At 46.2% G+C, this 68,891-nt stretch overlaps 8 protein-coding genes, 1 long non-coding RNA gene and 1 pseudogene across 9 annotated transcripts; 8 read left to right on the forward strand and 2 right to left on the reverse strand.

The window, feature by feature from the left end:
• Positions 1–6,366: 6,366 nt before the first annotated feature.
• Positions 6,367–8,296, forward strand: LOC120694071. The gene is made up of 5 exons (XM_039977240.1): positions 6,367–7,090; positions 7,178–7,324; positions 7,415–7,866; positions 7,933–7,991; positions 8,073–8,296. The coding sequence occupies exons 1-5, from the start codon at positions 6,467–6,469 to the stop codon at positions 8,294–8,296; spliced, it is 1,506 nt and encodes a 501-aa protein (XP_039833174.1). The 5' UTR covers positions 6,367–6,466.
• Positions 8,297–10,804: 2,508 nt separating this feature from the next.
• Positions 10,805–17,796, forward strand: LOC120694072. The gene is made up of 7 exons (XM_039977241.1): positions 10,805–11,528; positions 11,616–11,762; positions 11,853–12,304; positions 12,371–12,429; positions 12,511–12,656; positions 16,287–16,382; positions 17,491–17,796. The coding sequence occupies exons 1-7, from the start codon at positions 10,905–10,907 to the stop codon at positions 17,794–17,796; spliced, it is 1,830 nt and encodes a 609-aa protein (XP_039833175.1). The 5' UTR covers positions 10,805–10,904.
• A 721-nt stretch (positions 17,797–18,517) lies between these two features.
• On the reverse strand, positions 18,518–21,637 carry LOC120694078. The gene is made up of 3 exons (XM_039977246.1): positions 21,252–21,637; positions 19,258–19,435; positions 18,518–19,178 (listed from the first exon to the last, which is right to left on the reverse strand). Exons 2-3 carry the CDS (start codon positions 19,420–19,422, stop codon positions 18,738–18,740), a joined length of 606 nt encoding a protein of 201 aa, XP_039833180.1. The 5' UTR covers positions 19,423–19,435; positions 21,252–21,637; the 3' UTR covers positions 18,518–18,737.
• Positions 19,579–20,423, forward strand: LOC120694073 (annotated as a pseudogene).
• Positions 21,638–32,423: 10,786 nt separating the features above from the next.
• LOC120694074 lies at positions 32,424–33,855 on the forward strand. The gene is made up of 3 exons (XM_039977243.1): positions 32,424–33,147; positions 33,235–33,381; positions 33,472–33,855. The coding sequence occupies exons 1-3, from the start codon at positions 32,524–32,526 to the stop codon at positions 33,853–33,855; spliced, it is 1,155 nt and encodes a 384-aa protein (XP_039833177.1). The 5' UTR covers positions 32,424–32,523.
• A 75-nt stretch (positions 33,856–33,930) lies between these two features.
• LOC120694080 (ubiquitin-like-specific protease 1A) lies at positions 33,931–34,692 on the forward strand. The gene is made up of 2 exons (XM_039977248.1): positions 33,931–34,271; positions 34,362–34,692. Exons 1-2 carry the CDS (start codon positions 33,946–33,948, stop codon positions 34,558–34,560), a joined length of 525 nt encoding a protein of 174 aa, XP_039833182.1. The 5' UTR covers positions 33,931–33,945; the 3' UTR covers positions 34,561–34,692.
• Positions 34,693–43,781: 9,089 nt separating this feature from the next.
• On the reverse strand, positions 43,782–44,687 carry LOC120694082. Its single transcript, XR_005683325.1, has 2 exons — positions 44,377–44,687; positions 43,782–44,278 (listed from the first exon to the last, which is right to left on the reverse strand). It is a non-coding gene; the product is annotated as an uncharacterized LOC120694082 (long non-coding RNA).
• A 1,148-nt stretch (positions 44,688–45,835) lies between these two features.
• LOC120694081 lies at positions 45,836–47,762 on the forward strand. Its single transcript, XM_039977250.1, has 3 exons — positions 45,836–46,578; positions 46,666–46,812; positions 46,903–47,762. Exons 1-3 carry the CDS (start codon positions 45,955–45,957, stop codon positions 47,461–47,463), a joined length of 1,332 nt encoding a protein of 443 aa, XP_039833184.1. The 5' UTR covers positions 45,836–45,954; the 3' UTR covers positions 47,464–47,762.
• A 2,835-nt stretch (positions 47,763–50,597) lies between these two features.
• LOC120694069 lies at positions 50,598–53,293 on the forward strand. The gene is made up of 3 exons (XM_039977239.1): positions 50,598–51,114; positions 51,469–51,749; positions 51,860–53,293. Exons 1-3 carry the CDS (start codon positions 50,886–50,888, stop codon positions 52,301–52,303), a joined length of 954 nt encoding a protein of 317 aa, XP_039833173.1. The 5' UTR covers positions 50,598–50,885; the 3' UTR covers positions 52,304–53,293.
• A 12,982-nt stretch (positions 53,294–66,275) lies between these two features.
• LOC120694075 lies at positions 66,276–68,205 on the forward strand. Its single transcript, XM_039977244.1, has 5 exons — positions 66,276–66,999; positions 67,087–67,233; positions 67,324–67,775; positions 67,842–67,900; positions 67,982–68,205. Exons 1-5 carry the CDS (start codon positions 66,376–66,378, stop codon positions 68,203–68,205), a joined length of 1,506 nt encoding a protein of 501 aa, XP_039833178.1. The 5' UTR covers positions 66,276–66,375.
• Positions 68,206–68,891: the final 686 nt, after the last annotated feature.

Raw genomic sequence — 68,891 nt, forward strand, 5'->3', positions numbered from 1 at the left:
AGCATATCCTTTATCTAGAAGTAGCACATGCTGTATCTTGGAATAGCACATCCTTGACAGTAAAGGACATCCACTACCTTGGAATAGCACATCCTGTATCTTGGAAAAGCACATCCTGTACCTAGGAATAGCACATCCTGTATCTAGGAATAGCACATCCTGTGCCTTGGAATAGGACATCCAGTACCTTGGAATAGCACATCCAGTATCTTGGAAAAGCACATCCTGTATCTTGCAATAGCACGTCCTGTATCTTGGAAAAGCACATCCTGTATCTAGGAATAGCATATCCTTTATCTAGAAATAGCACATCCTGTATCTTGGAATAGCACATCCTTGACACTAAAGGACATCCATTACCTTGGAATAGCACATCCTGTATATTGGAAAAGCACATCCTGTGTCTAGGAATAGCACATCCTGTATCTAGGAATAGCACATCCTGTATCTTGGAAAAGCACATCCTGTATCTAGGAATAGCACATCCTGTATCTTGCAATAGCACGTCCTGTATCTTGGAAAAGCACATCCTGTATCTAGGAATAGCATATCCTTTATCTAGAAATAGCACATCCTGTATCTTGGAAAAGCACATCCTTGACACTAAAGTATTGCAATAGCACATCCTGTATCATGGAAAAGCACATCCTGTATCTAGGAATAGCACATCCTTGACACTAAACTGTCGCAATGACCCGGGCCTCCCCTTCGCGCTCACCATCCGCGCGGGGCTCGACCCGCTAAGCTCCTCGGCGCGCGAACCCTTCGCGCTTGCCGCCGAGTTCTTCAACCTCCTCTCCTTCGACCCGTCTTCTTCCTCCGTCTCAAGCCTCGCCTTGGCAACTTCCCGCTCTCCGGCATGCTCCGCTCCCCCGCGGCGGCGGCGGCGGCCCGGGCTGCACTGCTCGCCGTGCTGTTCCAGTTAAAAAGATGTTCTCATTTCTCCAGTTGTTATTTGGTTGTTCACATTGACAGTTTAGTGGGAATTGCATTCCAATATGCAAAAAAAAAGTGCGCAGAGTATCAATGGTTGTAGTTTTATTGGGTTGTTCACATTCCAATCTACAAAAGAAAGAGCGCAGAGCATCAATGGCTGCAGTTTTCAATGCATAAACTCATCAACTGAAGTTGTAGCAAAGAATTCTGTAACGATATTATGTCAGCGGAGGTAGTTGGCCATGACAGCGATGAGGCTGGACTTGCCGGTGCCGGGCGGGCCGTAGCGGCGTCAAAATTGCCGAGAGCAGGGTCGTCCTTGAGCTCTGCAACCAACACGTGCGCGCGTAAGAAAATCACACATCAGAGGACGACCACTGTCAGTTGCAGCGCGCCCGCCAGAGCCGCTGCGAGGACGTTGGGGAGGGAAGGCGCATGCACGTATCACCTATCAACTCCCTGGCTGCTGCGTAGGCCGACCGGAGCGCGCCCCTCTCCTCGCTGCTCTGGCCCTAGGCGGCGGCGAGCTCCTCCTGCCACGCCTGCGGGCGAGGCCCCCCCCCCACCACCCCCCGGCTCATCGATCATGAGCAAGAAGGGTGTCCGCAACGGCGGGGACAAATGAACGGTGCTCGTGCTCAAGGTGCCCATGCACTGCCGCTGCAAAGGCTGCGATGACAAGATCCGTGCCAGCGTCAAGGACCTCACCCTTCACCATGGTACCTACTTATGAGTACTTGCATTAGCACCACCAAGCTCCTCCTCATGCCCTCATGCTCATCGATGATCAGGCATCGAGCCGCTGGACCAGTCAACGTTGTGGACCAAGGATGAGCTGCGGGTGGTGTCCGCGGCGGACCCCGACAAGCTCCATGGCGGCGGCGGTGGCAGATTTTAACACACATGGGCCGGCTCCGCGCCGCTTTCTCTTTAATTGTTTTTTCTATGTCTATGTCAAGATATGACACTGTACTTCTTTTCTAGCCTTATGCATTGGCGCCAGATCATGATGAAAGGAATGACATAGACAAGAATATAGCTGTCATGTTCGACCTCGTAGGACATCACAAAAGTGTAAAGCTGAAACATCTCATTCTGAACCGGCAGTCCTTTGCACAAACCGTTGAGAACATATTTGCGCTCTCATTTCTGGTGAAGGATGGGAGAGCTGAGATACACGTGGTTGATGGTGGGTATCATTTTGTCGGTAAGCTTTTTTCCTGATAATTAAGCTTTCTGCATTGATATTCCATCAGTCACTATTGATATTTTGCTATATTTTGCCATATTATGTATACTCACAGATATTATGTATTCCCGGCACGTCACTTCTTTCTCTCGCCACTCTCCCCTTCCCCCTCCTCGTCTACTCCGGCGGCTGCCCCCCTTCCCTTCTCCGGAGGCGACCCCCTCACCTTCCACCAAGGTTCAAGAAAACGCTAGGCGCTAGACCTCTAAACAAAGATTAAATGTGATTAATCGCGATTAAATGTGATTAATCGTTTATGAATTTATTATTATTTTCCATAATATATATTAATTTTTGGATTTATAAGTGATGGAGATGCATATATATGAAAGAATAAATGAGAAATGAAGAGGAATGCATCAACAGCCCAGTACAGCCCACTATTCTATCGGCCCACTATCCGGCCAGCCCACCTCTTCTGCCGGCCCAACCCTTCTTCTCCCCTCCCCCGCGCGGCTCCCACGCGTCCCCCCGCCCCCCCCCACCCCCCACCCCCACACCGTTTGGCCCAGTCCAGAGAGGCCCGGCTCCCTCAGTTCCTCTCCCTCTCCCGACCGGCGGGCGAACCCTAGCGGCGGCCGGCGGCGCGGCGCGGCTGTGGTAAAATCTAGGCACTTGGTGGTAAAATCGTAGGTGGTAAAATCTTGTGTTCGAGGCAGATAAATGTCAAGTTAGGGGTGGTAAAATCTCGTCCATTTCCTCCTGGTCCGAACTGATCGGGTCCAGAACCTCCTGGTCCGAACTGGCTGCGGCGCATTTTGTTCCATAAAGGAAAAAGTCTGTTTTACCTCCCTGGACACAAAGGGTGTCCATGTTTCCTCCCTATCACTCGAAACCGGGTGAACTGCCTCCTTTAGCTTTTAAAACCATTCAATTACCTCCCTACAGGTAGTTTTGTCATTTTCAGTTTAAAAATAAATCTTGTAAATATTAATAAGGTTATAAAACTAATTCACATTAGATTACGCCAAATCGGAATACGCAGTTTCACACACAAAGAGAACTAATTCACATCTGATAATTTATCTAAACTTCATTGGTTCTGAATTCTATTTATATTCAATTGGCCGCATGAGTGCTGATGGGAAGTTATGGCAACCGGCCGGCTCTTTGCCTTCAGCGCCGTCCTTTCGATTCATCTCCCGCCCCATGAACAGTTCATATCCCGCCCTTACAAACAGGAGTCTCCATTCGCCGGGAATCCATTCGCACCAGTTCATCTCCCGCCCCATGGACAGTTCATCTCGCTTCCGCTCCCGCCCCATGCACGACGGCGGCGCCACGCCCCATGCACGACGGCGGCGGCGCCACCGTCCCATGCACGGCGGCGGCGCCACGGTCGGCGGCGCCACGCCCCATGCACGACGGCGGGGGTGCCACGGCCCCATGCACGACGGCGGCGCCACGATCGGCGACACCGGCGGCTTCCCTCCGAGCCCGACGCAAGCCCAATACGACACGGAGAGCGACATCGCCAACGCTGAACCGAAGCCGCTGTGGAGTGAGTGGTCTCCCACCGACGAGCCGCTGTGGGGTGAGGGGACGTCGAACCACGACAAGATGAACCTCATCAGTCCGTGGCCGCCGACGTCGAAGCACGACGTTGCCTTCTACAACACGACAATCAAGACAACGATCACAGTTGATACGGTCGTCGTAGAGCAGTTCATCCAAGATATCAAAGGTAACAGACCTCCATGTCCTATGGTAGTTGGACTGGACACCGAGTGGCACAAGATCGGAACCGAGGCCTACAAACTCGCCCTGTTGCAACTGTGCGTTGGCCCGCGCTGCCTTGTGTTCCAGGTACATAACGCCGGGGGCAAACTTCCTGATGTCCTGAAGAGTTTTCTTACAAAGGAGGGCCATATTTTCGTCGGAGCACATATCAAGAATGATGTTGTCCGCCTAGAGGAGGACTGTGGCATCACTATTACAAAAGTGGGATGACCATCAGGTCATCGTACCACAAGTTAATGAAAAATATAGACATCTCAAGCGTTCTGGCAAGCAGTGGAGATCATCACTGGAGCACATTGCATCAGAGGTGCTAGAAATAAAAATCCGGAAGCACAAGATGGACCACAATTGGTGGCATTCACAGTTCTTGACAGACGAGCAAATAAGGTATGCCACCATAGATGCTTTTTTGTCATATGAGATAGCGAATCAACTTCAGATCAAGCACGGTTATAACTTCGGGGGCGAAGCTAGAGAAGATGTGAAAATTTAATCTGCAAATATGGTGGAACTGGACAGCTCCTCTTTATTTTTATTTATCTAGTTTTTTTATGTGATATGTAATTTCGAATCCTATGTATCCGAATTTCGTAATTCGTTCTAATGAACTGGCTATATAGGTCTGCTGTCTTAATTTCGCGATTGTGTATGTGTCTTGTTTCGTTTTGTTAAAACGCATGAGATTTTGATGGAGCCATGAGATTTTGCCCAGACGTCATCTTCCAGTGAAAAAGCTAGACATAATATCCATCGCGTTTCCGTTCCTTTTGTGTATGTATGTAATAACAAAATTACTTGGTGCAGCGACGAGGCCTTCAGTAAAGGAAAATATATGTATATATCACAAAAGGAAAATAGAAAAGGGCCACCACGGGCTCACTGTTTCAAAACGGACCAGCTCCTCACCAGCCAAAACGGACCAGCTCTGTGGGATTCTGGAGAAAAGATTATTTTAGGCATTCCCAAAAGAACAATCTTATTTAATTTGAAAAAAACAACCAATCTATTTTCTTGTAATAGCACATCCAGTACCATGGAATAGTACATCCTGTATCTTGGAAAAGCACATCCTGTATCTAGGAATAGCACATCCTGTATCTTATCTTGGAATAGCACATCCTGTATCTTGGAAAAGCACATCCTGTATCTAGGAATAGCATATCCTTTATCTAGAAATAGCACATCCTGTATCTTGGAATAGCACATCCTTGACAGTAAAGTATGCAGTAGCACGTCCGGGTTTATGAAATAGCACATATGTATCTAAGTAATAGCGCTGGAGGTGCTAGTCATACGACGCGCGAGAGGGATCTTCGTTCTGGTCCGATCTTGCCGAGGAGAAGTTCCGACCGGTCCGATCTGAACTGGTTGGCAAATGGGCCGTGGGCCGTTCGTTGATTGGGGACGCGCGGAGGCGGAGGCGGAGCCGTTGAGGCCCAAACCGTTTTTATCTCAAAACTGAGAGCCCCCTACCCAACCCATTCGAACTCACCCAAAACGAAATCTAGAGCACATTCTGTCTCGCGAATTAGCACGCGGCGGCGCGGTACCTTCAGTACCAGTCCGCGGCGCGGGAGCGAGCTCGTCGGCCGGTGACGCGAGTCCTACGCAGCCGTCGCGCGGCAGCCGCAGCCATCCACGCAGGCATGTATGAGCGCATATCCCTAATTTTTCCTCCTCTTAGGGTTTTCTCCCTGATTCGTCCTTAGCAGAATGTGGTTAGCATGTTTTCTTCCCGTGATACTGATATACATGTTTGGTTTCTATTATTTTGGGAGATGTGGTTCCCCTCCCCCTCCCCCTCCCCGTCCCCTTTGGATTTCTAGATTTATGGGTTCCACACTGTGCTAACATGTAATTGGATTCTGTGCGAATCAAATTCAACTGTAGATGGCTCCTCCTGCTACGATCAGCACTGCAGATCTTGATCATTCTCAAGAGTCACATGAAGAGCAAGGAAAAAAGCGTTCCCAGAAGGTGATAACCACTTTCTATTGTTTCATTTAACATGTTACATTAACCTTGTTTTTTTTCTAAAGCAGAGATGTGATTCTTTCTTTTAACATGTTACATTAACCTTTTGGAATAGCACATCCTGTATCTTGCAATAGCACATCCACTATCTTGGAATAGCACATCCTGTATCTTGGAATAGTAGATCCAGTATATTGGAATAGCACATCCAGTATCTTGGAATAGCACATCCAGTATCTTGAAATAGCACATCCTGTATCTTGGAAAAGCACATCCTGTATCTAGGAATAGCATATCCTTTATCTAGAAGTAGCACATGCTGTATCTTGGAATAGCACATCCTTGACAGTAAAGGACATCCACTACCTTGGAATAGCACATCCTGTATCTTGGAAAAGCACATCCTTTATCTAGGAATAGCACATCCTGTATCTAGGAATAGCACTTTCTATTGTTTCATTTAACATGTTACATTAACCTTGTTTTTTTTGTAAAGCAGAGATGTGATTCTTTCTTTTAACATGTTACATTAACCTTTTTTTTCTAAAGCAGAGATCTGAAATAAATATGATATCATCACCAAAGTGTGTAGTAGATGCAATAGCGGCCCTCTCACAGGACCAAAAGAATAAGATCAAAGAGTTGGGCTTTGGGGAGCTTCTAAAGTTTAGTTTAGATGGCTTTGGAGACCGCTACATGCTAGAATTCCTCATGGACCACACAGACCCAGAAAATATGGAAATTCGAGTGGGGGGAGGAGATAAGAACCTGCCCATCAATGAACACGTAGTACAATGCGTTCTTGGCGTGCCAACTGGAAAGGGAAGAGACACACCAGATTCCCCCTACATGGAATCTGAACTTAACAATCTGAGAACAGAGCTTGGTGTCAAAACTGACAAAATTAAAAGCTCTGACCTCATAGCCAAGATCAATGGTGGTGGCACAGACTATTTGACCATCCGTTGCTTTTTTATTCTGTTGTGCTACAAACTTCTGTTCCCTGGTTCACAAAACCATGTTACCAAGCGGGAGGTTGCCCTGACCCATTCACCCAAGGACATTGCGGAGGTGAACTGGGCAAAGGCTGTTGTCGATAACCTCCGTTCGGCAGCCCGCAAGTGGCACTCTGATAAGTTGGCGGTTTCAAAGAAGAAAAGGACACTCTCTGGTTCTGTGACATTCTTACTGGTATGTGGTTTGTGCTTTTTGTTTAGGCATATCTATTGTTCTTCTACAATTATTTGTTTACCACAGTTGTATTTTGTTTCCCCACAGTTGTACTATCTAGACCATCTACGGAGTCCTCACAGTATACCTTGCATTATCACCCCGAGGACTTCCGTCTACACCACGGATATTATCAAAAAAATCATAAAAGCAGACAAGAGGAGTCGCAGTGGTCACATTTATGGCCTCCTAGATGTAATAAACCCTAAGAGCTTCCGTCTCCAATTTTATTTTATTTTTTACATTATCTGCATTTTGAAGCTTATCAAAACTGTTCCTTTTCAGTTCAGGAGCATGGTGGGTACATGCTATTCAATGGGTAGTAGGCAACTTGTTCCGAACATCAGAATTGAACCGTTGCATTCCAATTTTTTTCAAGATTTAAGCCCACGAAAGAGGGAAATTGCCACATCATATGTCAACACAGTTGAGCATTCCAATTTTTTTCAAGATTTAAGCCCACGAAAGAGGGAAATTGCCACATCATATGTCAACACAGTTGACATTTTGATGGAACAAATTTTGAAGGAGAGGAATCAGTTTATGATCTCCATGGGCGCGCAAGATGCCCAGAACAGCAGCAGAGCAGCTGAGCCTCAGGGCGGTGACTCAGGGATCCAAGATGATCCCCGGAACGAGCATTCTGAAGCTTATCCTTCTCCTGCTGCTGATGATGCTCTTCCTTCTGATGACACTAATCCCAGGTATGCCGAGCTAGCAGAAGCTATGTCTACCAGGTAAGGTTTCTTAAAACTTTAGTTTTTCTTAAAATCATGATAACATGTACGATTCGTGTATTCTAGGGAGCAGAAGAGGAAGGAACCAAGTAGTATGACTCATGCGGCACCACAGTCATCACATGGTAATCATCTATTGCAAATTTCATTCGCTTATTTACAAATCCACTTACCTTTGGAGTAATCCCTGCACATATATGGATCAGGTACACCAACATCTCCCAGGGCCTCGGTCGACACACCTGATGTGTCGAATGATCTGCTCCATCCACCGGAGACGACTCAGGAGGATGCCTCACTCCATCCGACGCAGCAGATTCAGGAGGAGGATCTGGAGACACCCGTCGCTCCGGTCAGACCCCACAGAGTGGTTCGCCCCGTCAACAAGTTGACTTACTCTAAGAAGCAGATTCGTCGTCGTAGGAAGTAGGACAAGACCAGCAGGCGAGGCCGTAAGGTTTAAGAACATATATGATGACTTCTATGTACTGTGAAACTGTGATGCTTCCTTTCGTACAAAAAATTTGTTTGGAACAATTGCAGTGTTTCATATTCAAAATTAGTACAATTTCCCTACCATCAGGGTAGATGGTCTTTCTCACCAGCCGATTCCAGCCGATTTGCTGCATTATGGCTAGGTACATCATATAATCAATTCTCAGGACCCAACAGTGTTTCCTTGTCCAAATGACCACATCCAAAATCAAGATGACTTGGAGGAAGTAAGTGAACACTATGACCTGAGAATTGAAGACCTGAAACACTTCATCTCTGGGGTTTGCAACCAATAGAAACCAATGTCTTCCTTCGGGCTCAATATTAACTCGAACAGGGAAAAATATTGTAGGCAAATCGTGCCCCACTGCGTCCTATTCTTGTATGTAGAATGTGCTATTCCGTGAAACTGAACGTGCTAATATGAACCACGCCGACTATCAAGGGAATAGGTCACTAAATACTAACTAATTCAAGTATCTTTCAATTTCTATTCAAATATGTTTTGAGTGAATTTGGCATCCTGGTACATATAATGAGTAGAAAGTAGCTGTGCGTATATAGTTGCATTGAGTAAATAGAATTTATCGCCCAGACGTGATTCTTCAAAGTTTTCTAATATTAGTACAAGCTTGCAATTTTGAACCCCCCATAGTTTAGGATTTTGGCTCCGAGGTAGACGCCGGACTCTCACTCCGCCGGCCGCCGCCCAGCTCATCCACACCTGCATGTCGACTTCGAGAGGCTCATCGGCGATGCCGCCAAGAACTAGGTTGCCATGAACCCATCAACACCGTCTTCGCTAAGACCACGATATACAGGATGTGCTATTCCAAGATACTGGATGTGCTATTCCACGGTACTGGAATGGCAAAGCCGCGGTCCTTTCTAGTATGTGCTATTTCATAAACTCGGACGTGCAACTGCATGTGGGATTCTGGAGAAAAGATTATTTTAGGCATTCCCAAAAGAACAATCTTATTTAATTTGAAAAAAACAACCAATCTATTTTCTTGTAATAGCACATCCAGTACCATGGAATAGTACATCCTGTATCTTGGAAAAGCACATCCTGTATCTAGGAATAGCACATCCTGTATCTTATCTTGGAATAGCACATCCTGTATCTTGGAAAAGCACATCCTGTATCTAGGAATAGCATATCCTTTATCTAGAAATAGCACATCCTGTATCTTGGAATAGCACATCCTTGACAGTAAAGTATGCAGTAGCACGTCCGGGTTTATGAAATAGCACATATGTATCTAAGTAATAGCGCTGGAGGTGCTAGTCATACGACGCGCGAGAGGGATCTTCGTTCTGGTCCGATCTTGCCGAGGAGAAGTTCCGACCGGTCCGATCTGAACTGGTTGGCAAATGGGCCGTGGGCCGTTCGTTGATTGGGGACGCGCGGAGGCGGAGGCGGAGCCGTTGAGGCCCAAACCGTTTTTATCTCAAAACTGAGAGCCCCCTACCCAACCCATTCGAACTCACCCAAAACGAAATCTAGAGCACATTCTGTCTCGCGAATTAGCACGCGGCGGCGCGGTACCTTCAGTACCAGTCCGCGGCGCGGGAGCGAGCTCGTCGGCCGGTGACGCGAGTCCTACGCAGCCGTCGCGCGGCAGCCGCAGCCATCCACGCAGGCATGTATGAGCGCATATCCCTAATTTTTCCTCCTCTTAGGGTTTTCTCCCTGATTCGTCCTTAGCAGAATGTGGTTAGCATGTTTTCTTCCCGTGATACTGATATACATGTTTGGTTTCTATTATTTTGGGAGATGTGGTTCCCCTCCCCCTCCCCCTCCCCGTCCCCTTTGGATTTCTAGATTTATGGGTTCCACACTGTGCTAACATGTAATTGGATTCTGTGCGAATCAAATTCAACTGTAGATGGCTCCTCCTGCTACGATCAGCACTGCAGATCTTGATCATTCTCAAGAGTCACATGAAGAGCAAGGAAAAAAGCGTTCCCAGAAGGTGATAACCACTTTCTATTGTTTCATTTAACATGTTACATTAACCTTGTTTTTTTTCTAAAGCAGAGATGTGATTCTTTCTTTTAACATGTTACATTAACCTTTTGGAATAGCACATCCTGTATCTTGCAATAGCACATCCACTATCTTGGAATAGCACATCCTGTATCTTGGAATAGTAGATCCAGTATATTGGAATAGCACATCCAGTATCTTGGAATAGCACATCCAGTATCTTGAAATAGCACATCCTGTATCTTGGAAAAGCACATCCTGTATCTAGGAATAGCATATCCTTTATCTAGAAGTAGCACATGCTGTATCTTGGAATAGCACATCCTTGACAGTAAAGGACATCCACTACCTTGGAATAGCACATCCTGTATCTTGGAAAAGCACATCCTTTATCTAGGAATAGCACATCCTGTATCTAGGAATAGCACTTTCTATTGTTTCATTTAACATGTTACATTAACCTTGTTTTTTTTGTAAAGCAGAGATGTGATTCTTTCTTTTAACATGTTACATTAACCTTTTTTTTCTAAAGCAGAGATCTGAAATAAATATGATATCATCACCAAAGTGTGTAGTAGATGCAATAGCGGCCCTCTCACAGGACCAAAAGAATAAGATCAAAGAGTTGGGCTTTGGGGAGCTTCTAAAGTTTAGTTTAGATGGCTTTGGAGACCGCTACATGCTAGAATTCCTCATGGACCACACAGACCCAGAAAATATGGAAATTCGAGTGGGGGGAGGAGATAAGAACCTGCCCATCAATGAACACGTAGTACAATGCGTTCTTGGCGTGCCAACTGGAAAGGGAAGAGACACACCAGATTCCCCCTACATGGAATCTGAACTTAACAATCTGAGAACAGAGCTTGGTGTCAAAACTGACAAAATTAAAAGCTCTGACCTCATAGCCAAGATCAATGGTGGTGGCACAGACTATTTGACCATCCGTTGCTTTTTTATTCTGTTGTGCTACAAACTTCTGTTCCCTGGTTCACAAAACCATGTTACCAAGCGGGAGGTTGCCCTGACCCATTCACCCAAGGACATTGCGGAGGTGAACTGGGCAAAGGCTGTTGTCGATAACCTCCGTTCGGCAGCCCGCAAGTGGCACTCTGATAAGTTGGCGGTTTCAAAGAAGAAAAGGACACTCTCTGGTTCTGTGACATTCTTACTGGTATGTGGTTTGTGCTTTTTGTTTAGGCATATCTATTGTTCTTCTACAATTATTTGTTTACCACAGTTGTATTTTGTTTCCCCACAGTTGTACTATCTAGACCATCTACGGAGTCCTCACAGTATACCTTGCATTATCACCCCGAGGACTTCCGTCTACACCACGGATATTATCAAAAAAATCATAAAAGCAGACAAGAGGAGTCGCAGTGGTCACATTTATGGCCTCCTAGATGTAATAAACCCTAAGAGCTTCCGTCTCCAATTTTATTTTATTTTTTACATTATCTGCATTTTGAAGCTTATCAAAACTGTTCCTTTTCAGTTCAGGAGCATGGTGGGTACATGCTATTCAATGGGTAGTAGGCAACTTGTTCCGAACATCAGAATTGAACCGTTGCATTCCAATTTTTTTCAAGATTTAAGCCCACGAAAGAGGGAAATTGCCACATCATATGTCAACACAGTTGAGCATTCCAATTTTTTTCAAGATTTAAGCCCACGAAAGAGGGAAATTGCCACATCATATGTCAACACAGTTGACATTTTGATGGAACAAATTTTGAAGGAGAGGAATCAGTTTATGATCTCCATGGGCGCGCAAGATGCCCAGAACAGCAGCAGAGCAGCTGAGCCTCAGGGCGGTGACTCAGGGATCCAAGATGATCCCCGGAACGAGCATTCTGAAGCTTATCCTTCTCCTGCTGCTGATGATGCTCTTCCTTCTGATGACACTAATCCCAGGTATGCCGAGCTAGCAGAAGCTATGTCTACCAGGTAAGGTTTCTTAAAACTTTAGTTTTTCTTAAAATCATGATAACATGTACGATTCGTGTATTCTAGGGAGCAGAAGAGGAAGGAACCAAGTAGTATGACTCATGCGGCACCACAGTCATCACATGGTAATCATCTATTGCAAATTTCATTCGCTTATTTACAAATCCACTTACCTTTGGAGTAATCCCTGCACATATATGGATCAGGTACACCAACATCTCCCAGGGCCTCGGTCGACACACCTGATGTGTCGAATGATCTGCTCCATCCACCGGAGACGACTCAGGAGGATGCCTCACTCCATCCGACGCAGCAGATTCAGGAGGAGGATCTGGAGACACCCGTCGCTCCGGTCAGACCCCACAGAGTGGTTCGCCCCGTCAACAAGTTGACTTACTCTAAGAAGCAGATTCGTCGTCGTAGGAAGTAGGACAAGACCAGCAGGCGAGGCCGTAAGGTTTAAGAACATATATGATGACTTCTATGTACTGTGAAACTGTGATGCTTCCTTTCGTACAAAAAATTTGTTTGGAACAATTGCAGTGTTTCATATTCAAAATTAGTACAATTTCCCTACCATCAGGGTAGATGGTCTTTCTCACCAGCCGATTCCAGCCGATTTGCTGCATTATGGCTAGGTACATCATATAATCAATTCTCAGGACCCAACAGTGTTTCCTTGTCCAAATGACCACATCCAAAATCAAGATGACTTGGAGGAAGTAAGTGAACACTATGACCTGAGAATTGAAGACCTGAAACACTTCATCTCTGGGGTTTGCAACCAATAGAAACCAATGTCTTCCTTCGGGCTCAATATTAACTCGAACAGGGAAAAATATTGTAGGCAAATCGTGCCCCACTGCGTCCTATTCTTGTATGTAGAATGTGCTATTCCGTGAAACTGAACGTGCTAATATGAACCACGCCGACTATCAAGGGAATAGGTCACTAAATACTAACTAATTCAAGTATCTTTCAATTTCTATTCAAATATGTTTTGAGTGAATTTGGCATCCTGGTACATATAATGAGTAGAAAGTAGCTGTGCGTATATAGTTGCATTGAGTAAATAGAATTTATCGCCCAGACGTGATTCTTCAAAGTTTTCTAATATTAGTACAAGCTTGCAATTTTGAACCCCCCATAGTTTAGGATTTTGGCTCCGAGGTAGACGCCGGACTCTCACTCCGCCGGCCGCCGCCCAGCTCATCCACACCTGCATGTCGACTTCGAGAGGCTCATCGGCGATGCCGCCAAGAACTAGGTTGCCATGAACCCATCAACACCGTCTTCGCTAAGACCACGATATACAGGATGTGCTATTCCAAGATACTGGATGTGCTATTCCACGGTACTGGAATGGCAAAGCCGCGGTCCTTTCTAGTATGTGCTATTTCATAAACTCGGACGTGCAACTGCATACTTTAGTGTCAAGGATGTGCTATTCCAAGATACAGGATGTGTTATTCCAAGATAAGATACAGGATGTGCTATTCCAAGGTATTGGATGTGCTATTCCAAGATACAGGATGTGCTATTCCAAGATCTCAGTTATTCTGGTCCTAATAACTCAGAATATGATTAGACCTGACGGTGAGCGAGTCTCGTCAGGATAATAATCATCATTTTTTCTGGCACACTATGCGCACTAGCTACTCTATATTGCGAGCAGAATCTGTGTGTGTAAGTCCCCCCATCCCCATGCTACTTGCGGTCCCGGAAGTGCTAGCCTCGTAACCGAAGCTGGCTCCAAAGTCGTGGCACATCGATGTGCTATTCGGACAAGCGTTATGTGCTAATTTGAGAGTCCGTATGTGCTATCCTCCTAACCTAAGATGGCTCTAAAGTCATGGCACCTACCATCTGGTTTATACGGCTAGCACGTCCGGGCTACGTGAATAGCACATCTTGTGTCAATGAATATCACGCCGTGGGTTTATCCACCATCAGTATACACCTAGCAAGTCGAGCACTCCGGAATAGCACACCCAGTCTCAACTAATAGCACGCGATGTCTGTTCAGCTGGTAGCGACCCTAAACTAAATGCGAACCATAAACCGCAAACATAGAAACCCCCCTTCTTGCATAGTACTAGCATCGTTTGCCCTTTTCTGACCTGGCTCTGGACCGGTGGTTTATATGAGCCTCCAATGTGTAAACTTTTGAGGACCATTGCTCACTCCTAAATAAATGTGAAGGACAGAATCAAAACAAAAAATATATAAAGGGGAAACCAGCTGCAAGCTAGGTATTCTACATTACATCTCACATCTCACAATACAAATCATCTCACATCTCACAATACATTACAATCGCCTTGGATGCCTACAGATCAGTTCATCCCATCTCACAATACATTACGATGTCTACGATTACCGGTCCTTTCTAGCTAAATGCAGCAATTATTATTACATCGATATTAATTATTACATGGATATTAAATCAGGCAATGCAGCTTGCTTACTAGCGCTAGCTTGGCTTTCTGATTCCTTTTTGTTTGTGAAGTTGCGAGCTAAATCATCGTCCTGCCCCCCGTAATTGTTGGTTATCGTGCCGAAGCAGCTTACGTTGGTTGAACAGTTGCTGCAGGGGAGGCAACCGCCGAAGCAGCTAAACAGCTTCGACCAGCTCGGAAATTTCATCTTCGACCAGCTTGGGTTTTGTGAGAAAATAGAAATCGATAGAATCCTACCACTAAAGCAAACAAAGAGAAACTTCGTCCGTGGGTTTGCTGATGCAGATACAGGCAGAATGCGATGATTCCAACAAATACATGTAACAATGGGGGGTACCCGATCCTGATGCGCGGGGGGTGTTGGTGGTGATGGGCGCCGTGATGGTCCCCGTGGCGGTCTCGGAGGAGGCGCCGCGGATCTGCCGGTGGTGGTGACCGCCGTGATCTCCGAGGCGGTGCGCTCCGGGAGCGTGGCGGTCTCGGAGGATGCGCCGCGGAGGGTGATGTCGGTGATGGCGAGCGCCGCGGTCTCCAAGGCGCCGCGGCCTCCAACGCTGGGGAGGGGGATTTCAGCAGTGCTCATCGTTCAGCAGTGCATCTCGTGAAGGTACCGCGCCGCCGCGTGCTAATTCGCGAGACAGAATATGCTCTAGATTTCGTTTTGGGTGAGTTCGAATGGGTTGGGTAGGGGGCTCTCAGTTTTGAGATAAAAACGGTTTGGGCCTCAACGGCTCCGCCTCCGCCTCCGCGCGTCCCCAATCAACGAACGGCCCACGGCCCATTTGCCAACCAGTTCAGATCGGACCGGTCGGAACTTCTCCTCGGCAAGATCGGACCAGTACGAGTCACGGAGTGGGTAGAAAATCTATTTTTTTTACGGGGAGGCAATTGGCCGAGATGGGCTGCAGGCTAGGACCGGGCCCAATTTCTTTTGGCGGGCTCAGGCCCGCCCGATTAGGTTTAATGATAACCGCGATTAGGGCATCGGAGGAAGCGGGCCGTGGGCCCAAGGCCTGGCCAGCTTGATGGGCCGCGCTTCCTCCGATCTGTCAAGCCTGCTTCCTCCGATCTGTCAAGCCTGCTTCCTCCGATCTGTCAAGCCTGCTTCCTCCAATCTGTCAAGCCGGCCGCCGTCGCCGCCGTCGCCGTCGAGACCAGCGGCCAGCGCCGCCGTCGTGTGAGCCGCCCAGGCATCTCCTCTCCGGCGGGTTGAAGCTCCACCGCGCCCTAGCCTCTCCTCTCCGGAGGGTTCTCGGTCAATTTCTCCCCTGTGAACCCTTCCTCTCTTTTTTTCTCCATTTCTCAGGCCTGCTGTAGGTTGAATATGATTCTTGAACTGTGGAAATGATCCATGGCTGGAATCAAGCAACTGAAGATTAGCCATTTTTAGGCATCTAGATTGTCTACATGGCAACATTTACATCATCTCACTAGAGAGCACTAGAGCAAATTATCTGTAGAGCAAATTATCTGTAGAAATGGAATCATGTTTTGATTAATTAATCACAGGGAATTGTGAACAGCTTAATCTTGAAATGGCAACTGCACAAGCTTTGTACAAAGAGGTGCTATCATTTTCAGTTGACGATATTTTGAAGCGGAAATATGACCCTTTCAAGGTATGAGCCTCTCCCAATAGGCAACAAACACTTCAGCAGCAGCAAGAGCAGTAAGAGAACCATCAGCAGCAGGAGGAGGAGGAACAGAGCTACCATCTTCAGCAGCAGGAGCAGGAGGAGGAGCAGTAGGAGAACCATCAACAATTCTAATCTGTTGATCAGCAGCAACCTCATGATAAGCTTCAAAATGCTCGTTCCGGGGATCATCTTGGATTCCTGGGTCACCGCCCTGAGGATCAGCTGCTCTGCTGCTGTTCTGGGCATCTTGCACGCCCATGGAGATCATAAACTGATTCCTCTCCTTCAAAATTTGTCCCATCAAATTGTCAACTGTGTTGAAATATGATGTGGCAATTTCCCTCTTTTGTGGGCTTAAATCTTGAAAAAATTTGGAATGCAACGATTCAATTCTGATGTTCGGAACAAGTTGCCTACTACCCATTGAATAGCATGTACCCACCATGCTCCTGAACTCTGTATCTAGGAATAGCATATCCTTTATCTAGAAGTAGCACATGCTGTATCTTGGAATAGCACATCCTTGACAGTAAAGGACATCCACTACCTTGGAATAGCACATCCTGTATCTTGGAAAAGCACATCCTGTACCTAGGAATAGCACATCCTGTATCTAGGAATAGCACATCCTGTGCCTTGGAATAGGACATCCAGTACCTTGGAATAGCACATCCAGTATCTTGGAAAAGCACATCCTGTATCTTGCAATAGCACGTCCTGTATCTTGGAAAAGCACATCCTGTATCTAGGAATAGCATATCCTTTATCTAGAAATAGCACATCCTGTATCTTGGAATAGCACATCCTTGACACTAAAGGACATCCATTACCTTGGAATAGCACATCCTGTATATTGGAAAAGCACATCCTGTGTCTAGGAATAGCACATCCTGTATCTAGGAATAGCACATCCTGTATCTTGGAAAAGCACATCCTGTATCTAGGAATAGCACATCCTGTATCTTGCAATAGCACGTCCTGTATCTTGGAAAAGCACATCCTGTATCTAGGAATAGCATATCCTTTATCTAGAAATAGCACATCCTGTATCTTGGAAAAGCACATCCTTGACACTAAAGTATTGCAATAGCACATCCTGTATCTTGGAAAAGCACATCCTGTATCTAGGAATAGCACATCCTTGACACTAAACTGTCGCAATGACCCGGGCCTCCCCTTCGCGCTCACCATCCGCGCGGGGCTCGACCCGCTAAGCTCCTCGGCGCGCGAACCCTTCGCGCTTGCCGCCGAGTTCTTCAACCTCCTCTCCTTCGACCCGTCTTCTTCCTCCGTCTCAAGCCTCGCCTTGGCAACTTCCCGCTCTCCGGCATGCTCCGCTCCCCCGCGGCGGCGGCGGCGGCCCGGGCTGCACTGCTCGCCGTGCTGTTCCAGTTAAAAAGATGTTCTCATTTCTCCAGTTGTTATTTGGTTGTTCACATTGACAGTTTAGTGGGAATTGCATTCCAATATGCAAAAAAAAAGTGCGCAGAGTATCAATGGTTGTAGTTTTATTGGGTTGTTCACATTCCAATCTACAAAAGAAAGAGCGCAGAGCATCAATGGCTGCAGTTTTCAATGCATAAACTCATCAACTGAAGTTGTAGCAAAGAATTCTGTAACGATATTATGTCAGCAATAATACAGATTGAATGTTCACCTTGCGTGCTTGAGTTAGTTTAATATTGAGCGCCTTTGTCGATGGAATCTGATCATAAAGAATATGCAGAACCAATGGTGCAAAAGCATGCCACTTTACACAAACTGTTCAGATTTCTAAAACTTCAACTTGTGAACAAACCAATCATCTAAACAAATATTTGCGAAAGAAAGGTAAAATCTTACATTGGTTGGCACCCGATAGGCTCGATCCGGAGAACGACTCATCAGGATCATTGAGCGGTGTGGCTCTAGCACCAAATTTCCTAAGCAGGGATGTAACAAATTCAGATGAGGTCGGTCCATCTCTGTTTTCGGCCTTGGTAGATGATACCAGAACATCAGCAAGGTCTAGCAAAGCCTCAGCATTCGCAAACTGTCCCCCAATGCGCTTAACCAAAAAAGGAAAACATAAGGGAACAAAGTAAGCAGCGGAAAAGCAGCCACCTTTTTAGTGAAGCTTTTCAATCATGCCCCATACATCATGTTACTTATTAACAGTGCAATTAGAGAGAAATTTGTACCCGAGGGTGGAGGAAATGAATGTGTTCACAAAAGGTACAACATGGAGTTCAAATAATAATCGACAGCAAAGTGTCCTGGCTACTACGCCATGTTAGCAGAGAAAATATAAACCAGTTCTGATTACATCTAGCTATACAAAAGTCCATCCTAAGTTCATTAGCCTCTCAGCATAAATCGGCTGGATGCTTCCTCCCCCCAATTCATCTGTCCCATCACAAACCACCCAATCAACGCCAAAAGCAGAAAACACAGTGCCATATTCCTAGGTTTCACTTTAGTTGACCCTTTCAGCTTTTGCAGCTCATTCTCCATCAGTTTCAATGCAGCAGCTGTCGATTTCTTGTTTTCCTCAATTTCAACCATGGCTGCCTTCATCGACTTTTTCACGTTATCCAGCTCTTCCATCACTAACTCCAGGTTGGACAGCTTTTTCTTCATCTCTCTGATGGAATTGGTTAGAGATTCAACGGCTTTGCCATGATCATTAAGTGCGATCATTAACAACTCAAGGCGTCGGTCACCACTGACAAACCCATCCTCGATTAACAAAACAGCATAGCTCGCTTGCCAGTGGAAAAAATCACATTGAGACCCATCCTGTAAAGAAGAAAGCCTTGGGCCCTCAAAATTACCCAAACCATATAACTTATCAATTGAGCAAAAATTGAGAAATAACCGTTTTCTTGGCTCTGCACCGGTAGAACTTCCTCGACGTGGTTTCTGGTTGTTTGGAGACCCGCTCAATCACCACCCCATTGCAGAGCTTGCAAGGGATTAGAGGAAGCTCAGCACTCGCAGTATTGGAGCCAGAGAGTAAGGATGACGATGACGATGACGGCATCTCCTCAAATAGCCTGAAAGACCATAGCAATGATAAATTACCAGTTTGCTCAATCCTTAGAACACTGAAAACATAAGTTAACGGTGTTTTATTAGTTCAAAGTAAAGCACTGATTTAACATGTACAGTATGTTCAGATAAGTTCAGAGCTGATCTCATGAACATTGCTATGACTACCCAGGTTGCAGATATTGAAGCTGCTGAAAAGCAGAAAATGAGAGAGAAGGTGCAGAAGATTATAGCGCATGGGATCAACTATTTTGTCAACAGGCAGTTAATCTATAACTTCCCTGAAGAACTCTTTGCTGATGCTGGCATCCTCGCAATTGAGCATGCTGATTTTGAGGGCATTGAACGGCTAGCTCTTGTCACTGGTGGTGAGATCGCATCAACTTTTGATAATCCGGAGTCTGTTAAGCTTGGGCACTGCAAGGTTATCGAAGAGATTATGATTGGGGAGGACAGGCTAATTCATTTCACTGGGGTTGAGATGGGACAGGCTTGCACCATTGTCCTGCGGGGAACGAGTGAGCATGTGCTTGATGAGGCCGAGAGGTCCTTGCATGACACCCTATGCGTGCTGTCCCAGACAGTGAACGACACCCGTGTCTTGTTCGGGGGTGGATGGCCCGAAATGGTGATGGCCAAAGAAGTCGATGAACTTGCAAGACCCCTGGGAAGAAATCTCATGCTATCGATGCTTTCTCCCGTGCCCTGCAAGCCATCCCAACGACCATAGCTGACAATGCTGGTTTCGATAGTGCTGAGCTAATCTCTAGGCTCCGGGCCGAGCACCACAAGGAGAACTGCACTGCTGGAATTGATGTCATCACGGGCAGTGTCGGAGACATGCAGAAGCTGGGGATTCAAGAGTCGTTCAAGGCGAAGCAGGCCATCCTTCTGTCCGCGACAGAGGCGGCAGAGATGATCCTCAGGGTCGATGAGATCATAACCTGCGCCCCGCACAGAAGAGAGGACAGGATGTGACCACACACGCTTATCTTTGGATTAGGGTGTGTGTGTGTTTTCCCCAGTTGCAGGGGTTACTATGATTTTATTACATTTGGGGTGCTTGGTAGCCCCTGAGCAACTGGGACCTGTTATTTGTGCAACAGTGCGAATGTTACGACTTACAACAGTCTCCTATCTAGGCCTTTTGTTTTAAATCCTAGTTTATGGATCCCCTTGGTAGCTAATGTCAGCGGTGTGCTTGTATTGTGACTGGAGACGTGTTGATGTGTAATGGCAGGGCCTGTCGACCTTGTATGGTCATTTTTGTCAAAAAAAAAGGAGGATATATATAACTGTATCAGTCACACCATTACTTGAAAGCATAACCATATATCAACGCAGGGAGAAGGAAGAAAGGGGTGAGGGCTAAATATACGAGGGGAGGGATTGGGAAGTGGCCGGCCATTACTAAGGCTGCTGCTGCTGCAGCAGCCGTAAGGCTTGCACGCCACCTATAGGCTGCAGTAAAGCCTGCCCAGGCTTGCACGCCACTCAGCAGCATGCTGCACACGCCACCCTACACCCTACAACCCTGCTGCTCGCCACCCTAACCCTACAGGCTATGCTGCACTTGAAATCAGATATCATCTTTGAATACCGGAGGAAATCGAAAGAAGAAAAGAAAGAATCAACCACTCCCGCTCAGTTTAGACCCAGAGTGAAATTCCATGTCAAATGGACCATGATCTGCTCTTTTCTCAGCTCGGGGAAAAGAAGAAAGAATGGCACTGAAGTGGACATTCGAGAGAGATGGACAATAGATACAGATGCAAGTCAGGGAAAGAGCAGAGAGAATGGCGGTGAAGTTATGGCAGTTACCTCAGGCGGCACGGCCGACGATATCGCGTCGCGGGGCTGCGAGGAGCTCGGCGGAGGAGGCCGCCGAGATCCGCGGCGAACGGAGCTAGGGTTTCAAACCCTAGCTCACGGGCCCGCCAGCAGGTGATGCGAGGGGGCCGGAGCTCCCACGGCACAGCCGACGAGGTTGCGTCAGTGGGGCGGCGAGGTCGCGCCGCGGCGAGGTCCCGTCGCGGCAGTGGGGCGGCGAGGTCCCGTCGCGGCAGTGGATGCGGAGGAAGAAAGAGATCAGAAGAAGATGGGCGGCGAGGTCCCGTCGGCGGTGTTGTTTTTGCCGGTCGAGAAGATGGGCGTTCTAGCCTAATAGGCCACCCATACAGAAGAAATGAGCCCAACAGGCCCTTCTCTCTCTCGCGCGCCTCATACTGGGAGAGGAGTGCTCGATATATGATTCAGCTGCCCAACAAGGTTTAGAAGTTTAAAATAATTCTAATCCCATGTACAATGAAGGCCATTATTTCAGACCAACAGATAATGTGGATTTGAAATGCAAGTGATTGGTCATTTCCAGTAAATTCATTTAAGCAAATGAGGTAAATACAGAAATACACAATCATGTTCAGCTCATAGTTGCACTAAGCTGGGTTCAGATTCCGAGTACCTGAAAGAAAACTAAGTTTGCAAAAGAAGACTCAGTAGAGTTCACAAATAAATGATAAAGCAACGAAGAAGAACTTGACCAATTGGTGCTCTGAAGATGACACTCTGAAGAAGAGAAAAAGACAGCATGTCGCTAGGAGGTTGTTTCGTGCAGATGAATAGAAAGAAAGAGCAACTGAGCAAGATGAAGCAGGCTTGCTGACATAGCAACTCAACACCATTTTGAAGAAACTGGATGCAAAGCAGTTGTAAGCATGATTAGGCAGCTTTTCTTTCCTCAATTCTCATTAAATAGTGACACTCGCACCATCGATCTGTTGACCAGATGACTGATTTTCGTTTGAGGCAACAAACTATTTTGATTATTTCCATATAATACAAGCGTTGTGGACGTCCGAGGGATCGTCTTGGTTCTTCCCGGTACCCGCCGCCGGAAGCCAACCCGACGTCCCTTCACGGAGGAAGCAGCTCGAACGCATGCCACATCCTTTCTGTCCGGCAGCCAGGGTCACCTTGCGCCGCAGCGACCACAGCATTGCATTCCTCCACATGAATAGTTTTGCACAATAGGGTATGGTAGTTTTATAGCAAGGTCGCCGTGTGGGGCCAGACCCACATGTCAGTGACCGGGGATTACCTATGGATATCCCTTCTGGCTTTACTAATGCCCATCGCCGACTACCTGTTGCAATTTCTTCTGCTGGATCAGAAACCATTACTTCTACCATTGGCATTGAAAAGAAGCCCCTCTCTAATGGATGCACCTCCTAGTCTTATTTTGGACGTTCCTCTGGGATTTTGTATGGATATCCCTCCTGGCTTTACAGAAGCTCATCGCCAACTACCTTCTGCAATTTCTTCTGTTGGATCAGAAACCTTTGCTTCTACCACTCGCACTGAGTTTTTCACCCATGGAGTGGCAATCGATGAGGGTGTGTCTAGGTACGCATGCGTCCTTGTAGAAGCCTATGTATGGGTCCCGTCGGCCCCGCACGGCACCAGCAAGTCTAGCCTCGCCGCCGCCATGCCAACTACCTCCGAGAAGTCAGAGGTCGTAGAGGTTGAAGCGGAGGTAGTTTGCCATGGCAGCGATGAGGCTGGACTTGCCGGTGCCGGGCGGGCCGTAGCGGCGTCAAAATTGCCGAGAGCAGGGTCGTCCTTGAGCTCTGCAACCAACACGTGCGCGCGTAAGAAAAGCACACATCAGAGGACGACCACTGTTAGTTGCAGCGCGCCCGCCAGAGCCGCAGCGAGGACGTTGGGGAGGGAAGGCGCATGCACGTATCACCTATCAACTCCCTGGCTGCTGCGTAGGCCGACCGGAGCGCGCCCCTCTCCTCGCTGCTCTGGCCCTAGGCGGCGGCGAGCTCCTCCTGCCACGCCTGCGGGCGTGGCCCCCACCACCACCACCCCCGCGGCTCATTGATCATGAGCAAGAAGGGTGTCCGCAACGGCGGGGACAAATGAACGGTGCTCGTGCTCAAGGTGCCCATGCACTGCCGCTGCAAAGGCTGCGATGACAAGATCCGTGCCAGCGTCAAGGACCTCACCCTTCACCATGGTACCTACTTATGAGTACTTGCATTAGCACCACCAAGCTCCTCCTCATGCTTTCATGCTAATCGATGATCAGGCATCGAGCCGCTGGACCAGTCAACGTTGTGGACCAAGGATGAGCTGCGGGTGGTGTCCACGGCGGACCCCGACAAGCTCCATGGCGGCGGCGGTGGCAGATTTTAACACACATGGGCCGGCTCCGCGCCGCTTTCTCTTTAATTGTTTTTTCTATGTCTATGTCAAGATATGACACTGTACTTCTTTTCTAGCCTTATGCATAGGCGCCAGATCAGGATGAAAGGAATGACACAGACAAGAATATAGCTGTCATGTTCGACCTCGTAGGACATCACAAAAGTGTAAAGCTGAAACATCTCATTCTGAACCGGCAGTCCTTTGCACAAACCGTTGAGAACATATTTGCGCTCTCATTTCTGGTGAAGGATGGGAGAGCTGAGATACACGTGGTTGATGGTGGGTATCATTTTGTCGGTAAGCTTTTTTCCTGATAATTAAGCTTTCTGCATTGATATTCCATCAGTCACTATTGATATTTTGCCATATTATGTATACTCACAGATAATACAGCAAGTGGTCAAGCCAGAAGTGGAAGTAATGCTTCACAGAAGCAGTTACCATGGAGGTAAATACAGAAATACACAATCATGTTCAGCTCATAGTTGCACTAAGCTGGGTTCAGATTCCGAGTACCTGATAAATGATAAAGCAACGAAGAAGAACTTGACCAATTGGTGCTCTGAAGATGACACTCTGAAGAAGAGAAAAAGACAGCATGTCGCTAGGAGGTTGTTTCGTGCAGATGAATAGAAAGAAAGAGCAACTGAGCAAGATGAAGCAGGCTTGCTGACATAGCAACTCAACACCATTTTGAAGAAACTGGATGCAAAGCAGTACGCATGCCACATCCTTTCTGTCCGGCAGCCAGGGTCACCTTGCGCCGCAGCGACCACAGCATTGCATTCCTCCACATGAATAGTTTTGCACAATAGGGTATGGTAGTTTTATAGCAAGGTCGCCGTGTGGGGCCAGACCCACATGTCAGTGACCGGGGATTACCTATGGATATCCCTTCTGGCTTTACTAATGCCCATCGCCGACTACCTGTTGCAATTTCTTCTGCTGGATCAGAAACCATTACTTCTACCATTGGCATTGAAAAGAAGCCCCTCTCTAATGGATGCACCTCCTAGTCTTATTTTGGACGTTCCTCTGGGATTTTGTATGGATATCCCTCCTGGCTTTACAGAAGCTCATCGCCAACTACCTTCTGCAATTTCTTCTGTTGGATCAGAAACCTTTGCTTCTACCACTCGCACTGAGTTTTTCACCCATGGAGTGGCAATCGATGAGGGTGTGTCTAGGTACGCATGCGTCCTTGTAGAAGCCTATGTATGGGTCCCGTCGGCCCCGCACGGCACCAGCAAGTCTAGCCTCGCCGCCGCCATGCCAACTACCTCCGAGAAGTCAGAGGTCGTAGAGGTTGAAGCGGAGGTAGTTTGCCATGGCAGCGATGAGGCTGGACTTGCCGGTGCCGGGCGGGCCGTAGCGGCGTCAAAATTGCCGAGAGCAGGGTCGTCCTTGAGCTCTGCAACCAACACGTGCGCGCGTAAGAAAAGCACACATCAGAGGACGACCACTGTTAGTTGCAGCGCGCCCGCCAGAGCCGCAGCGAGGACGTTGGGGAGGGAAGGCGCATGCACGTATCACCTATCAACTCCCTGGCTGCTGCGTAGGCCGACCGGAGCGCGCCCCTCTCCTCGCTGCTCTGGCCCTAGGCGGCGGCGAGCTCCTCCTGCCACGCCTGCGGGCGTGGCCCCCACCACCACCACCCCCGCGGCTCATTGATCATGAGCAAGAAGGGTGTCCGCAACGGCGGGGACAAATGAACGGTGCTCGTGCTCAAGGTGCCCATGCACTGCCGCTGCAAAGGCTGCGATGACAAGATCCGTGCCAGCGTCAAGGACCTCACCCTTCACCATGGTACCTACTTATGAGTACTTGCATTAGCACCACCAAGCTCCTCCTCATGCTTTCATGCTAATCGATGATCAGGCATCGAGCCGCTGGACCAGTCAACGTTGTGGACCAAGGATGAGCTGCGGGTGGTGTCCACGGCGGACCCCGACAAGCTCCATGGCGGCGGCGGTGGCAGATTTTAACACACATGGGCCGGCTCCGCGCCGCTTTCTCTTTAATTGTTTTTTCTATGTCTATGTCAAGATATGACACTGTACTTCTTTTCTAGCCTTATGCATAGGCGCCAGATCAGGATGAAAGGAATGACACAGACAAGAATATAGCTGTCATGTTCGACCTCGTAGGACATCACAAAAGTGTAAAGCTGAAACATCTCATTCTGAACCGGCAGTCCTTTGCACAAACCGTTGAGAACATATTTGCGCTCTCATTTCTGGTGAAGGATGGGAGAGCTGAGATACACGTGGTTGATGGTGGGTATCATTTTGTCGGTAAGCTTTTTTCCTGATAATTAAGCTTTCTGCATTGATATTCCATCAGTCACTATTGATATTTTGCCATATTATGTATACTCACAGATAATACAGCAAGTGGTCAAGCCAGAAGTGGAAGTAATGCTTCACAGAAGCAGTTACCATGGAGGTAAATACAGAAATACACAATCATGTTCAGCTCATAGTTGCACTAAGCTGGGTTCAGATTCCGAGTACCTGAAAGAAAACTAAGTTTGCAAAAGAAGACTCAGTAGAGTTCACAAATAAATGATAAAGCAACGAAGAAGAACTTGACCAATTGGTGCTCTGAAGATGACACTCTGAAGAAGAGAAAAAGACAGCATGTCGCTAGGAGGTTGTTTCGTGCAGATGAATAGAAAGAAAGAGCAACTGAGCAAGATGAAGCAGGCTTGCTGACATAGCAAGTCAACACCATTTTGAAGAAACTGGATGCAAAGCAGTTGTAAGCATGATTAGGCAGCTTTTCTTTCCTCAATTCTCATTAAATAGTGACACTCGCACCATCGATCCGTTGACCAGATGACTGATTTTCGTTTGAGGCAACAAACTATTTTGATTGTTTCCATATAATACAAGCGTTGTGGACGTCCGAGGGATCGTCTTGGTTCTTCCCGGTACCCGCCGCCGGAAGCCAACCCGACGTCCCTTCACGGAGGAAGCAGCTCGAACGCATGCCACATCCTTTCTGTCCGGCAGCCAGGGTCACCTTGCGCCGCAGCGACCACAACATTGCATTCCTCCACATGAATAGTTTTGCACAATAGGGTATGGTAGTTTTATAGCAAGGTCGCCGTGTGGGGCCAGACCCACATGTTAGTTACCGGGGATTACCTATGGATATCCCTTCTGGCTTTACTAATGCCCATCGCCGACTACCTGTTGCAATTTCTTCTGCTGGATCAGAAACCTTTACTTCTACCATTGGCATTGAAAAGAAGCCCCTCTCTAATGGATGCACCTCCTAGTCTTATTTTGGACGCTCCTCTAGGATTTTGTATGGATATCCCTCCTGGCTTTACAGAAGCTCATCGCCAACTACCTTCTGCAATTTCTTCTGTTGGATCAGAAACCTTTGCTTCTACCACTCGCACTGAGTTTTTCACCCATGGAGTGGGAATCGATGAGGGTGTGTCTAGGTACGCATGCGTCCTTGTAGAAGCCTATGTATGGGTCCCGTCGGCCCCGCACGGCACCAGCAAGTCTAGCCTCGCCGCCGCCATGCCAACTACCTCCGAGAAGTTAGAGGCCGTAGAGGTTGAAGCGGAGGTAGTTGGCCATGACAGCGATGAGGCTGGACTTGCCGGTGCCGGGCGGGCCGTAGCGGCGTCAAAATTGCCGAGAGCAGGGTCGTCCTTGAGCTCTGCAACCAACACGTGCGCGCGTAAGAAAATCACACATCAGAGGACGACCACTGTCAGTTGCAGCGCGCCCGCCAGAGCCGCTGCGAGGACGTTGGGGAGGGAAGGCGCATGCACGTATCACCTATCAACTCCCTGGCTGCTGCGTAGGCCGACCGGAGCGCGCCCCTCTCCTCGCTGCTCTGGCCCTAGGCGGCGGCGAGCTCCTCCTGCCACGCCTGCGGGCGAGGCCCCCCCCCCCCCACCACCCCCCGGCTCATCGATCATGAGCAAGAAGGGTGTCCGCAACGGCGGGGACAAATGAACGGTGCTCGTGCTCAAGGTGCCCATGCACTGCCGCTGCAAAGGCTGCGATGACAAGATCCGTGCCAGCGTCAAGGACCTCACCCTTCACCATGGTACCTACTTATGAGTACTTGCATTAGCACCACCAAGCTCCTCCTCATGCCCTCATGCTCATCGATGATCAGGCATCGAGCCGCTGGACCAGTCAACGTTGTGGACCAAGGATGAGCTGCGGGTGGTGTCCGCGGCGGACCCCGACAAGCTCCATGGCGGCGGCGGTGGCAGATTTTAACACACATGGGCCGGCTCCGCGCCGCTTTCTCTTTAATTGTTTTTTCTATGTCTATGTCAAGATATGACACTGTACTTCTTTTCTAGCCTTATGCATTGGCGCCAGATCATGATGAAAGGAATGACATAGACAAGAATATAGCTGTCATGTTCGACCTCGTAGGACATCACAAAAGTGTAAAGCTGAAACATCTCATTCTGAACCGGCAGTCCTTTGCACAAACCGTTGAGAACATATTTGCGCTCTCATTTCTGGTGAAGGATGGGAGAGCTGAGATACACGTGGTTGATGGTGGGTATCATTTTGTCGGTAAGCTTTTTTCCTGATAATTAAGCTTTCTGCATTGATATTCCATCAGTCACTATTGATATTTTGCTATATTTTGCCATATTATGTATACTCACAGATATTATGTATTCCCGGCACGTCACTTCTTTCTCTCGCCACTCTCCCCTTCCCCCTCCTCGTCTACTCCGGCGGCTGCCCCCCTTCCCTTCTCCGGAGGCGACCCCCTCACCTTCCACCAAGGTTCAAGAAAACGCTAGGCGCTAGACCTCTAAACAAAGATTAAATGTGATTAATCGCGATTAAATGTGATTAATCGTTTATGAATTTATTATTATTTTCCATAATATATATTAATTTTTGGATTTATAAGTGATGGAGATGCATATATATGAAAGAATAAATGAGAAATGAAGAGGAATGCATCAACAGCCCAGTACAGCCCACTATTCTATCGGCCCACTATCCGGCCAGCCCACCTCTTCTGCCGGCCCAACCCTTCTTCTCCCCTCCCCCGCGCGGCTCCCACGCGTCCCCCCGCCCCCCCACCCCCCACCCCCACACCGTTTGGCCCAGTCCAGAGAGGCCCGGCTCCCTCAGTTCCTCTCCCTCTCCCGACCGGCGGGCGAACCCGCGGCGGCCGGCGGCGCGGCGCGGCTGTGGTAAAATCTAGGCACTTGGTGGTAAAATCGTAGGTGGTAAAATCTTGTGTTCGAGGCAGATAAATGTCAAGTTAGGGGTGGTAAAATCTCGTCCATTTCCTCCTGGTCCGAACTGATCGGGTCCAGAACCTCCTGGTCCGAACTGGCTGCGGCGCATTTTGTTCCATAAAGGAAAAAGTCTGTTTTACCTCCCTGGACACAAAGGGTGTCCATGTTTCCTCCCTATCACTCGAAACCGGGTGAACTGCCTCCTTTAGCTTTTAAAACCATTCAATTACCTCCCTACAGGTAGTTTTGTCATTTTCAGTTTAAAAATAAATCTTGTAAATATTAATAAGGTTATAAAACTAATTCACATTAGATTACGCCAAATCGGAATACGCAGTTTCACACACAAAGAGAACTAATTCACATCTGATAATTTATCTAAACTTCATTGGTTCTGAATTCTATTTATATTCAATTGGCCGCATGAGTGCTGATGGGAAGTTATGGCAACCGGCCGGCTCTTTGCCTTCAGCGCCGTCCTTTCGATTCATCTCCCGCCCCATGAACAGTTCATATCCCGCCCTTACAAACAGGAGTCTCCATTCGCCGGGAATCCATTCGCACCAGTTCATCTCCCGCCCCATGGACAGTTCATCTCGCTTCCGCTCCCGCCCCATGCACGACGGCGGCGCCACGCCCCATGCACGACGGCGGCGGCGCCACCGTCCCATGCACGGCGGCGGCGCCACGGTCGGCGGCGCCACGCCCCATGCACGACGGCGGGGGTGCCACGGCCCCATGCACGACGGCGGCGCCACGATCGGCGACACCGGCGGCTTCCCTCCGAGCCCGACGCAAGCCCAATACGACACGGAGAGCGACATCGCCAACGCTGAACCGAAGCCGCTGTGGAGTGAGTGGTCTCCCACCGACGAGCCGCTGTGGGGTGAGGGGACGTCGAACCACGACAAGATGAACCTCATCAGTCCGTGGCCGCCGACGTCGAAGCACGACGTTGCCTTCTACAACACGACAATCAAGACAACGATCACAGTTGATACGGTCGTCGTAGAGCAGTTCATCCAAGATATCAAAGGTAACAGACCTCCATGTCCTATGGTAGTTGGACTGGACACCGAGTGGCACAAGATCGGAACCGAGGCCTACAAACTCGCCCTGTTGCAACTGTGCGTTGGCCCGCGCTGCCTTGTGTTCCAGGTACATAACGCCGGGGGCAAACTTCCTGATGTCCTGAAGAGTTTTCTTACAAAGGAGGGCCATATTTTCGTCGGAGCACATATCAAGAATGATGTTGTCCGCCTAGAGGAGGACTGTGGCATCACTATTACAAAAGTGGGATGACCATCAGGTCATCGTACCACAAGTTAATGAAAAATATAGACATCTCAAGCGTTCTGGCAAGCAGTGGAGATCATCACTGGAGCACATTGCATCAGAGGTGCTAGAAATAAAAATCCGGAAGCACAAGATGGACCACAATTGGTGGCATTCACAGTTCTTGACAGACAAGCAAATAAGGTATGCCACCATAGATGCTTTTTTGTCATATGAGATAGCGAATCAACTTCAGATCAAGCACGGTTATAACTTCGGGGGCGAAGCTAGAGAAGATGTGAAAATTTAATCTGCAAATATGGTGGAACTGGACAGCTCCTCTTTATTTTTATTTATCTAGTTTTTTTATGTGATATGTAATTTCGAATCCTATGTATCCGAATTTCGTAATTCGTTCTAATGAACTGGCTATATAGGTCTGCTGTCTTAATTTCGCGATTGTGTATGTGTCTTGTTTCGTTTTGTTAAAACGCATGAGATTTTGATGGAGCCATGAGATTTTGCCCAGACGTCATCTTCCAGTGAAAAAGCTAGACATAATATCCATCGCGTTTCCGTTCCTTTTGTGTATGTATGTAATAACAAAATTACTTGGTGCAGCGACGAGGCCTTCAGTAAAGGAAAATATATGTATATATCACAAAAGGAAAATAGAAAAGGGCCACCACGGGCTCACTGTTTCAAAACGGACCAGCTCCTCACCAGCCAAAACGGACCAGCTCTGTGGGATTCTGGAGAAAAGATTATTTTAGGCATTCCCAAAAGAACAATCTTATTTAATTTGAAAAAAACAACCAATCTATTTTCTTGTAATAGCACATCCAGTACCATGGAATAGTACATCCTGTATCTTGGAAAAGCACATCCTGTATCTAGGAATAGCACATCCTGTATCTTATCTTGGAATAGCACATCCTGTATCTTGGAAAAGCACATCCTGTATCTAGGAATAGCATATCCTTTATCTAGAAATAGCACATCCTGTATCTTGGAATAGCACATCCTTGACAGTAAAGTATGCAGTAGCACGTCCGGGTTTATGAAATAGCACATATGTATCTAAGTAATAGCGCTGGAGGTGCTAGTCATACGACGCGCGAGAGGGATCTTCGTTCTGGTCCGATCTTGCCGAGGAGAAGTTCCGACCGGTCCGATCTGAACTGGTTGGCAAATGGGCCGTGGGCCGTTCGTTGATTGGGGACGCGCGGAGGCGGAGGCGGAGCCGTTGAGGCCCAAACCGTTTTTATCTCAAAACTGAGAGCCCCCTACCCAACCCATTCGAACTCACCCAAAACGAAATCTAGAGCACATTCTGTCTCGCGAATTAGCACGCGGCGGCGCGGTACCTTCAGTACCAGTCCGCGGCGCGGGAGCGAGCTCGTCGGCCGGTGACGCGAGTCCTACGCAGCCGTCGCGCGGCAGCCGCAGCCATCCACGCAGGCATGTATGAGCGCATATCCCTAATTTTTCCTCCTCTTAGGGTTTTCTCCCTGATTCGTCCTTAGCAGAATGTGGTTAGCATGTTTTCTTCCCGTGATACTGATATACATGTTTGGTTTCTATTATTTTGGGAGATGTGGTTCCCCTCCCCCTCCCCCTCCCCGTCCCCTTTGGATTTCTAGATTTATGGGTTCCACACTGTGCTAACATGTAATTGGATTCTGTGCGAATCAAATTCAACTGTAGATGGCTCCTCCTGCTACGATCAGCACTGCAGATCTTGATCATTCTCAAGAGTCACATGAAGAGCAAGGAAAAAAGCGTTCCCAGAAGGTGATAACCACTTTCTATTGTTTCATTTAACATGTTACATTAACCTTGTTTTTTTTCTAAAGCAGAGATGTGATTCTTTCTTTTAACATGTTACATTAACCTTTTGGAATAGCACATCCTGTATCTTGCAATAGCACATCCACTATCTTGGAATAGCACATCCTGTATCTTGGAATAGTAGATCCAGTATATTGGAATAGCACATCCAGTATCTTGGAATAGCACATCCAGTATCTTGAAATAGCACATCCTGTATCTTGGAAAAGCACATCCTGTATCTAGGAATAGCATATCCTTTATCTAGAAGTAGCACATGCTGTATCTTGGAATAGCACATCCTTGACAGTAAAGGACATCCACTACCTTGGAATAGCACATCCTGTATCTTGGAAAAGCACATCCTTTATCTAGGAATAGCACATCCTGTATCTAGGAATAGCACTTTCTATTGTTTCATTTAACATGTTACATTAACCTTGTTTTTTTTGTAAAGCAGAGATGTGATTCTTTCTTTTAACATGTTACATTAACCTTTTTTTTCTAAAGCAGAGATCTGAAATAAATATGATATCATCACCAAAGTGTGTAGTAGATGCAATAGCGGCCCTCTCACAGGACCAAAAGAATAAGATCAAAGAGTTGGGCTTTGGGGAGCTTCTAAAGTTTAGTTTAGATGGCTTTGGAGACCGCTACATGCTAGAATTCCTCATGGACCACACAGACCCAGAAAATATGGAAATTCGAGTGGGGGGAGGAGATAAGAACCTGCCCATCAATGAACACGTAGTACAATGCGTTCTTGGCGTGCCAACTGGAAAGGGAAGAGACACACCAGATTCCCCCTACATGGAATCTGAACTTAACAATCTGAGAACAGAGCTTGGTGTCAAAACTGACAAAATTAAAAGCTCTGACCTCATAGCCAAGATCAATGGTGGTGGCACAGACTATTTGACCATCCGTTGCTTTTTTATTCTGTTGTGCTACAAACTTCTGTTCCCTGGTTCACAAAACCATGTTACCAAGCGGGAGGTTGCCCTGACCCATTCACCCAAGGACATTGCGGAGGTGAACTGGGCAAAGGCTGTTGTCGATAACCTCCGTTCGGCAGCCCGCAAGTGGCACTCTGATAAGTTGGCGGTTTCAAAGAAGAAAAGGACACTCTCTGGTTCTGTGACATTCTTACTGGTATGTGGTTTGTGCTTTTTGTTTAGGCATATCTATTGTTCTTCTACAATTATTTGTTTACCACAGTTGTATTTTGTTTCCCCACAGTTGTACTATCTAGACCATCTACGGAGTCCTCACAGTATACCTTGCATTATCACCCCGAGGACTTCCGTCTACACCACGGATATTATCAAAAAAATCATAAAAGCAGACAAGAGGAGTCGCAGTGGTCACATTTATGGCCTCCTAGATGTAATAAACCCTAAGAGCTTCCGTCTCCAATTTTATTTTATTTTTTACATTATCTGCATTTTGAAGCTTATCAAAACTGTTCCTTTTCAGTTCAGGAGCATGGTGGGTACATGCTATTCAATGGGTAGTAGGCAACTTGTTCCGAACATCAGAATTGAACCGTTGCATTCCAATTTTTTTCAAGATTTAAGCCCACGAAAGAGGGAAATTGCCACATCATATGTCAACACAGTTGACATTTTGATGGAACAAATTTTGAAGGAGAGGAATCAGTTTATGATCTCCATGGGCGCGCAAGATGCCCAGAACAGCAGCAGAGCAGCTGAGCCTCAGGGCGGTGACTCAGGGATCCAAGATGATCCCCGGAACGAGCATTCTGAAGCTTATCCTTCTCCTGCTGCTGATGATGCTCTTCCTTCTGATGACACTAATCCCAGGTATGCCGAGCTAGCAGAAGCTATGTCTACCAGGTAAGGTTTCTTAAAACTTTAGTTTTTCTTAAAATCATGATAACATGTACGATTCGTGTATTCTAGGGAGCAGAAGAGGAAGGAACCAAGTAGTATGACTCAGCCTGATGCCAAGCGGGTGATTAGATTCGTGTATTCTAGGGTGCCGAAGAGCAAGGAACCAAGTAGTATGACTCAGCCTGATGCCAAGCGGGTGATTAGATTCGTGTATTCTAGGGTGCCGAAGAGCAAGGAACCGAGCAGTGCTGAAGACGGTAGCTCTGTTCCTCCTCCTCCTACTGATGAAGATGGTGATGGCGCCACATTTGAGGGAAGGAAAAGGCAAGAGAAGCCAAAAGGTGACTACACGTTACAAGAGATCTATGCTTCTCTCACGCCGGAGGAAGAAGAAGAAGTAGATGAATTTTTAAATGGTCAAAGGTATCAAGTTCAAATGGTCAAAGCTAAGTGCTACTTTTTTCTTTAACTTATTATCACAATTAAGCACCAAAATCCCCTTCCCTTTTGCAGTAAAAAGCTTCCAATATTTCATCCATCGGGCATAATCATTACAAAAGAGATTGCAGCGTCGTTGAATGATGAAAAGTGGTTAAATGGCGAAATAATCAATCTGTACCTTATCTTGTTTGAGGAGAGGCAAACAAGACATCCGGATAAGTTTTTAAAATGCCTCTTTGCTGATACATATTTTTTCCCCATGGTTAGTTGATTTGGATGACTATGCTTGTAGGTATCAAGTTCAAATGGTCAAAGCTAACTGCTAGTTTTCTCTCCTGTGCAGGTTGAGCAAGATAATGACAGAATTAAAAGATATCTGTTCTACAAAGTTTTAGTGAAAGAACTTGCCAATTTTGATAAAGTAAGGTCCTTTTTTTATTGTCATCTCACTTATGTTCTTGTCATATGACTTATGTTCCTACAAGTAAAATTTTCACATTCAATTTATGTTACAGGTATTCATTCCAGTGAATCAAAACAATAAACATTGGACCCTAATAGTGATAGACGTTAAGGATAAAGTTATTCAAGGATATGATTCCCTGGGTCATGAGTACAACCATGCATTGAAATTGATGGTAGGCCTGGTAAATAACTGAGATTTCTGAAACTAGTACTGTTCTTGATTAGATTATTTTCTTTTTCTTTAAGCAGTACAAGATTCTCGAACCTACAATGGAGGATGCCAGCACCTGGAATACAGAAATAAAAAGAGCTTCATTGCAGCAAAACCATAGTGACTGTGGTGTGTATGTGCTAATGTACATTGATTTCCTCAGCAGAGGCGTCGAACCAACTTTTTGTCACGTGAGTGCTTGATTCCATATTGATTTTTCACATGACTCTATTTGCACATTCTAAATTTGACAAAGGCATATTCAATTTACAGGATACACATCTTTATAGGAGGCGAATAGCAAAGGCAATACTGGATGATGTACATGAAGGTGATCCTAAAGGTCTGAGGGAGGAGTTTGAAGCTATTGTTTTTGTCAATTCTGATTGCTTCTACTTTCACATTGCTATCTGAAATGATTTTCTATTAATTGCTTATTTTAGGTGGACCTTGCCGGAGTTTGCGTGCTACAAAACCAGTAAAGAGGTACTCACCACCCCCTATCAAAAAGAGGATGAAGCGTAAGAAAAAGGTCTAAAAATGTAATTAATATCGATGTAATAATAATTGCTGGATTTAGCTAGAAAGGACCGGTAATCGTAGACATCGTAATGTATTGTGAGATGGGATGAACTGATCTGTAGGCATCCAAGGCGATTGTAATGTATTGTGAGATGATTTGTATTGTGAGATGTGAGATGTAATGTATTGTTACTCTTGGAGCATCCAACAATGCCAGCTGACTCTTGTATCATCATGCCAGCTGATGATACACAACAAGAATACCTAGCTTGCAGCTGGTTTCCCCTTTATATATTTTTTGTTTTGATTCTGTCCTGGAATAGCACATCCTGTATCTTGGAAAAGCATATCCTGTATCTTGTAATAGCACATCCTGTATCGTGGAATAGAACATCCTGTATCCTGGAATAGCACATCCAGTATCTTGGAATAGCGTATCGTGATCTTAGCGAAGACGGTGTTGATGGGTTCATGGCAACCTAGTTCTTGGCGGCATCGCCGATGAGCCTCTCGAAGTCGGTGAATGCGACATGCAGGTGTGGATGAGCTGGGCGGCGGCCGGCGGAGTGAGAGTCCGGCGTCTACCTCGGAGCCAAAATCCTAAACTATGGGGGGTTCAAAATTGCAAGCTTGTACTAATATTTTGACATCTGTGCTCCATTTGAGAAGGGGCACCTCTGCTCCATTTGACACGTGTGCTCCATTTCGCACCTGTGCTCCATTTGGCACCTCTGCTCCAACACCAATTTCTGAGTTCCAAAGTCACAGAGTGGTAACTCGTAGGAATAGAGTGAAAAAGTCACGGAGTGGGTAGAAAATCTATTTTTTTTACGGGGAGGCAATTGGCCGAGATGGGCTGCAGGCTAGGACCGGGCCCAATTTCTTTTGGCGGGCTCAGGCCCGCCCGATTAGGTTTAATGATAACCGCGATTAGGGCATCGGAGGAAGCGGGCCGTGGGCCCAAGGCCTGGCCAGCTTGATGGGCCGCGCTTCCTCCGATCTGTCAAGCCTGCTTCCTCCGATCTGTCAAGCCTGCTTCCTCCGATCTGTCAAGCCTGCTTCCTCCAATCTGTCAAGCCGGCCGCCGTCGCCGCCGTCGCCGTCGAGACCAGCGGCCAGCGCCGCCGTCGTGTGAGCCGCCCAGGCATCTCCTCTCCGGCGGGTTGAAGCTCCACCGCGCCCTAGCCTCTCCTCTCCGGAGGGTTCTCGGTCAATTTCTCCCCTGTGAACCCTTCCTCTCTTTTTTTCTCCATTTCTCAGGCCTGCTGTAGGTTGAATATGATTCTTGAACTGTGGAAATGATCCATGGCTGGAATCAAGCAACTGAAGATTAGCCATTTTTAGGCATCTAGATTGTCTACATGGCAACATTTACATCATCTCACTAGAGAGCACTAGAGCAAATTATCTGTAGAGCAAATTATCTGTAGAAATGGAATCATGTTTTGATTAATTAATCACAGGGAATTGTGAACAGCTTAATCTTGAAATGGCAACTGCACAAGCTTTGTACAAAGAGGTGCTATCATTTTCAGTTGACGATATTTTGAAGCGGAAATATGACCCTTTCAAGGTATGAGCCTCTCCCAACAGGCAACAAACATTCCTTATTTTGCACCTAAAACATCTCCATTTCAAGGTTGAGACGATTCCCAATGAATTTGGCACCCTTCTGGCCTATACAGAGGCATTTCGCAATCCAACATTAGAAGAGATCTGGCATCAAATTGACTCTAGCTTGGATACCATATCCAGAGGCCTAGATGTTGATTGCTATGCGTTCTCCAAGAACAGAACCAACATCAAGCTGAATTTAGAAAATAGAAATAATATGCCAAGAAAAGGAGACCTCATGTTATTTTCAGAAAGGGGATTGGAATCAAGAGACCAAATTATCAAGGCTGGCTCCTTTTGTACCATCCTAGTGGTTATGTGGGCCAACCCTCAAACAACTTCAATGAATGTCTGGCTGTCACAGTCATCATACGGGGGCAGTTTAAATGACCAAAGTTCTTACCAAGTTATGCGCCTGTGTAATCTGACAACTTTTGCATATAGTTGGGAAGTCATGACGGGAGGTTTCCAAGACAATCCAGAAATAATCAATCTCATGTTGACTAAAAAAAAGGAGAATGTGGATAATATGCTGCAGGCTGATGGAGAATATGGAATATTCACAGGTAAGGATTTTGGATTGAACAAATCACAGAAAGATTCAGTGGCAGGTTGCATTTCAGCCTCTAAACGTCCAAAGGAATTATCTGTACGTCTAATTTGGGGCCCACCAGGCACAGGTAAAACTCAAACAGCTTTAGTGATTCTGCTTATGCTTCTAAAGCATCTACGGACGCATAGAACTCTTGTATGTGCTCCAACCAACACAGCTCTCCAGCAATTAGCTTCTCGTCTTGTTTCTCTACTTGAAGAGTCCACCGAAACCAGTCATTTACTTAAGGACACCATTATATTTGGGAGTGAGAAGCTTACGAACAGTGGAAATGACCTGTCAAAAATTTCATTGGATTGTCGAATAAGAGCCGAACATCCCCAATATGCTACGAAGAATTGCCCCCAACATATTGTGAACAAGTTTTTGCGCAGTGCAAAACTTGTATTTTGCACTCCTTGTAGTTCATTTAGGTTCATAAGGAATCAGAAATTTGACAACTTGGTTATTGATGAGGCAGCAAACCTAAAAGAATTTGAATCACTGATCCCTCTTGCTATTGGTGGGATAAAACACGTGGTGCTTATGGGGGATGACAAGCAGCTACAATCAGTGGTAATGAGCCCGGTATGTCCTCGTCAATTACTGTGATATATCCTTGAGGGTCGATTACATAGTGCAGGGAACATACCGACCCGCTTACATAAATGTATTATGATTATTTTGGATACATGTGGAAGTTGTTTTGTTCATAGAAGTGGCACTTGATTGGTAGAGGCGCTGCAACATCTAGAGTTTGCTTTTGTACTTGTCTTGCTCGTGCTGTGTCACAAAAGCTTTCTAATACTTACTTTTTGATTTAATATAACCCTCTAGCTTATAACTTAGACTCTGTTCTTGTTGATAGCTGGCTTCTATGTACTAGTAAACCGGTTGTCCTACCATTGCTGTCTCTAGCTTATTACTTAGACTCTGTTCTATGTTGATTGTAATATGCTGTCAGGCATCTGTTCTATGTTGATTGTAATATGCTGTCAGGCATCTATGGACTAGTAAACTCAACTGGACTAAATTTCTGCTTTCTGCTAATTTCCTAATTTTTTAGATTGCTAAAGACGCTAAGTATGGACGAAGCCTGTTTGAGAGATTGAGTGAAATTGGTCACCACAAGCAGTTGCTTGATGAGCAATATAGAATGCACCCCTACATCAGCAAGTTTCCAAATAACAATTTTTATGGTGGAAAAATTAAAGATCGCACTAAGGTTAATGGAGCCTTCGACATTTTTCTTGGACATATTTTTTGTAATTATTCATTCATTCATGTTGAAGGAGGTACAGAAGAACAAGTTAATCTTGGTCAGGGTTTCGTAAATAAGGTTGAAGCTGTTGTAGCAGAAACGATCGTTGCCAGACTTGCTGAAGGTATATTCTCCTTCTCCTAACTTTTTAGAGGCTGACCTACTTTTTAGAGGTTTATTAAATATAATTCGTTTATGGCTGATCCGTGTATATTTGGTCCAACACTACTGCAGTATGCACCCATAATATGATCAAAACCAGCGTTGGTGTAATATCTCTATATGCATGCCAAGTGTCTGATTTGCAAGAAAGACTTGAAAGGTTTCATGGACATGAGTTTCTTTCTCTTAAAGTACAAACCGTTGATTCATTTCAAGGTGATGAGAAGGACATCATAATACTTTCAACGGTTAGATGCAATCCTGATGGGAACATAGGCTTTCTCGATTCAGATAAGAGAGCTAATGTGGCCTTGACAAGAGCAAGGTATGTTAAATTTTGTTCTTTTTTGTTACCAAAGGAAATACCTTTGAATCTTTGATAATTCAATCCCACTATGTTTCTAATAAATTACCCCCCTCCCCACAGGAAATACCTTTGGATCCTTGGTCATGAAACAACTCTCATGAGCAGTAATTCAGTATGGTCTAAGGTAGTCGAAGATGCAAAGAAACGCTTTTGTTACTTTTCTGCTGATGTAGACCAGTATCTTGCTACAGCCATTAAGTTGATCAAAGCAACGGAAACAAATTTACATATGGGTCAGGACTTGAAAGCTATGGAAACAAATTCAGATACAGGTCAGGGACAGCTCATAGTTGACAACCTGGTAGGGGCCGTAATAGAGGAAGCCAACATTGATTTCTCACCCAGTCATGTTCCTTCAAGGAAGAGGCTCTGTAAATCAGAAGATGCCAGATCAGAAGTACCAGAAGCCAGACCAGAAGTACCAGAAGATTCCAGATCAGAAGTACCAGAAGCCGGACCAGAGGTACCAGAAGATGCTAGATCAGAAGTACCAGAAGCCGGACCAGAGGTACCAGAAGTTGCACAGGCAGTCGAGGATGATGACGTGATTATACAAGTGCTGCCCCCACTAAATGCGGCGAAGGCCTATACATCCATGAAAAAAAGAGTAAAAAGAGCAAAAAGGGAAAATTTCTACGAACATGCCAGATCTGCAACAGATGATCGTTTTTGGTCCATCGAGCAACAGGAAAGGTACGATAATGTTTATAAAACGAAGGGTTTTGGTGACAACAGATGGATCGATTGGGAAAACGTGAAGCATTTCAAAGAGATGCTTGATGTTGAGACAAAATGTAAGAACATTGGTCTTCATAAACTGGTGGGAATAAGAAAGGAATGGCATGAAGAGACAGTCAGACAGTTCTTCTCAACATGCTACATAAATCCAAGTAGGACCTCCCTGACATGGATGAGTGGCATAAATATGAAGATTACTGTCACGAAGAGATTTTGTCAGAAAGTTCTACTTGTTGATCCCTTGCACAGTAGTAAGATTGAGGATAAATTAACGAGCACACAAGACGACGAGTTCAACACTTGGAAAAAAAATGCTGAAATTTTTAGTGTAGCAAATCGGCTGTTGAGAAAGACCATCTACCCTAGGTCTGGAGATAGTGGTAATGTTCACAATGACAACAAGGTCATACTGTATCATCTTTTGACCGAGAAGCCTTTCGACATTGTAGACATGATGTTCAGGGAGATGGAAAAAGCTCAAAGCGACAAGAGAATTTTGATCCCATATGCCCCATACATCATGTTACTAATTGACCGTGCAACTAAGGGGAAAATTGTACCTAAAACCGAAGAGTTCCGAGCTCATCCTGTGTACAACATTATGCAAATTGAGACTATAAATATGCAAATGGAGACTGAACAGCATCAGAATAAAAGAGCTGTTTCAAAGGACAAGGCATCTTTGTCTGTACCGCCACTGATTAATCCTAAATCCAAAACTTTGGTATTCCTGAATCCAAATTGGTGAGCGCATTTATGATAACATTCATTCAGCAAGAAATGTTGGCAGAGAGGGATTACTTAACGGTAAGATGGAAAACTAAAGTTTAATTCCATTTTTACATATCCATGGGTATTTAACTGCGTTTTTGTGTTAAAACAGCATAATGTAAAGCTTATTTCCTCACACAAAATAATGTTTTATTAAATTTGATGCAGCTTACTGAAGCCCAGAAAAGAAATCTGGTACATGTTTATTGTGTTCCATATATCCACACAATGTAAATCTTATTTCCTCACGTAAGCATAATGTTTGCTTTTTTACAAATTTGATGCAGATTATGCTCCCTGTTTTGGATAATAATCACTGGACAGACATGGAAGTATGGATTTTTAACTCAATTGCTGGATCTGGAAACAAAATTTGCACATATGTGGTGAGACTAAGTAGAGTTGCTTGTTTCTTGTGAATTTACGGGTTTGTCCTGCCTTCCGCATAAGCTGACAAAGATAAGAATTGTTACACGCCTGCTAAGTTCTGATGGCATTCCTTTGTTGTTCGAGGCTTATGCGCAGCGGCACTAGATCAGACCAGGCCGATTTGCATCTGCCTTCTGTGATAACTTTGTTGTTACATGTTGCAGCTGCCATGCCCAGATCTTGTGCTGTTGACGCCCACACCGGCGCGGAGAAGCAGGCATCGGCAAGCCAGCCCTGGGTTCCGTCTCCTGTGTCCACGTGTGCGGCACCACAGTCATCACATGGTAATCATCTATTGCAAATTTCATTCGCTTATTTACAAATCCACTTACCTTTGGAGTAATCCCTGCACATATATGGATCAGGTACACCAACATCTCCCAGGGCCTCGGTCGACACACCTGATGTGTCGAATGATCTGCTCCATCCACCGGAGACGACTCAGGAGGATGCCTCACTCCATCCGACGCAGCAGATTCAGGAGGAGGATCTGGAGACACCCGTCGCTCCGGTCAGACCCCACAGAGTGGTTCGCCCCGTCAACAAGTTGACTTACTCTAAGAAGCAGATTCGTCGTCGTAGGAAGTAGGACAAGACCAGCAGGCGAGGCCGTAAGGTTTAAGAACATATATGATGACTTCTATGTACTGTGAAACTGTGATGCTTCCTTTCGTACAAAAAATTTGTTTGGAACAATTGCAGTGTTTCATATTCAAAATTAGTACAATTTCCCTACCATCAGGGTAGATGGTCTTTCTCACCAGCCGATTCCAGCCGATTTGCTGCATTATGGCTAGGTACATCATATAATCAATTCTCAGGACCCAACAGTGTTTCCTTGTCCAAATGACCACATCCAAAATCAAGATGACTTGGAGGAAGTAAGTGAACACTATGACCTGAGAATTGAAGACCTGAAACACTTCATCTCTGGGGTTTGCAACCAATAGAAACCAATGTCTTCCTTCGGGCTCAATATTAACTCGAACAGGGAAAAATATTGTAGGCAAATCGTGCCCCACTGCGTCCTATTCTTGTATGTAGAATGTGCTATTCCGTGAAACTGAACGTGCTAATATGAACCACGCCGACTATCAAGGGAATAGGTCACTAAATACTAACTAATTCAAGTATCTTTCAATTTCTATTCAAATATGTTTTGAGTGAATTTGGCATCCTGGTACATATAATGAGTAGAAAGTAGCTGTGCGTATATAGTTGCATTGAGTAAATAGAATTTATCGCCCAGACGTGATTCTTCAAAGTTTTCTAATATTAGTACAAGCTTGCAATTTTGAACCCCCCATAGTTTAGGATTTTGGCTCCGAGGTAGACGCCGGACTCTCACTCCGCCGGCCGCCGCCCAGCTCATCCACACCTGCATGTCGACTTCGAGAGGCTCATCGGCGATGCCGCCAAGAACTAGGTTGCCATGAACCCATCAACACCGTCTTCGCTAAGACCACGATATACAGGATGTGCTATTCCAAGATACTGGATGTGCTATTCCACGGTACTGGAATGGCAAAGCCGCGGTCCTTTCTAGTATGTGCTATTTCATAAACTCGGACGTGCAACTGCATACTTTAGTGTCAAGGATGTGCTATTCCAAGATACAGGATGTGTTATTCCAAGATAAGATACAGGATGTGCTATTCCAAGGTACTGGATGTGCTATTCCAAGATACAGGATGTGCTATTCCAAGATCTCAGTTATTCTGGTCCTAATAACTCAGAATATGATTAGACCTGACGGTGAGCGAGTCTCGTCAGGATAATAATCATCATTTTTTCTGGCACACTATGCGCACTAGCTACTCTATATTGCGAGCAGAATCTGTGTGTGTAAGTCCCCCCATCCCCATGCTACTTGCGGTCCCGGAAGTGCTAGCCTCGTAACCGAAGCTGGCTCCAAAGTCGTGGCACATCGATGTGCTATTCGGACAAGCGTTATGTGCTAATTTGAGAGTCCGTATGTGCTATCCTCCTAACCTAAGATGGCTCTAAAGTCATGGCACCTACCATCTGGTTTATACGGCTAGCACGTCCGGGCTACGTGAATAGCACATCTTGTGTCAATGAATATCACGCCGTGGGTTTATCCACCATCAGTATACACCTAGCAAGTCGAGCACTCCGGAATAGCACACCCAGTCTCAACTAATAGCACGCGATGTCTGTTCAGCTGGTAGCGACCCTAAACTAAATGCGAACCATAAACCGCAAACATAGAAACCCCCCTTCTTGCATAGTACTAGCATCGTTTGCCCTTTTCTGACCTGGCTCTGGACCGGTGGTTTATATGAGCCTCCAATGTGTAAACTTTTGAGGACCATTGCTCACTCCTAAATAAATGTGAAGGACAGAATCAAAACAAAAAATATATAAAGGGGAAACCAGCTGCAAGCTAGGTATTCTACATTACATCTCACATCTCACAATACAAATCATCTCACATCTCACAATACATTACAATCGCCTTGGATGCCTACAGATCAGTTCATCCCATCTCACAATACATTACGATGTCTACGATTACCGGTCCTTTCTAGCTAAATGCAGCAATTATTATTACATCGATATTAATTATTACATGGATATTAAATCAGGCAATGCAGCTTGCTTACTAGCGCTAGCTTGGCTTTCTGATTCCTTTTTGTTTGTGAAGTTGCGAGCTAAATCATCGTCCTGCCCCCCGTAATTGTTGGTTATCGTGCCGAAGCAGCTTACGTTGGTTGAACAGTTGCTGCAGGGGAGGCAACCGCCGAAGCAGCTAAACAGCTTCGACCAGCTCGGAAATTTCATCTTCGACCAGCTTGGGTTTTGTGAGAAAATAGAAATCGATAGAATCCTACAACTAAAGCAAACAAAGAGAAACTTCGTCCGTGGGTTTGCTGATGCAGATACAGGCAGAATGCGATGATTCCAACAAATACATGTAACAATGGGGGGTACCCGATCCTGATGCGCGGGGGGTGTTGGTGGTGATGGGCGCCGTGATGGTCCCCGTGGCGGTCTCGGAGGAGGCGCCGCGGATCTGCCGGTGGTGGTGACCGCCGTGATCTCCGAGGCGGTGCGCTCCGGGAGCGTGGCGGTCTCGGAGGATGCGCCGCGGAGGGTGATGTCGGTGATGGCGAGCGCCGCGGTCTCCAAGGCGCCGCGGCCTCCAACGCTGGGGAGGGGGATTTCAGCAGTGCTCATCGTTCAGCAGTGCATCTCGTGAAGGTACCGCGCCGCCGCGTGCTAATTCGCGAGACAGAATATGCTCTAGATTTCGTTTTGGGTGAGTTCGAATGGGTTGGGTAGGGGGCTCTCAGTTTTGAGATAAAAACGGTTTGGGCCTCAACGGCTCCGCCTCCGCCTCCGCGCGTCCCCAATCAACGAACGGCCCACGGCCCATTTGCCAACCAGTTCAGATCGGACCGGTCGGAACTTCTCCTCGGCAAGATCGGACCAGTACGAAGATCCCTCTCGCACGGAATAACTGAGTGATGGGCGACAGAGTAATCCAGTACCTTGGAATAGCACATCCAGTACCTTGGAATAGCACATGTCGGCGCCACGACTTGGGAACCCAAGGATAGCACGACCACTTTCAACAGATCGGACCACTCCGAAGCCGAATTCGGTTGAAGCCGAGCGAATCTGAGTCATTGATTAGCATCCGACGGCTAAGCGGGAGCGGGAGGCGTTCGGCGGCGGACTGCAGCGGGAGGCGTTCGGCGGCGGACTGCAGCGGGAGGCGTTCGGCGGCGAGCTAGGGTTTCTAGATTGGGATTTCTAGATTGTTAATAGCTGGCGGTGAGCTAGGTATGTGGTTCCCCTCCCCCTCCCCGTCCCCTTTGGATTTCTAGATTTATGGGTTCTACACTGTGTTAACATGTAAATTTGCCGCTAATCAAATTCGATTCTGTGCAAATTGGATTGTTTGACTTGTTCAACTGTATGATCAGCAGGAAGAGACAAGCCAAGAGTCGCCTGCCAGCTTCAAATCTTGATCATTCTCAAGAGACACGAAGAGCAAGGAAACAAGTGTTCCCAGAAGGTGATATTGAACTCTCCTATTTCTTTACATTAACCACTTTCTATTCTTTCTTTTAACATGTTTCTGTGCGAATTGGATTGTTTGACTTGTTCAACTGTAGATGGCTCCTCCTGGTATGATCAGCAGGAAGAGACAAGCCAAGAGTCGCCTGCCAGCTTCAGATCTTGTTCATTCTCAAGAGTCACACGAAGAGCAAGGAAACAAGTGTTCCCACAAGGTGATATTGAACTCTCCAATTTCTTACGCTTCATCCTCTTTTTGATAGGGGGTGGTGAGTACATCTTTACTGGTTTTGTAGCACGCAAACTCCGGCGAGGTCCACCTAAAATAAGCAATTAATAGAAAATCATTTCAGATAGCAATGTGAAAGTAGAAGCAATCAGAATTGACAAAAACAATAGCTTCAAACTCCTCCCTCAGACCTTTAGGATCACCTTCACGTACATCATCCTTGTTTTTTTTTTCTAAAGCAGAGATGTGATATCAATATGAGATCATCACCAAAGTGTGTAGTAGATGCAATAGCGGCCCTCTCACTGGACCAAAAGAATAAGATCAAAGAGTTGGGCTTTGGGGAGCTTCTAAAGTTTAGTTTAGATGGCTTTGGAGACCGCTACATGCTAGAATTCCTCATGGACCACACAGACCCAGAAAATATGGAAATTCGAGTGGGGGGAGGAGATAAGAACCTGCCCATCAATGAACACGTAGTACAATGCGTTCTTGGCGTGCCAACTGGAAAGGGAAGAGACACACCAGATTCCCCCTACATGGAATCTGAACTTAACAATCTGAGAACAGAGCTTGGTGTCAAAACTGACAAAATTAAAAGCTCTGACCTCATAGCCAAGATCAATGGTGGTGGCACAGACTATTTGACCATCCGTTGCTTTTTTATTCTGTTGTGCTACAAACTTCTGCTCCCTGGTTCACAAAACCATGTTACCGAGCGGGAGGTTGCCCTGACCAAATCACCCAAGGACATTGCGGAGGTGAACTGGGCAAAGGCTGTTGTCGATAACCTCCGTTTGGCAGCCCGCAAGTGGCACTCCAATAAGTTGGCAGTTTCAAAGAAGAAAAGGACACTCTCTGGTTCTGTGACATTCTTACTGGTATGTGGTTTGTGCTTTTTGTATAGGCATATCTATTGTTCTTCTACAATTATTTGTTTACCATAGTTGTATTTTGTTTCCCCATAGTTGTACTATCTAGACCATCTACGGAGTCCTCACAGTATACCTTGCATTATCACCCCGAGGACTTCCGTCTACACCACGGATATTATCAAAAAAATCATAAAAGCAGACAAGAGGAGTCGCAGTGGTCACATTTATGGCCTCCTAGATGTAATAAACCCTAAGAGCTTCCGTCTCCAATTTTATTTTATTTTTTACATTATCTGCATTTTGAAGCTTATCAAACCTGATCCTTTTCAGTTCAGGAGCATGGTGGGTACATGCTATTCAATGGGTAGTAGGCAACTTGTTCCGAACATCAGAATTGAATCGTTGCATTCCAATTTTTTTCAAGATTTAAGCCCACGAAAGAGGGAAATTGCCACATCATATTTCAACACAATTGACAATTTGATGGGACAAATTTTGAAGGAGAGGAATCAGTTTATGATCTCCATGGGCGTGCAAGATGCCCAGAACAGCAGCAGAGCAGCTGATCCTCAGGGCGGTGACCCAGGAATCCAAGATGATCCCCGGAACGAGCATTTTGAAGCTTATCATGAGGTTGCTGCTGATCAACAGATTAGAATTGTTGATGGTTCTCTTACTGCTCTTGCTGCTGCTGCTGCTGCTGAAGATGGTGGCGGCGGCTCTCTTCCTCCTCCTCCTGCTAGCCTGAAACATGCACGGAAAAGGACAGTGAGGAAAGAAACAGGCAAAATGACATTGAATGCTTCTAAAGGTGATAAAGATGAAGACAAAAATCCTGGTTTAAGGCGTTCAAAAAGGAGAATGAATCATCCCACGCCTTCTAATTACTGATGATATTCTTTGCCACATGTTCTATAGAACGGCCTTGTTGTTGTAATATTAACATTTTAATTTTTAGACGTTGTTGTCATTGTTCTTAGAACAGCGCCACATGTTCTATAGAACGGCCTTGTTGTTGTAATATTAACATTTTAATTTTTAGATGATGTTGTCATTGTTCTTAGAACAGCGCCACATGTTCTATAGAACTGCCTTGTTGTAATATTAACATTTTAATTTTTAGACGTTGTCGTCATTGTTCTTAGAACAGTTGAACATGCCAAACTAACATGGTGGAGTACTATTTTTGGGAACAAGGCCTGCTATTTTAAATACTTTAGTGTCAAGGATGTGCTATTCCAAGATACAGGATGTCCTATTCCTAGATACAGGATGTCCTATTCCTAGATACAGGATGTGCTTTTCCAAGATACTGGATGTGCCATTCCAAGATACAGGTGTGCTTTTCCAAGATACTGGATGTGCCATTCCAAGATACAGGATGTGCTTTTCCAAGACACAGGATGTTCTATGTGCAAGATACTGGAGTCCTGGATGTGCTATTCCAAGATACAGGATGTGCTTTTCCAAGATACCGGATGTGCTATTGCAAGATAGTGGATGTGCAATAGCACATCCCCTATCTTGCAATAGCACATCCGGTATCTTGGAAAAGCACATCCTGTATCTTGGAATAGCACATCCAGGACTCCAGTATCTTGCACATAGAACAGGATGTCCTATTCCACGGTACTGGATGTGCTATTCGTAGGTACTGGATGTGCTATTGCAAGATACAGGATGTGCTTTTCCAAGATACAGATGTGCTATTCCAACATACAGGATGTGCTATTCCAAGATACACGATGTGCTTTTCCAAGATACAGGATGTGCTATTCCAAGATACAGGATGTGCTATTCCAACATACAGCATGTGCTACTTCTAGATACAGGATATGCTATTCCTAGATACAGGATGTGCTATTGCAAGAGACTGGATGTGCTATTCCAAGATACAGGATGTGCTATTCCAAGACACAGGATGTGCTATTCCAAGACACAGGATGTGCTATTGCAAGATAGTGGATGTGCTATTCCAAGATACAGGATGTCCTATTTCAAGATACTTGATGTGCTTTTCCAAGATACAGATGTGCTATTCCAACATACAGCATGTGCTACTTCTAGATACAGGATGTGCTATTGCAAGAGACAGGATGTGCAAGCAAGATACTGGATGTGCTATTCCAAGACACAGGATGTGCTTTTCCAAGACAGGATGTTCATAATCCCAAACCCTAGCACACAAACAATGATGTTCATAATCCCAGACCACAGATCTCATTGCCGGAGAACACAACAAGTTCTGAGTTTGCTCCAAGCTCTAATATATGTGACGACCTAGGCCGAGATCCTTGATTGGGTTTGATCGGGTTATCGGTGGACATAAGCCCAAAACCCTAGCACACAAACAATGATGTTCTTAATCCCGGACCATAGATCTCATTGCCAGAGAACATGACAAGTTCTGAGTTTGCTCCAAACTCCAATGTATGTGACGACCTTGGCCGAGAACCTTGATAGGGTTTTGGGCTTATGTCCACCGATAACCCGATCAAACCCAATCAAGGTTCTCGGCCAAGGTCGTCACATATATTGGAGTTTGGAGCAAACTCGGAACTTGTCGTGTTATCTGGCAATAAGATCTATGGTCTGGGATTAAGAACGTCATTGTTTGTGTGCTAGGGTTTTGGGCTTATGTCCACCGATAACTCGATCAAACCCAATCAAGGATCTCGGCCTAGGTCGTCACATATATTAGAACTTGGAGCAAACTCAGAACTTGTCGTGTTCTCTGGCAATGAGATCTGTGCTCTGGGATTACGAACATCATTGTTTGTGTGCTAGGGTTTGGGGCTTATGTCCACCGATAACCCGATCAAACCTAATCAAGGTTCTCGGCCAAGGTCGTCACATATATTGAAGTTTGGAGCAAACTCAGAACTTGTCGTGTTCTCTGGCAATGAGATCTATGGTCTGGCATTAAGAACGTCATTGTTTGTGTGCTAGGGTTTTGGGCTTATGTCCACCGATAACCCGATCAAACCCAATCAAGGTTCTCGGCCAAAGTCGTCACATATATTGGAGTTTGGAGCAAACTCAGAACTTGTCGTGTTCTGTGGCAATAAGATCTATGGTCCGGGATTAAGAACATCATGGTTTCGCCGCTAGGGTTTTGGGCTTATGTCCATCGATAACCCGATCAAACCCAATCAAGGATCTCGCCCTAGGTCATCACATATATTAGAGCTTGGAGCAAACTCAGAACTTGTCGTGTTCTTTGGCAATGAGATCTGTGCTCTGGGATTACGAACATCATTGTTTGTGTGCTAGGGTTTGGAGCTTATGTCCACCGATAACCCGATCAAACCTAATCAAGGTTCTCGGCCAAGGTCGTCACATATATTGGAGTTCGGAGCAAACTCGGAACTTGTCGTGTTCTCTGGCAATGAGATCTATGGTCTGGTATTACGAACGTCATTGTTTGTGTGCTAGGGTTTTGGGCTTATGTCCACCGATAACCCGATCAAACCCAATCAAGGATCTCGACCTAGGTCATCACATATATTAGAGCTTGGAGCAAACTCAGAACTTGTCGTGTTCTCTGGCAATGAGATCTGTGGTCTGGGATTACGAACATCATTGTTTGTGTGCTAGGGTTTGGGGCTTATGTCCACCGATAACCGATCAAACCTAATCACGATTCTCGGCCTAGGTCGTCACATATATTGGAGTTTGGAGCAAACTCGGAACTTGTCGTGTTCTCTGGCAATGAGATCTATGGTCTGGGATTAAGAACGTCATTGTTTGTGTGCTAGGGTTTTGGGCTTATGTCCACCGATAACCCGATCAAACCCAATCAAGGTTCTCGGCCAAGGTCGTCACATATATTAGAGTTTGGAGCAAACTCAGAACTTGTCGTGTTCTCTGGCAATGAGATCTATGGTCTGGGATTAAGAACATGATGATTTGGGCGCTAGGGTTTTGGGCTTATGTCCATCGATAACCCGATCAAACCCAATCAACAATCTGGGCCTAGGTCGTCACATATATTAGACAGAGGCTGTCTAATCGCCGCCGCCGCCGGCGTGGCCCTTCTGCCCGCATTGAAGTTCTGCCCCTCCCTCCAACCTCCATTCTCTCCCCCAACAAATGAAGGGCGAGTCCTCTGGTCCGGGCCCGGACGGCAGTGGCCATGCGCGGAGATCCAGCCGAGTCCTCTGCCTCCGAGTCCTCTGGCTCCGAGTCGCTGCCCCCGAGCCTGTCTAATCGCCATTGCTCTGAGTCACTGGCCACAGCCGCCGGCGTGCCCCTTCTGGCCTTCACTGCCCGCATTGAAGTTCTCCCCCTCCCTCCATTCTCTCCCCCAACAAATGAAGGGCAAGGGCGAGTCCTCTGGTCCGCGCCCCGACGGCAGTGGCCATTCGCGGAGATCCAGCCGACGCATTGCCGGCAAATTTTCTTACCAATACAGCCGACGCATAGCCGGCCCATATTCTTGCTGGATCGGTGGTGGCTCTTTGGTGAGGCTCAGCCGTCGCATCGCCGGTTGCAGATCTCGTTTAACTCGGTCTTCACCTTGTCGGTCCAGTCGATTGCCAGGTACCTCCTCTTCCTTCGCATCTGCTGACCACGAAGTAGGGTTCTTGGGTCCTAGGGTTCTTGGTTCTTGTGGAATAATGGAATCCAGTGGTAAATTATAGAGCACTTAATAGGATTGCTTGCTACAGAAGTATCGAGTGTCAGCTTTGTCTCAGCACATAATCAGTAATTGCCCAGTCCAATAGATAGTTGTAATATTTTGTGTTTCACTTCTCTGACCATTGTTTAAAATTGTTGGGGGCGCAAGGGATGGCATATCACCCTGGAACACCGATACACGATTTGCTTGCAGAAATCCATACAATACTTTCAGAACAGATGGTTAAACTCCTTGCATCTTTTTTTCCCTTTTAGGTTGGAGGGATCCGTTGGACATGGCATGGCCTGATGTATTGGACACAGTTTTGGTGGATGCGTGTTTCAAAGAGGTTGAGAACGGCATCTATGTAACAGAATTCACTCACCTTTTTTGGCAGAATGTTACAAAATCCATTAATGAACAAACGAATATGACTATTTCACTTAAGGATCTGCAAAATAGGTTTAAATACTTCAAAGATTTGTGGGGACGGTACAACAAGCTTACGCGGCAGTTGTCAAATGGCGCAGGCCCGATAAAGCTCTCACTTGAAGAGGTACCTCACCTGAACATTTCAGTCTTTCTCTGTTTATAGGTACCTCACCTGAACATTTCAGTCTTTCTCTGTTTATAGAACTTAACACTAACTGACGCTTTCCATTGCAGATAAAAAAAGAACTTGAATCGGGTAAATACGAACGTATGTTGCAATATTTGGATCAGCTCACACATATATTTGTAAGCTGTGATGAGCATAAGTCACCATCAGTAGCTGCGTATCGTGCCAATATTAGATGTGGGAACTTAAGTAGTGCAAGTACTGGGAAGCGCAGCATTGATGAGACCTCTTCCAGCCATGTTCGGCAGAAGAGCTCGAAAGTTCATGTGGCTCAGTCATTACAAAATGGCATGACCCACGAGGATGCAATGCAATATCTTAAAGACCATGGCATCTTAGGTGGTACTTTAAAATTTTGTATAGCCAATAAGTTACTTAAAGACTATCAAAATCTGAGTACGTTCTCCCGTCTGGAATCCCTTGAGGAAAGGATCAGTTTCCTGGAAGGAACCTGGAAATTAGAATCTGATGGATCAGTTTCCTGGCAGTAACCTGGAAATTAGAATCTGATCCCTCTTCCTTAAAGGTAAGCCAGTTTGTTTAGGTCTTCTGTAGTCATGTCAGTTATTTATACTTATTGCACTCACCTTTTTGCTAGTCTAGTGTGATGAGAGGAGCCTGAACTCCTGAGTGCCCGCCTGCTGGTAAGCCTGCAAATATATCCTGTTCCTGTGTTTTTTTGCTAGTCTAGTCTGGCCAGTAATACCATCTTGTTTATACGGCTAGCACGTCCAGGTTTACCGAATATCACATTCTGTCTGAAGGAATAGCACGCGGTGGGGGCACGATTTGCCTACCATCTAGTAATAACATGTCATGGAGACTGCGTTCAGCCTTGGTTTCTTTCTGTTTACATGTTTTTCTACCTTCTGAAAGTACTGATGACTGTATATTGCTTTCTGAACAGCCTGTTATTGCTTTCTGAAAGGTTTACCCTGGAGCGATGTGGTTTCTCAAACAAGCTACTTGGCATTTATTTTCTTTGTGGCAATGTTCTATGGATGTAACTATGAACTACTTACTAGTATGCTGCCCGATGTAGTGATGTTCTCTTCTGGAGAGGGATGCGGATGCCATTCAGCAAGCAATGCCAAGGAAGATTAGTGCATGGCTTCATTGTTGTTGTTTTGGCCTTGCTGTTTGGCCTGGTGTTGAGTTTGGCTGGCCCCGTTTGAAATGGCCTTAGAACTGTTCTTCCAAGGCAAGTCCTTGTGGCCAATTAGCCCTTTGGAGAACAAACGTGGCTGATAACGTATTAGAACACAGAGTAGACAATCGAACTAGAAGTCCGGCGAGATCTCTCGCCGGCAATCTGTATTGATGTTTATCTTCCTGTGTACAACCCTAATCCTCACGTGCACCGAGAGTTCTACATATATAGGGATTGAAGGGTCGTGGCGTCCGCTCGGGGAGAATGTTTGTCTCCTCGTGGACATGGATCTGTGATTATCCACTAATAAAGTCATTAGTTAGATTAATGTCATGGATAGTTTGCTAATTGGATATTTTGATCCTCAACAAAAACCACAGCGTCGCGTGAGTTTCTGAGTGAGCTCGCCGGCGTTTGGAACTCCGGCCGAGTGGCAGCAGCCGTCCAATAAATAAACGCCCGAAGGCCGAACGCCACACCCCGCCGAGCGCGTCGCACGGGCTGTTTCAAAATGCTGGCCGCGATAATGATAACCGCGATTAGGGCATCGGAGGAAGCGGGCCGTGGGCCCAAGGCCTGGCCAGCTTGATGGGCCGCGCTTCCTCCGATCTGTCAAGCCTGCTTCCTCCGATCTGTCAAGCCTGCTTCCTCCGATCTGTCAAGCCTGCTTCCTCCAATCTGTGCTCCATTTGCAACGTGTGCTCCATTTGGCACCTCTGCTCCATTTGAAACCTGTGTTCCATTTGGCACGTGTGCTCCATTTGCAATGTGTGCTCCATTTGACACCAGTGCTCCATTTGGCACCTTTGTTCCATTTCCCATGTGCGCTCCATTTGACCGGTCTGCTCCATTTGACAAGTCTGCTCCATTTGGCACCTGTGCTCCATTTGCCACATGTGCTCCATTTGACACGTGTGCTTCATTTGACACCTGTGCTCCATTGTGCAGCTGCGCTCCATTTGACATCTGTGCTCCATTTGAGAAGGGGCACCTCTGCTCCATTTGACACGTGTGCTCCATTTCGCACCTGTGCTCCATTTGGCACCTCTGCTCCAACACCCATTTCTGAGTTCCAAAGTCACAGAGTGGTAACTCGTAGGAACAGAGTGAAAAAGTCACGGAGTGGGTAGAAAATCTATTTTTTTTACGGGGAGGCAATTGGCCGAGATGGGCTGCAGGCTAGGACCGGGCCCAATTTCTTTTGGCGGGCTCAGGCCCGCCCGATTAGGTTTAATGATAACCGCGATTAGGGCATCGGAGGAAGCGGGCCGTGGGCCCAAGGCCTGGCCAGCTTGATGGGCCGCGCTTCCTCCGATCTGTCAAGCCTGCTTCCTCCGATCTGTCAAGCCTGCTTCCTCCGATCTGTCAAGCCTGCTTCCTCCAATCTGTCAAGCCGGCCGCCGTCGCCGCCGTCGCCGTCGAGACCAGCGGCCAGCGCCGCCGTCGTGTGAGCCGCCCAGGCATCTCCTCTCCGGCGGGTTGAAGCTCCACCGCGCCCTAGCCTCTCCTCTCCGGAGGGTTCTCGGTCAATTTCTCCCCTGTGAACCCTTCCTCTCTTTTTTTCTCCATTTCTCAGGCCTGCTGTAGGTTGAATATGATTCTTGAACTGTGGAAATGATCCATGGCTGGAATCAAGCAACTGAAGATTAGCCATTTTTAGGCATCTAGATTGTCTACATGGCAACATTTACATCATCTCACTAGAGAGCACTAGAGCAAATTATCTGTAGAGCAAATTATCTGTAGAAATGGAATCATGTTTTGATTAATTAATCACAGGGAATTGTGAACAGCTTAATCTTGAAATGGCAACTGCACAAGCTTTGTACAAAGAGGTGCTATCATTTTCAGTTGACGATATTTTGAAGCGGAAATATGACCCTTTCAAGGTATGAGCCTCTCCCAATAGGCAACAAACACTTCAGCAGCAGCAAGAGCAGTAAGAGAACCATCAGCAGCAGGAGGAGGAGGAACAGAGCTACCATCTTCAGCAGCAGGAGCAGGAGGAGGAGCAGTAGGAGAACCATCAACAATTCTAATCTGTTGATCAGCAGCAACCTCATGATAAGCTTCAAAATGCTCGTTCCGGGGATCATCTTGGATTCCTGGGTCACCGCCCTGAGGATCAGCTGCTCTGCTGCTGTTCTGGGCATCTTGCACGCCCATGGAGATCATAAACTGATTCCTCTCCTTCAAAATTTGTCCCATCAAATTGTCAACTGTGTTGAAATATGATGTGGCAATTTCCCTCTTTTGTGGGCTTAAATCTTGAAAAAATTTGGAATGCAACGATTCAATTCTGATGTTCGGAACAAGTTGCCTACTACCCATTGAATAGCATGTACCCACCATGCTCCTGAACTCTGTATCTAGGAATAGCATATCCTTTATCTAGAAGTAGCACATGCTGTATCTTGGAATAGCACATCCTTGACAGTAAAGGACATCCACTACCTTGGAATAGCACATCCTGTATCTTGGAAAAGCACATCCTGTACCTAGGAATAGCACATCCTGTATCTAGGAATAGCACATCCTGTGCCTTGGAATAGGACATCCAGTACCTTGGAATAGCACATCCAGTATCTTGGAAAAGCACATCCTGTATCTTGGAAAAGCACATCCTGTACCTAGGAATAGCACATCCTGTATCTAGGAATAGCACATCCTGTGCCTTGGAATAGGACATCCAGTACCTTGGAATAGCACATCCAGTATCTTGGAAAAGCACATCCTGTATCTTGCAATAGCACGTCCAGTATCTAGGAAAAGCACATCCTGTATTTAGGAATAGCATATCCTTTATCTAGAAATAGCACATCCTGTATCTTGGAATAGCACATCCTTGACACTAAAGGACATCCATTACCTTGGAATAGCACATCCTGTATATTGGAAAAGCACATCCTGTGTCTAGGAATAGCACATCCTGTATCTAGGAATAGCACATCCTGTATCTTGGAAAAGCACATCCTGTATCTAGGAATAGCACATCCTGTATCTTGCAATAGCACGTCCTGTATCTTGGAAAAGCACATCCTGTATCTAGGAATAGCATATCCTTTATCTAGAAATAGCACATCCTGTATCTTGGAAAAGCACATCCTTGACACTAAAGTATTGGAAAAGCACATCCTGTATCTAGGAATAGCATATCCTTTATCTAGAAATAGCACATCCTGTATCTTGGAAAAGCACATCCTTGACACTAAAGTATTGCAATAGCACATCCTGTATCTTGGAAAAGCACATCCTGTATCTATGTACCCACCATGCTCCTGAACTCTGTATCTAGGAATAGCATATTCTGGGGAGGCAATTGGCCGAGATGGGCTGCAGGCTAGGACCGGGCCCAATTTCTTTTGGCGGGCTCAGGCCCGCCCGATTAGGTTTAATGATAACCGCGATTAGGGCATCGGAGGAAGCGGGCCGTGGGCCCAAGGCCTGGCCAGCTTGATGGGCCGCGCTTCCTCCGATCTGTCAAGCCTGCTTCCTCCGATCTGTCAAGCCTGCTTCCTCCGATCTGTCAAGCCTGCTTCCTCCAATCTGTCAAGCCGGCCGCCGTCGCCGCCGTCGCCGTCGAGACCAGCGGCCAGCGCCGCCGTCGTGTGAGCCGCCCAGGCATCTCCTCTCCGGCGGGTTGAAGCTCCACCGCGCCCTAGCCTCTCCTCTCCGGAGGGTTCTCGGTCAATTTCTCCCCTGTGAACCCTTCCTCTCTTTTTTTCTCCATTTCTCAGGCCTGCTGTAGGTTGAATATGATTCTTGAACTGTGGAAATGATCCATGGCTGGAATCAAGCAACTGAAGATTAGCCATTTTTAGGCATCTAGATTGTCTACATGGCAACATTTACATCATCTCACTAGAGAGCACTAGAGCAAATTATCTGTAGAGCAAATTATCTGTAGAAATGGAATCATGTTTTGATTAATTAATCACAGGGAATTGTGAACAGCTTAATCTTGAAATGGCAACTGCACAAGCTTTGTACAAAGAGGTGCTATCATTTTCAGTTGACGATATTTTGAAGCGGAAATATGACCCTTTCAAGGTATGAGCCTCTCCCAATAGGCAACAAACACTTCAGCAGCAGCAAGAGCAGTAAGAGAACCATCAGCAGCAGGAGGAGGAGGAACAGAGCTACCATCTTCAGCAGCAGGAGCAGGAGGAGGAGCAGTAGGAGAACCATCAACAATTCTAATCTGTTGATCAGCAGCAACCTCATGATAAGCTTCAAAATGCTCGTTCCGGGGATCATCTTGGATTCCTGGGTCACCGCCCTGAGGATCAGCTGCTCTGCTGCTGTTCTGGGCATCTTGCACGCCCATGGAGATCATAAACTGATTCCTCTCCTTCAAAATTTGTCCCATCAAATTGTCAACTGTGTTGAAATATGATGTGGCAATTTCCCTCTTTTGTGGGCTTAAATCTTGAAAAAATTTGGAATGCAACGATTCAATTCTGATGTTCGGAACAAGTTGCCTACTACCCATTGAATAGCATGTACCCACCATGCTCCTGAACTCTGTATCTAGGAATAGCATATCCTTTATCTAGAAGTAGCACATGCTGTATCTTGGAATAGCACATCCTTGACAGTAAAGGACATCCACTACCTTGGAATAGCACATCCTGTATCTTGGAAAAGCACATCCTGTACCTAGGAATAGCACATCCTGTATCTAGGAATAGCACATCCTGTGCCTTGGAATAGGACATCCAGTACCTTGGAATAGCACATCCAGTATCTTGGAAAAGCACATCCTGTATCTTGCAATAGCACGTCCTGTATCTTGGAAAAGCACATCCTGTATCTAGGAATAGCATATCCTTTATCTAGAAATAGCACATCCTGTATCTTGGAATAGCACATCCTTGACACTAAAGGACATCCATTACCTTGGAATAGCACATCCTGTATATTGGAAAAGCACATCCTGTGTCTAGGAATAGCACATCCTGTATCTAGGAATAGCACATCCTGTATCTTGGAAAAGCACATCCTGTTTCTAGGAATAGCACATCCTGTATCTTGCAATAGCACGTCCTGTATCTTGGAAAAGCACATCCTGTATCTAGGAATAGCATATCCTTTATCTAGAAATAGCACATCCTGTATCTTGGAAAAGCACATCCTTGACACTAAAGTATTGCAATAGCACATCCTGTATCTTGGAAAAGCACATCCTGTATCTATGTACCCACCATGCTCCTGAACTCTGTATCTAGGAATAGCATATCCTTTATCTAGAAGTAGCACATGCTGTATCTTGGAATAGCACATCCTTGACAGTAAAGGACATCCACTACCTTGGAATAGCACATCCTGTATCTTGGAAAAGCACATCCTGTACCTAGGAATAGCACATCCTGTATCTAGGAATAGCACATCCTGTGCCTTGGAATAGGACATCCAGTACCTTGGAATAGCACATCCAGTATCTTGGAAAAGCACATCCTGTATCTTGCAATAGCACGTCCTGTATCTTGGAAAAGCACATCCTGTATCTAGGAATAGCATATCCTTTATCTAGAAATAGCACATCCTGTATCTTGGAATAGCACATCCTTGACACTAAAGGACATCCACTACCTTGGAATAGCACATCCTGTATCTTGGAAAAGCACATCCTGTACCTAGGAATAGCACATCCTGTATCTAGGAATAGCACATCCTGTGCCTTGGAATAGGACATCCAGTACCTTGGAATAGCACATCCAGTATCTTGGAAAAGCACATCCTGTATCTTGGAAAAGCACATCCTGTACCTAGGAATAGCACATCCTGTATCTAGGAATAGCACATCCTGTGCCTTGGAATAGGACATCCAGTACCTTGGAATAGCACATCCAGTATCTTGGAAAAGCACATCCTGTATCTTGCAATAGCACGTCCAGTATCTTGGAAAAGCACATCCTGTATTTAGGAATAGCATATCCTTTATCTAGAAATAGCACATCCTGTATCTTGGAATAGCACATCCTTGACACTAAAGGACATCCATTACCTTGGAATAGCACATCCTGTATATTGGAAAAGCACATCCTGTGTCTAGGAATAGCACATCCTGTATCTAGGAATAGCACATCCTGTCTCTTGGAAAAGCACATCCTGTATCTAGGAATAGCACATCCTGTATCTTGCAATAGCACGTCCTGTATCTTGGAAAAGCACATCCTGTATCTAGGAATAGCATATCCTTTATCTAGAAATAGCACATCCTGTATCTTGGAAAAGCACATCCTTGACACTAAAGTATTGCAATAGCACATCCTGTATCTTGGAAAAGCACATCCTTGACACTAAAGTATTGCAATAGCACATCCTGTATCTTGGAAAAGCACATCCTGTATCTTGGAAAAGCACATCCTGTACCTAGGAATAGCACATCCTGTATCTAGGAATAGCACATCCTGTGCCTTGGAATAGGACATCCAGTACCTTGGAATAGCACATCCAGTATCTTGGAAAAGCACATCCTGTATCTTGCAATAGCACGTCCAGTATCTTGGAAAAGCACATCCTGTATTTAGGAATAGCAGATCCTTTATCTAGAAATAGCACATCCTGTATCTTGGAATAGCACATCCTTGACACTAAAGGACATCCATTACCTTGGAATAGCACATCCTGTATATTGGAAAAGCACATCCTGTGTCTAGGAATAGCACATCCTGTATCTAGGAATAGCACATCCTGTATCTTGGAAAAGCACATCCTGTTTCTAGGAATAGCACATCCTGTATCTTGCAATAGCACGTCCTGTATCTTGGAAAAGCACATCCTGTATCTAGGAATAGCATATCCTTTATCTAGAAATAGCACATCCTGTATCTTGGAAAAGCACATCCTTGACACTAAAGTATTGCAATAGCACATCCTGTATCTTGGAAAAGCACATCCTGTATCTATGTACCCACCATGCTCCTGAACTCTGTATCTAGGAATAGCATATCCTTTATCTAGAAGTAGCACATGCTGTATCTTGGAATAGCACATCCTTGACAGTAAAGGACATCCACTACCTTGGAATAGCACATCCTGTATCTTGGAAAAGCACATCCTGTACCTAGGAATAGCACATCCTGTATCTAGGAATAGCACATCCTGTGCCTTGGAATAGGACATCCAGTACCTTGGAATAGCACATCCAGTATCTTGGAAAAGCACATCCTGTATCTTGCAATAGCACGTCCTGTATCTTGGAAAAGCACATCCTGTATCTAGGAATAGCATATCCTTTATCTAGAAATAGCACATCCTGTATCTTGGAATAGCACATCCTTGACACTAAAGGACATCCATTACCTTGGAATAGCACATCCTGTATATTGGAAAAGCACATCCTGTGTCTAGGAATAGCACATCCTGTATCTAGGAATAGCACATCCTGTATCTTGGAAAAGCACATCCTGTATCTAGGAATAGCACATCCTGTATCTTGCAATAGCACGTCCTGTATCTTGGAAAAGCACATCCTGTATCTAGGAATAGCATATCCTTTATCTAGAAATAGCACATCCTGTATCTTGGAAAAGCACATCCTTGACACTAAAGTATTGCAATAGCACATCCTGTATCATGGAAAAGCACATCCTGTATCTAGGAATAGCACATCCTTGACACTAAACTGTCGCAATGACCCGGGCCTCCCCTTCGCGCTCACCATCCGCGCGGGGCTCGACCCGCTAAGCTCCTCGGCGCGCGAACCCTTCGCGCTTGCCGCCGAGTTCTTCAACCTCCTCTCCTTCGACCCGTCTTCTTCCTCCGTCTCAAGCCTCGCCTTGGCAACTTCCCGCTCTCCGGCATGCTCCGCTCCCCCGCGGCGGCGGCGGCGGCCCGGGCTGCACTGCTCGCCGTGCTGTTCCAGTTAAAAAGATGTTCTCATTTCTCCAGTTGTTATTTGGTTGTTCACATTGACAGTTTAGTGGGAATTGCATTCCAATATGCAAAAAAAAAGTGCGCAGAGTATCAATGGTTGTAGTTTTATTGGGTTGTTCACATTCCAATCTACAAAAGAAAGAGCGCAGAGCATCAATGGCTGCAGTTTTCAATGCATAAACTCATCAACTGAAGTTGTAGCAAAGAATTCTGTAACGATATTATGTCAGCGGAGGTAGTTGGCCATGACAGCGATGAGGCTGGACTTGCCGGTGCCGGGCGGGCCGTAGCGGCGTCAAAATTGCCGAGAGCAGGGTCGTCCTTGAGCTCTGCAACCAACACGTGCGCGCGTAAGAAAATCACACATCAGAGGACGACCACTGTCAGTTGCAGCGCGCCCGCCAGAGCCGCTGCGAGGACGTTGGGGAGGGAAGGCGCATGCACGTATCACCTATCAACTCCCTGGCTGCTGCGTAGGCCGACCGGAGCGCGCCCCTCTCCTCGCTGCTCTGGCCCTAGGCGGCGGCGAGCTCCTCCTGCCACGCCTGCGGGCGAGGCCCCCCCCCCACCACCCCCCGGCTCATCGATCATGAGCAAGAAGGGTGTCCGCAACGGCGGGGACAAATGAACGGTGCTCGTGCTCAAGGTGCCCATGCACTGCCGCTGCAAAGGCTGCGATGACAAGATCCGTGCCAGCGTCAAGGACCTCACCCTTCACCATGGTACCTACTTATGAGTACTTGCATTAGCACCACCAAGCTCCTCCTCATGCCCTCATGCTCATCGATGATCAGGCATCGAGCCGCTGGACCAGTCAACGTTGTGGACCAAGGATGAGCTGCGGGTGGTGTCCGCGGCGGACCCCGACAAGCTCCATGGCGGCGGCGGTGGCAGATTTTAACACACATGGGCCGGCTCCGCGCCGCTTTCTCTTTAATTGTTTTTTCTATGTCTATGTCAAGATATGACACTGTACTTCTTTTCTAGCCTTATGCATTGGCGCCAGATCATGATGAAAGGAATGACATAGACAAGAATATAGCTGTCATGTTCGACCTCGTAGGACATCACAAAAGTGTAAAGCTGAAACATCTCATTCTGAACCGGCAGTCCTTTGCACAAACCGTTGAGAACATATTTGCGCTCTCATTTCTGGTGAAGGATGGGAGAGCTGAGATACACGTGGTTGATGGTGGGTATCATTTTGTCGGTAAGCTTTTTTCCTGATAATTAAGCTTTCTGCATTGATATTCCATCAGTCACTATTGATATTTTGCTATATTTTGCCATATTATGTATACTCACAGATATTATGTATTCCCGGCACGTCACTTCTTTCTCTCGCCACTCTCCCCTTCCCCCTCCTCGTCTACTCCGGCGGCTGCCCCCCTTCCCTTCTCCGGAGGCGACCCCCTCACCTTCCACCAAGGTTCAAGAAAACGCTAGGCGCTAGACCTCTAAACAAAGATTAAATGTGATTAATCGCGATTAAATGTGATTAATCGTTTATGAATTTATTATTATTTTCCATAATATATATTAATTTTTGGATTTATAAGTGATGGAGATGCATATATATGAAAGAATAAATGAGAAATGAAGAGGAATGCATCAACAGCCCAGTACAGCCCACTATTCTATCGGCCCACTATCCGGCCAGCCCACCTCTTCTGCCGGCCCAACCCTTCTTCTCCCCTCCCCCGCGCGGCTCCCACGCGTCCCCCCGCCCCCCCCACCCCCCACCCCCACACCGTTTGGCCCAGTCCAGAGAGGCCCGGCTCCCTCAGTTCCTCTCCCTCTCCCGACCGGCGGGCGAACCCTAGCGGCGGCCGGCGGCGCGGCGCGGCTGTGGTAAAATCTAGGCACTTGGTGGTAAAATCGTAGGTGGTAAAATCTTGTGTTCGAGGCAGATAAATGTCAAGTTAGGGGTGGTAAAATCTCGTCCATTTCCTCCTGGTCCGAACTGATCGGGTCCAGAACCTCCTGGTCCGAACTGGCTGCGGCGCATTTTGTTCCATAAAGGAAAAAGTCTGTTTTACCTCCCTGGACACAAAGGGTGTCCATGTTTCCTCCCTATCACTCGAAACCGGGTGAACTGCCTCCTTTAGCTTTTAAAACCATTCAATTACCTCCCTACAGGTAGTTTTGTCATTTTCAGTTTAAAAATAAATCTTGTAAATATTAATAAGGTTATAAAACTAATTCACATTAGATTACGCCAAATCGGAATACGCAGTTTCACACACAAAGAGAACTAATTCACATCTGATAATTTATCTAAACTTCATTGGTTCTGAATTCTATTTATATTCAATTGGCCGCATGAGTGCTGATGGGAAGTTATGGCAACCGGCCGGCTCTTTGCCTTCAGCGCCGTCCTTTCGATTCATCTCCCGCCCCATGAACAGTTCATATCCCGCCCTTACAAACAGGAGTCTCCATTCGCCGGGAATCCATTCGCACCAGTTCATCTCCCGCCCCATGGACAGTTCATCTCGCTTCCGCTCCCGCCCCATGCACGACGGCGGCGCCACGCCCCATGCACGACGGCGGCGGCGCCACCGTCCCATGCACGGCGGCGGCGCCACGGTCGGCGGCGCCACGCCCCATGCACGACGGCGGGGGTGCCACGGCCCCATGCACGACGGCGGCGCCACGATCGGCGACACCGGCGGCTTCCCTCCGAGCCCGACGCAAGCCCAATACGACACGGAGAGCGACATCGCCAACGCTGAACCGAAGCCGCTGTGGAGTGAGTGGTCTCCCACCGACGAGCCGCTGTGGGGTGAGGGGACGTCGAACCACGACAAGATGAACCTCATCAGTCCGTGGCCGCCGACGTCGAAGCACGACGTTGCCTTCTACAACACGACAATCAAGACAACGATCACAGTTGATACGGTCGTCGTAGAGCAGTTCATCCAAGATATCAAAGGTAACAGACCTCCATGTCCTATGGTAGTTGGACTGGACACCGAGTGGCACAAGATCGGAACCGAGGCCTACAAACTCGCCCTGTTGCAACTGTGCGTTGGCCCGCGCTGCCTTGTGTTCCAGGTACATAACGCCGGGGGCAAACTTCCTGATGTCCTGAAGAGTTTTCTTACAAAGGAGGGCCATATTTTCGTCGGAGCACATATCAAGAATGATGTTGTCCGCCTAGAGGAGGACTGTGGCATCACTATTACAAAAGTGGGATGACCATCAGGTCATCGTACCACAAGTTAATGAAAAATATAGACATCTCAAGCGTTCTGGCAAGCAGTGGAGATCATCACTGGAGCACATTGCATCAGAGGTGCTAGAAATAAAAATCCGGAAGCACAAGATGGACCACAATTGGTGGCATTCACAGTTCTTGACAGACGAGCAAATAAGGTATGCCACCATAGATGCTTTTTTGTCATATGAGATAGCGAATCAACTTCAGATCAAGCACGGTTATAACTTCGGGGGCGAAGCTAGAGAAGATGTGAAAATTTAATCTGCAAATATGGTGGAACTGGACAGCTCCTCTTTATTTTTATTTATCTAGTTTTTTTATGTGATATGTAATTTCGAATCCTATGTATCCGAATTTCGTAATTCGTTCTAATGAACTGGCTATATAGGTCTGCTGTCTTAATTTCGCGATTGTGTATGTGTCTTGTTTCGTTTTGTTAAAACGCATGAGATTTTGATGGAGCCATGAGATTTTGCCCAGACGTCATCTTCCAGTGAAAAAGCTAGACATAATATCCATCGCGTTTCCGTTCCTTTTGTGTATGTATGTAATAACAAAATTACTTGGTGCAGCGACGAGGCCTTCAGTAAAGGAAAATATATGTATATATCACAAAAGGAAAATAGAAAAGGGCCACCACGGGCTCACTGTTTCAAAACGGACCAGCTCCTCACCAGCCAAAACGGACCAGCTCTGTGGGATTCTGGAGAAAAGATTATTTTAGGCATTCCCAAAAGAACAATCTTATTTAATTTGAAAAAAACAACCAATCTATTTTCTTGTAATAGCACATCCAGTACCATGGAATAGTACATCCTGTATCTTGGAAAAGCACATCCTGTATCTAGGAATAGCACATCCTGTATCTTATCTTGGAATAGCACATCCTGTATCTTGGAAAAGCACATCCTGTATCTAGGAATAGCATATCCTTTATCTAGAAATAGCACATCCTGTATCTTGGAATAGCACATCCTTGACAGTAAAGTATGCAGTAGCACGTCCGGGTTTATGAAATAGCACATATGTATCTAAGTAATAGCGCTGGAGGTGCTAGTCATACGACGCGCGAGAGGGATCTTCGTTCTGGTCCGATCTTGCCGAGGAGAAGTTCCGACCGGTCCGATCTGAACTGGTTGGCAAATGGGCCGTGGGCCGTTCGTTGATTGGGGACGCGCGGAGGCGGAGGCGGAGCCGTTGAGGCCCAAACCGTTTTTATCTCAAAACTGAGAGCCCCCTACCCAACCCATTCGAACTCACCCAAAACGAAATCTAGAGCACATTCTGTCTCGCGAATTAGCACGCGGCGGCGCGGTACCTTCAGTACCAGTCCGCGGCGCGGGAGCGAGCTCGTCGGCCGGTGACGCGAGTCCTACGCAGCCGTCGCGCGGCAGCCGCAGCCATCCACGCAGGCATGTATGAGCGCATATCCCTAATTTTTCCTCCTCTTAGGGTTTTCTCCCTGATTCGTCCTTAGCAGAATGTGGTTAGCATGTTTTCTTCCCGTGATACTGATATACATGTTTGGTTTCTATTATTTTGGGAGATGTGGTTCCCCTCCCCCTCCCCCTCCCCGTCCCCTTTGGATTTCTAGATTTATGGGTTCCACACTGTGCTAACATGTAATTGGATTCTGTGCGAATCAAATTCAACTGTAGATGGCTCCTCCTGCTACGATCAGCACTGCAGATCTTGATCATTCTCAAGAGTCACATGAAGAGCAAGGAAAAAAGCGTTCCCAGAAGGTGATAACCACTTTCTATTGTTTCATTTAACATGTTACATTAACCTTGTTTTTTTTCTAAAGCAGAGATGTGATTCTTTCTTTTAACATGTTACATTAACCTTTTGGAATAGCACATCCTGTATCTTGCAATAGCACATCCACTATCTTGGAATAGCACATCCTGTATCTTGGAATAGTAGATCCAGTATATTGGAATAGCACATCCAGTATCTTGGAATAGCACATCCAGTATCTTGAAATAGCACATCCTGTATCTTGGAAAAGCACATCCTGTATCTAGGAATAGCATATCCTTTATCTAGAAGTAGCACATGCTGTATCTTGGAATAGCACATCCTTGACAGTAAAGGACATCCACTACCTTGGAATAGCACATCCTGTATCTTGGAAAAGCACATCCTTTATCTAGGAATAGCACATCCTGTATCTAGGAATAGCACTTTCTATTGTTTCATTTAACATGTTACATTAACCTTGTTTTTTTTGTAAAGCAGAGATGTGATTCTTTCTTTTAACATGTTACATTAACCTTTTTTTTCTAAAGCAGAGATCTGAAATAAATATGATATCATCACCAAAGTGTGTAGTAGATGCAATAGCGGCCCTCTCACAGGACCAAAAGAATAAGATCAAAGAGTTGGGCTTTGGGGAGCTTCTAAAGTTTAGTTTAGATGGCTTTGGAGACCGCTACATGCTAGAATTCCTCATGGACCACACAGACCCAGAAAATATGGAAATTCGAGTGGGGGGAGGAGATAAGAACCTGCCCATCAATGAACACGTAGTACAATGCGTTCTTGGCGTGCCAACTGGAAAGGGAAGAGACACACCAGATTCCCCCTACATGGAATCTGAACTTAACAATCTGAGAACAGAGCTTGGTGTCAAAACTGACAAAATTAAAAGCTCTGACCTCATAGCCAAGATCAATGGTGGTGGCACAGACTATTTGACCATCCGTTGCTTTTTTATTCTGTTGTGCTACAAACTTCTGTTCCCTGGTTCACAAAACCATGTTACCAAGCGGGAGGTTGCCCTGACCCATTCACCCAAGGACATTGCGGAGGTGAACTGGGCAAAGGCTGTTGTCGATAACCTCCGTTCGGCAGCCCGCAAGTGGCACTCTGATAAGTTGGCGGTTTCAAAGAAGAAAAGGACACTCTCTGGTTCTGTGACATTCTTACTGGTATGTGGTTTGTGCTTTTTGTTTAGGCATATCTATTGTTCTTCTACAATTATTTGTTTACCACAGTTGTATTTTGTTTCCCCACAGTTGTACTATCTAGACCATCTACGGAGTCCTCACAGTATACCTTGCATTATCACCCCGAGGACTTCCGTCTACACCACGGATATTATCAAAAAAATCATAAAAGCAGACAAGAGGAGTCGCAGTGGTCACATTTATGGCCTCCTAGATGTAATAAACCCTAAGAGCTTCCGTCTCCAATTTTATTTTATTTTTTACATTATCTGCATTTTGAAGCTTATCAAAACTGTTCCTTTTCAGTTCAGGAGCATGGTGGGTACATGCTATTCAATGGGTAGTAGGCAACTTGTTCCGAACATCAGAATTGAACCGTTGCATTCCAATTTTTTTCAAGATTTAAGCCCACGAAAGAGGGAAATTGCCACATCATATGTCAACACAGTTGAGCATTCCAATTTTTTTCAAGATTTAAGCCCACGAAAGAGGGAAATTGCCACATCATATGTCAACACAGTTGACATTTTGATGGAACAAATTTTGAAGGAGAGGAATCAGTTTATGATCTCCATGGGCGCGCAAGATGCCCAGAACAGCAGCAGAGCAGCTGAGCCTCAGGGCGGTGACTCAGGGATCCAAGATGATCCCCGGAACGAGCATTCTGAAGCTTATCCTTCTCCTGCTGCTGATGATGCTCTTCCTTCTGATGACACTAATCCCAGGTATGCCGAGCTAGCAGAAGCTATGTCTACCAGGTAAGGTTTCTTAAAACTTTAGTTTTTCTTAAAATCATGATAACATGTACGATTCGTGTATTCTAGGGAGCAGAAGAGGAAGGAACCAAGTAGTATGACTCATGCGGCACCACAGTCATCACATGGTAATCATCTATTGCAAATTTCATTCGCTTATTTACAAATCCACTTACCTTTGGAGTAATCCCTGCACATATATGGATCAGGTACACCAACATCTCCCAGGGCCTCGGTCGACACACCTGATGTGTCGAATGATCTGCTCCATCCACCGGAGACGACTCAGGAGGATGCCTCACTCCATCCGACGCAGCAGATTCAGGAGGAGGATCTGGAGACACCCGTCGCTCCGGTCAGACCCCACAGAGTGGTTCGCCCCGTCAACAAGTTGACTTACTCTAAGAAGCAGATTCGTCGTCGTAGGAAGTAGGACAAGACCAGCAGGCGAGGCCGTAAGGTTTAAGAACATATATGATGACTTCTATGTACTGTGAAACTGTGATGCTTCCTTTCGTACAAAAAATTTGTTTGGAACAATTGCAGTGTTTCATATTCAAAATTAGTACAATTTCCCTACCATCAGGGTAGATGGTCTTTCTCACCAGCCGATTCCAGCCGATTTGCTGCATTATGGCTAGGTACATCATATAATCAATTCTCAGGACCCAACAGTGTTTCCTTGTCCAAATGACCACATCCAAAATCAAGATGACTTGGAGGAAGTAAGTGAACACTATGACCTGAGAATTGAAGACCTGAAACACTTCATCTCTGGGGTTTGCAACCAATAGAAACCAATGTCTTCCTTCGGGCTCAATATTAACTCGAACAGGGAAAAATATTGTAGGCAAATCGTGCCCCACTGCGTCCTATTCTTGTATGTAGAATGTGCTATTCCGTGAAACTGAACGTGCTAATATGAACCACGCCGACTATCAAGGGAATAGGTCACTAAATACTAACTAATTCAAGTATCTTTCAATTTCTATTCAAATATGTTTTGAGTGAATTTGGCATCCTGGTACATATAATGAGTAGAAAGTAGCTGTGCGTATATAGTTGCATTGAGTAAATAGAATTTATCGCCCAGACGTGATTCTTCAAAGTTTTCTAATA

This window comes from Panicum virgatum, unplaced genomic scaffold, assembly GCF_016808335.1.
Source record: "Panicum virgatum strain AP13 unplaced genomic scaffold, P.virgatum_v5 scaffold_2972, whole genome shotgun sequence".
In the NCBI taxonomy this organism is placed as follows: domain Eukaryota; kingdom Viridiplantae; phylum Streptophyta; class Magnoliopsida; order Poales; family Poaceae; genus Panicum; species Panicum virgatum.

What these genes read in the sequence shown, in the direction of transcription:
- LOC120694081 (XM_039977250.1), top strand. Translation starts at nt 45,955, where the DNA reads ATGAGATCATCACCAAAGTGTGTAGTAGATGCAATAGCGGCCCTCTCA. An exon ending in GTTCTGTGACATTCTTACTG is followed by an intron (nt 46,579 to 46,665) that starts GTATGTGGTTTG and finishes GTTTCCCCATAG; the next exon opens with TTGTACTATCTAGACCATCT. An exon ending in ACATTTATGGCCTCCTAGAT is followed by an intron (nt 46,813 to 46,902) that starts GTAATAAACCCT and finishes GATCCTTTTCAG; the next exon opens with TTCAGGAGCATGGTGGGTAC.
- LOC120694074 (XM_039977243.1), top strand. Translation starts at nt 32,524, where the DNA reads ATGATATCATCACCAAAGTGTGTAGTAGATGCAATAGCGGCCCTCTCA. An exon ending in GTTCTGTGACATTCTTACTG is followed by an intron (nt 33,148 to 33,234) that starts GTATGTGGTTTG and finishes GTTTCCCCACAG; the next exon opens with TTGTACTATCTAGACCATCT. An exon ending in ACATTTATGGCCTCCTAGAT is followed by an intron (nt 33,382 to 33,471) that starts GTAATAAACCCT and finishes GTTCCTTTTCAG; the next exon opens with TTCAGGAGCATGGTGGGTAC.
- LOC120694075 (XM_039977244.1), top strand. Translation starts at nt 66,376, where the DNA reads ATGATATCATCACCAAAGTGTGTAGTAGATGCAATAGCGGCCCTCTCA. An exon ending in GCAGAAGCTATGTCTACCAG is followed by an intron (nt 67,776 to 67,841) that starts GTAAGGTTTCTT and finishes CGTGTATTCTAG; the next exon opens with GGAGCAGAAGAGGAAGGAAC. An exon ending in GGCACCACAGTCATCACATG is followed by an intron (nt 67,901 to 67,981) that starts GTAATCATCTAT and finishes TATATGGATCAG; the next exon opens with GTACACCAACATCTCCCAGG.
- LOC120694080 (XM_039977248.1), top strand. Translation starts at nt 33,946, where the DNA reads ATGACTCAGCCTGATGCCAAGCGGGTGATTAGATTCGTGTATTCTAGG. An exon ending in GAATTTTTAAATGGTCAAAG is followed by an intron (nt 34,272 to 34,361) that starts GTATCAAGTTCA and finishes TCCCTTTTGCAG; the next exon opens with TAAAAAGCTTCCAATATTTC.
- LOC120694069 (XM_039977239.1), top strand. Translation starts at nt 50,886, where the DNA reads ATGAAGGGCAAGGGCGAGTCCTCTGGTCCGCGCCCCGACGGCAGTGGC. An exon ending in TCGGTCCAGTCGATTGCCAG is followed by an intron (nt 51,115 to 51,468) that starts GTACCTCCTCTT and finishes TTTCCCTTTTAG; the next exon opens with GTTGGAGGGATCCGTTGGAC. An exon ending in TAAAGCTCTCACTTGAAGAG is followed by an intron (nt 51,750 to 51,859) that starts GTACCTCACCTG and finishes TTTCCATTGCAG; the next exon opens with ATAAAAAAAGAACTTGAATC.
- LOC120694072 (XM_039977241.1), top strand. Translation starts at nt 10,905, where the DNA reads ATGATATCATCACCAAAGTGTGTAGTAGATGCAATAGCGGCCCTCTCA. An exon ending in ACATTTATGGCCTCCTAGAT is followed by an intron (nt 11,763 to 11,852) that starts GTAATAAACCCT and finishes GTTCCTTTTCAG; the next exon opens with TTCAGGAGCATGGTGGGTAC. An exon ending in GGAAATATGACCCTTTCAAG is followed by an intron (nt 16,383 to 17,490) that starts GTATGAGCCTCT and finishes GTATTGCAATAG; the next exon opens with CACATCCTGTATCTTGGAAA.
- LOC120694078 (XM_039977246.1), bottom strand. Translation starts at nt 19,422, where the DNA reads ATGCCGTCATCGTCATCGTCATCCTTACTCTCTGGCTCCAATACTGCG. An exon ending in GGTGCAGAGCCAAGAAAACG is followed by an intron (nt 19,179 to 19,257) that starts GTTATTTCTCAA and finishes TCTTCTTTACAG; the next exon opens with GATGGGTCTCAATGTGATTT.
- LOC120694071 (XM_039977240.1), top strand. Translation starts at nt 6,467, where the DNA reads ATGATATCATCACCAAAGTGTGTAGTAGATGCAATAGCGGCCCTCTCA. An exon ending in GTTCTGTGACATTCTTACTG is followed by an intron (nt 7,091 to 7,177) that starts GTATGTGGTTTG and finishes GTTTCCCCACAG; the next exon opens with TTGTACTATCTAGACCATCT. An exon ending in GGCACCACAGTCATCACATG is followed by an intron (nt 7,992 to 8,072) that starts GTAATCATCTAT and finishes TATATGGATCAG; the next exon opens with GTACACCAACATCTCCCAGG.